We start from the raw sequence: 69,497 nt of genomic DNA, 5'->3' as shown, positions 1-69,497 counted from the left end.
ACCTTATTCAGCCCCAGATGTTCACCCTCCAACATTATTTATTTGATGCCTGTCCTGTCAGTCTTTCTATTTTAAGCCGTACACATGTTATGGCACCTAAATGGATATTTAGTCAGGCAATTCCACCATAACAGAGTGATGCTGAAACTTTCATTTTTCACTTTAAAATTCACTTATAAAATATAAGTTAAACTATTCTATGCACAAGGACTACTTTGAAATGTCCACTGAACATTTAACAGAAAAAATACTTGAACAGTGCAGCTGTGAAGTTCAGTAACAGATTGACTGCTGTTTGGTGCAGCTTTTTGTTGCATGTGTTTTGGTTGGGAAGCAACAAGGGACAGGAGGAGACCGTGGAAGAGGGAGAAAAGAGGAGCAGGACTTGGACAACAGAGGGAAAGGGGGGGTCATTGAGTACTGAAATACCCACAGCCACCCCCCTAAAGAATATTACCACTTTTAGGACCACACATCTATTTAGGTAAATACATTGAGTCAATTTCCCATAACCACATCAATTTATTCCCATCATCAATAGCTCATCTGGATAATCTCAGTGTACAGGAAAAGAACAGAACACTTAAAAGTCGTAGACAAATTGCCTCTGAAAATGAAAATGTGTGATAGTGAGTTGTGACTGTTCTGTCGTTCTGCAGTAAGAGCTAATACGTGTGCTGAGGGGGGTGCTAGATGCCCTCCTGGCCGCCCGTCCAATACTCATTGTGGTTCTGAACCCCCAGAAACCCTGCAAGAAATGCCTGGAGGTCACACTTTTGTGGAGGGAGGGAAAGGTGATTACTTCCATGTCATAGGGCCTGTTTACTGGACACAGACTCGTCATTGAAAGTGCTTTTTAGTGCACGACTCGGTGTCTGGAAATACGGACCATATTGTTTATCTTTGGCATGACACGGCGGCACCCAGAAGCTGTCCTTTTTCTTGTACTAACCATCTTTCCTTCCTGTGGCGGTGTGCCTCTGGATGGGCATAAAGCTAGTCCCAACTGCCAGGCTGAAGTTCCCTGAACCTGCAATTGTGGTTGCAGCCCTGGAGGAGGCACTGAAGAATGAATAGAGACCCAGTGAAGGTCTGTATTTTGGACTGAGCCCTGACACTTACAGTAGATGGCTTTACCTAACTCAACTATTATGAGTGTGATCCACTGATCTAAAATCATTTTTGAAAACCGTCTTTCAGTTTCTCCTTTATCCTTGTTCTTCTTCTGATGACCCAAGCGACAAGCTCCTCTGGCAAGGACACCGATGACTTCTAGTGGTGTCTCTTTGCAGTGCAACACATTTCCTCTATTAGGATACTGTACAACTGTGGTTCCCAAAAATATTTTCAATACACTGTCAGTGTAGCTCCCTGAGTATCCCCTTAAAAAAATCATGTCTGTCCATAATGATGACCACAATGTGACAAAATGGGGCTTGATGCATGAGGAGCTGGCTTGTTTACCCTGGAGGGTTACTGCTTCACAGTTTGGGAAACACTGGGTACCAATATACACTGAACAAAAATATAAACGCAACATGCAACAGTTTCAAAGATTTTACTGAGTTACAGTTCATAAGGAAATCAGCCAATTGAAATAACTTCATTAGGCCCTCATTTATGGATAGAACAGACATGCATATTTTGGTCACAGATACCCAGTGCTTGACTTGGACTGAAATAGGTGCTGGTACTCATTTTGGGTGCCGGTACTGTTTATATCAAGGTATAGGAGCTCCACAATACTTTTAGCTAATATTCTGTAAGACAAACAGGAGCTCAAGCAGTATTAGGTGCCAGGTACTCAGCTCCGGTGAGCTCCTGCCCTAGTCAAGCACTGCAGATACCGTGGATCAATAAACCAATCAGTATCTGGTGACCACTATTTGCCTCATTGAGCGCAACACATTGTCTTCGCATAGAGTTGATCAGCTTGTTGATTGTGGCCTGTGGAATGTTGTCCCACTCCTCTTCAATTGCTGTCTGAAGTTGCTAGATAATGGTGGGAACTGGAACTCGCTGTCATACATGTCGATCCAGAGCATACCACACATGCTCAATGGGTGACATGTCTGGTGAGTATGCAGGCCATGGAAGAACTGGGACCTTTTCAACTTCCAGGAATCGTGTACAGATCCTTGCGACATGGGGCCGTGCATTATCATGCTAAAACATGAGGATAGGCGGCGAATGAATGGTACGACAATGGGCCTCAGGATCTCATCACGGTGTCTCTGTGTATTCAAACTGCCATTGATAAAATGCAATTGTGTTTGTTGTCTGCCCATACCATAACTCCACCATGGGGCACTCTGTTCACGACGTTGATGTCAGCAAACCAATCGGCCACATGAGGCCATACACACTGTCTGGCATCTGCCCGGTACAGTTGAAACCAGGATTCATCCGTGAAGAGCACACATCCCCAGCATGACAGTGGCTATCAAAGGTGAGCATTTGCCCACTGAAGTCGGTTAAGGTGCAGACGAGCACTCAGGTGAGCGTCCCTGAAACGTTCTGACAGTTTATGCAGAAATGATTTGGTTGTTCAAACCCACAGTTATCAGCCGTCCGGGTGGCTAGTCTCAGACCATGAAGAAGCCGGATGTGGAGGTCCCGGGCTGGCGCGGTTACACATGGTCTGCGATTGTGAGGCCGGTTGGACGTACTTCCAAATGATCTAAAACGGAGGCAGCTTATGGTAGAGAAATGTACATTAAATTCTCTGGCAACAGCTCCAGTGGACATTCCTCCAGTCTGCATGCCAATTGCACACTCCCTCAAACCGTGAGACATCTGTGGCATTGTGTTGTGTGACAAAATTGCACATTTTAGAGCTGACTTTTTTATTTTTTATTTATTTTACCTTTATTTAACCAGGTAGGCAAGTTGAGAACAAGTTCTCATTTACAATTGCGACCTGGCCAAGATAAAGCAAAGCAGTTCGACAGATAAAACGACACAGAGTTACACATGGAGTAAAAACAAACATACAGTCAATAATGCAGTATAAACAAGTCTATATACAATGTGAGCAAATGAGGTGAGAAGGGAGGTAAAGGCAAAAAAAGGCCATGATGGCAAAGTAAATACAATATAGCAAGTAAAATACTGGAATGGTAGTTTTGCAATGGAAGAATGTGCAAAGTAGAAATAAAAAAATAATGGGGTGCAAAGGAGCAAAATAAATAAATAAATAAAAATTAAATACAGTTGGGAAAGAGGTAGTTGTTTGGGCTAAATTTTAGGTGGGCTATGTACAGGTGCAGTAATCTGTGAGCTGCTCTGACAGTTGGTGCTTAAAGCTAGTGAGGGAGATAAGTGTTTCCAGTTTCAGAGATTTTTGTAGTTCGTTCCAGTCATTGGCAGCAGAGAACTGGAAGGAGAGGCGGCCAAAGAAAGAATTGGTCTTGGGGGTGACTAGAGAGATATACCTGCTGGAGCGTGTGCTACAGGTGGGAGATGCTATGGTGACCAGCGAGCTGAGATAAGGGGGGACTTTACCTAGCAGGGTCTTGTAGATGACATGGAGCCAGTGGGTTTGGCGACGAGTATGAAGCGAGGGCCAGCCAACGAGAGCGTACAGGTCGCAATGGTGGGTAGTATATGGGGCTTTGGTGATAAAACGGATTGCACTGTGATAGACTGCATCCAATTTGTTGAGTAGGGTATTGGAGGCTATTTTGTAAATGACATCGCCAAAGTCGAGGATTGGTAGGATGGTCAGTTTTACAAGGGTATGTTTGGCAGCATGAGTGAAGGATGCTTTGTTGCGAAATAGGAAGCCAATTCTAGATTTAACTTTGGATTGGAGATGTTTGATATGGGTCTGGAAGGAGAGTTTACAGTCTAACCAGACACCTAAGTATTTGTAGTTGTCCACGTATTCTAAGTCAGAGCCGTCCAGAGTAGTGATGTTGGACAGGCGGGTAGGTGCAGGTAGCGATCGGTTGAAGAGCATGCATTTAGTTTTACTTGTATTTAAGAGCAATTGGAGGCCACGGAAGGAGAGTTGTATGGCATTGAAGCTTGCCTGGAGGGTTGTTAACACAGTGTCCAAAGAAGGGCCGGAAGTATACAGAATGGTGTCGTCTGCGTAGAGGTGGATCAGGGACTCACCAGCAGCAAGAGCGACCTCATTGATGTATACAGAGAAGAGAGTCGGTCCAAGAATTGAACCCTGTGGCACCCCCATAGAGACTGCCAGAGGTCCGGACAGCAGACCCTCCGACTTGACACACTGAACTCTATCAGAGAAGTAGTTGGTGAACCAGGCGAGGCAATCATTTGAGAAACCAAGGCTGTCGAGTCTGCCGATGAGGATATGGTGATTGACAGAGTCGAAAGCCTTGGCCAGATCAATGAATACGGCTGCACAGTAATGTTTCTTATCGATGGCGGTTAAGATATCGTTTAGGACCTTGAGCGTGGCTGAGGTGCACCCATGACCAGCTCTGAAACCAGATTGCATAGCAGAGAAGGTATGGTGAGATTCGAAATGGTCGGTAATCTGTTTGTTGACTTGGCTTTCGAAGACCTTAGAAAGGCACGGTAGGATAGATATAGGTCTGTAGCAGTTTGGGTCAAGAGTGTCCCCCCCTTTGAAGAGGGGGATGACCGCAGCTGCTTTCCAATCTTTGGGAATCTCAGACGACACGAAAGAGAGGTTGAACAGGCTAGTAATAGGGGTGGCAACAATTTCGGCAGATAATTTTAGAAAGAAAGGGTCCAGATTGTCTAGCCCGGCTGATTTGTAGGGGTCCAGATTTTGCAGCTCTTTCAGAACATCAGCTGAATGGATTTGGGAGAAGGAGAAATGGGGAAGGCTTGGGCGAGTTGCTGTTGGGGGTGCAGTGCTGTTGTCCGGGGTAGGAGTAGCCAGGTGGAAAGCATGGCCAGCCGTAGAAAAATGCTTATTGAAATTCTCAATTATGGTGGATTTATCAGTGGTGACAGTGTTTCCTATCTTCAGTGCAGTGGGCAGCTGGGAGGAGGTGTTCTTATTCTCCATGGACTTTACAGTGTCCCAGAACTTTTTTGAGTTAGTGTTGCAGGAAGCAAATTTCTGCTTGAAAAAGCTAGCCTTGGCTTTTCTAACTGCCTGTGTATAATGATTTCTAGCTTCCCTGAACAGCTGCATATCACGGGGGCTGTTCGATGCTAATGCAGAACGCCATAGGATGTTTTTGTGTTGGTTAAGGGCAGTCAGGTCTGGGGAGAACCAAGGGCTATATCTGTTCCTGGTTCTAAATTTCTTGAATGGGGCATGTTTATTTAAGATGGTTAGGAAGGCATTTTTAAAAAATATCCAGGCATCCTCTACTGACGGGATGAGATCAATATCCTTCCAGGATACCCCGGCCAGGTCGATTAGAAAGGCCTGCTCGCAGAAGTGTTTCAGGGAGCGTTTTACAGTGATGAGTGGAGGTCGTTTGACCGCTGACCCATTACGGATGCAGGCAATGAGGCAGTGATCGCTGAGATCTTGGTTGAAGACAGCAGAGGTGTATTTAGAGGGGAAGTTGGTTAGGATGATATCTATGAGGGTGCCCGTGTTTAAGGTTTTGGGGAGGTACCTGGTAGGTTCATTGATTATTTGTGTGAGATTGAGGGCATCAAGTTTAGATTGTAGGATGGCTGGGGTGTTAAGCATGTTCCAGTTTAGGTCGCCTAGCAGCACGAACTCTGAAGATAGATGGGGGGCAATCAGTTCACATATGGTGTCCAGAGCACAGCTGGGGGCAGAGGGTGGTCTATAGCAGGCGGCAACGGTGAGAGACTTGTTTTTAGAGAGGTGGATTTTTAAAAGTAGAAGTTCAAATTGTTTGGGTACAGACCTGGATAGTAGGACAGAACTCTGCAGGCTATCTTTGCAGTAGATTGCAACACCGCCCCCTTTGGCAGTTCTATCTTGTCTGAAAATGTTGTAGTTTGGAATTAAAACTTCAGAATTTTTGGTGGTCTTCCTAAGCCAGGATTCAGACACAGCTAGAACATCCGGGTTGGCAGAGTGTGCTAAAGCAGTGAATAGAACAAACTTAGGGAGGAGGCTTCTAATGTTAACATGCATGAAACCAAGGCTATTACGGTTACAGAAGTCGTCAAAAGAGAGCGCCTGGGGAATAGGAGTGGAGCTAGGCACTGCAGGGCCTGGATTCACCTCTACATCGCCAGAGGAACATAGGAGGAGTAGAATAAGGGTACGGCTAAAAGCTATGAGAATTGGTCGTCTAGAACGTCTGGAACATAGAGTAAAAGGAGGTTTCTGGGGGCGATAAAATAGCATCAAGGTATAATGTACAGACAAATGTATGGCAGGATGTGAATACAGTGGAGGTAAACCTAGGTATTGAGTGATGAAGAGAGAGATAATTTTATTGTCCCCAGCACAAGATGTACCTGTGTAATGATCATACTGTTTAATCAGCTTCTTGATATGCCACACCTGTCAGGTGGATGGATTATCTTGGCAAAGGAGAAATGCTCACTAACAGGGATGTATTTTTGTTCATTAAATTTGCTGCTATTGCTGATTATCCACTCATCAATTTCCAATGTGAGATGTCTTATCTAATGTTTTTTAATGTATATATATATATTTAAATCTATGGAGAATAAAGCTGCTTTGTTTGTATACTGTTCTCCTGTCTTTGCTTCGAAAAGTATGGAATGTGTGCATGCATAGGCTTTTGTGCTTCAACAACAGCATCGCAAATGAAATCAACCGGATTTCATACTTTTTTAAAACGCGTCAACGAGCCACACAATCACAGACGCTGATTGGTTCTAAGAAGAATGACGTCTGTCGGACTATCGTTCTATGGTGGTCTTCCGGTGAGGTGGAGGACGCTTTGAAAACGAATTTAGGACCAATCACTTATGCTGTAAGTAGCAAATGTAGTATGTTGGCACAAACGATTATCTAAAAAAAAAAATGATATAAATATTTAAAATCTCAGTTCTATGCATTCAGCAGGTTTGCGCTGGTACGGTTCTAGCCAGGCATTGCCGGATAGCTGGCCTACATGCTAACATTAGCTAGCATTGTTATTTACTTTTCGCATGATATTGGACTTAATACGCTCACTTTTTTGTACCTATCCGTTTCAAGTTGTTCATATATAAAGGTAGAAAGAAACACCCCTCTTGATCAACGTATTTGTAGCTTCTCAACATGTAATTTATGCTACGTGTTGTAAATGCTTGGCACGCGTTACTGTTCTGCTTTTTTTTTTTGGGGGGGGGGGGTATTGTCCTGTTCGCCCTGTCCCCGGACGTTCTGCTTTTGTGTTACGCAGAAACCTGTCACTGAAAGTCGCACTTCTACTCAGTACAACACGTTGAATTTAACTTTACACTGTTCAGTGTATTATAGAATACTGAACAGAATGGCTGATTTGCTCATATTTGTATAGGCCTACCTGTGATTTGGCTGGAGGAATGGGAGGAAGGAAGGAATATAACTTTACATGCATAATGATCTGCGTGTCATTGTGGCAGTAAAGGAAAACACTGCATAAAACGTTTACTCTTCAGTTAACACACACATCTCCCTCACATACTGCCTTCCTCTCTACCACACACACACTGATCTCAACTTTCAAACAAATTAAGTAGCACCAAAAATACATGTTTTATTTAGCTTAGGTTTTCATTAGGCCTATATGAATCTTTGAAGCACATTTCATGAGTAGCATGCCCTTTTTCTTTCTTCCTCTGCCATTCAGTGGCGAAGCCGTCTAAGGTACTGCATCTCAGTGCTAGAGGTGTCACTACAGACCCTGGTTCGATTCCAGGTATCACAACCGGCCGTGTTTGGTCGTGGTAGGTCGTCATTGTAAATAAGAATTTCCCCTCTCTGGCACTCAGAGGTTGCATGACATTGTACTTATAACACGTGATGAAATGATACAATGTATCAACTTTGCTCGCTCTGCTCCACTGTAACAAATGTACAAATATAACAACACAAGACTCATCAGGGTCTGCAGTCTCGCTCGCCGTTAAGGCTAAATTATATTTCGATAACTGATGGAGGGATAGATGTGCAGGAAGAGCGGCCAGGGAGTAGCAGGTGAGTGAGGGTTGGTAGGGGGATGCGGCTAGCTGATTACAGATGCCACCTGATATGCACATGAAAGTGATGTGGATACTATTGGACCGTGCATACTAGTGGCTGTTGTTTCAATTCAACTGAATTCAACTTATCACATGGCAGAGTTGAAGCAGCCATGTCGGTGATTGTTGAGGCTAAATGTGTTGTTGAGGCTAAATCGAACCTTTGTCTCTGTACAGCCATGGCGACTGAGGGCTCAGAGAAGGCTGGTGAGGAGGCTGCGGGGGCTGGGGCGGGTGCTGGTGGGGGGGGGACGAGGTTTGACCTGGAGAAAGAGACAGAGCTGCGGTTTGAGGTGGAGGCTGGGGAGAAGGTGCAGCTGGAGCTGCTCACGGGATTGGCTGAAGTCTTTGGTTCAGAGCTCAACCGCAACAAGAAGTACACGTTCCCACCGGGCTCCAAGATCGCTGTGTTCACCTGGCAGGGCTGCAGTGTTTCTCTCTCAGGGAAGACAGAGGTGAGAGGCTGTGGAGGAGTAACCGATGAATGGAGGGGGATATGTGCATGGCTGAAACGTCTGCCTTGGTATCTGCCACTGCTAGGAGTGAAGGATGCAGAAATATGTTGATCTCGCTCTCTTCTAGGTGGCGTACGTATCAAAGGACACACCCATGCTGCTCTACCTGAACACCCACGCCGCACTGGAACAGATGAGACGACAGGCAGAGAGAGACAACGAAAGGGGCCCACGGGTCAGTGTTCGGCTGTGTGTCTGTTTGTGAGATGTGGCCCTTGGTCAGTGTGTGTATGCTCGCTTGTTGTGTAAACGTTGCTTCAACGTTGTCCCCCAGGTGATGGTGGTGGGGCCTACAGACGTGGGGAAGTCGACGGTGTGCAGGCTGTTGCTGAGCTACGCTGTCAGACTGGGCAGGAGGCCTACACTGGTGGAGCTCGACGTGGGCCAGAGTGGGGTGAGACATGAATATGTTGTCTCTGTGGATGGAGGCGTGCATATCGCCTCTTTGCTACTGTTCCCCTCTTACTAACACTGCTATTATGCTAATAAGGATAATTGCATGTAATATTGAAATGAATCATGCTTCTGTGATGGTGTTGACTGGCTGTGTCTGGTTATTGCTGTTGATGACTTGATGCTTTCCTGTCAGGTGTCAGTCCCGGGCACAATGTCAGCGCTGTGTATTGAGCGTCCCGCTGACGTGGAGGAGGGGTACTCAGTACAGGCTCCACTGGTCTACCACTTTGGCTCCACCACACCAGGAACCAACATCAAACTCTACAACAAGGTGAAAGATGACACTGATCACCTCTGGTTATGGCATTAGGTTATATGAACCCAGAACTTTGTAATGGACTTTTTCCCCCTGGTGTATGTAATCTTTCTCACTCTTTCTTCCCCATCCATTTCTCTCTTTCTCTCTCCCTCCCTCCTAGTTGACATCATGTCTGGCTGAGGTGTTTTCCCAGCGCTGTGAGGTGAACAGGAAAGCCAGTGTGGGCGGCTGCATCATCAACACCTGTGGATGGGTAAAGGGTTCTGGCTACCAGGCCCTGGTCCACTGCGCCTCAGCCTTTGAGGTGGATGTGGTTCTGGTGCTGGACCAGGAGAGGCTCTACAACGAGCTGAAGCGGGACCTGCCGCATTTCGTCCGAGTCGTGCTGTTACCCAAATCCGGAGGGGTCGTGGAGCGCTCCAAAGACTGCCGGCGCGAGGCTCGGGACGACAAGATCCGGGAGTACTTCTACGGTTTCCGCGGTGTCTCTTTCTACCCTCACGCCTTCGACGTGCGCTTTTCTGACGTGCGCATCTACAAGATCGGAGCGCCATCCATCCCGGATTCGTGCCTTCCTCTGGGGATGTCGCAGGACGACACCCAGCTGAAGCTTGTCCCTGTGACCCCAGGTCGCGATCTCACGCACCACGTACTGAGCGTAAGCTGTGCCGATGAGGGGGAGGAGGTGGCTGGGGGGGTGCGCAGGGGCTTGCTGGAGAGCCCGGTGTGTGGGTTCATTGTGGTGACTAACGTGGACACACAGGCACAGGTGATGACTGTGCTCTCGCCCGCCCCAAGACCCCTCCCCAGACACACACTGCTCATCATGGACATTCGCTTTATCGACCTCAAATAGAAGAGGAGAGAGGGGAAAACGCCAGAGGAAGAGCGAGAGATGCAGTATGTCTGAAACCTGATGGCTCTTGTCAAGGAGTTTATTTTCAGTAGCACAGAGTTTGGGGCAGCAGAGCAGTAGCCTGCTTGCTCTGTTTAGCTAACATTACACTCCTTGTACCAAAAATCTATCTTTGGCATATGACAAGGGTTGGAAGGATAGTTTAACAGAGTGGTACCTAGACTAGGAGAGTGGTATCTGTTCTGTCAATATTTGGCTTCACACTCAACTGATAAGGGAGAGATGAAAGACCGCACAAGTGTTGGGTGGAGAGTGTTGAATAGAGGAGGGAGGGGTTTAGTGTTGGGTGGAGAGGAATGGAGTTGAGGGAGGAGGGAAAAAGGCTGTAAATATTTTTTCATTCAACTTGTTAATTCCAATGTACAGAAACTGGACTTGGTTTTATATCAGTTCTCTCAAGTTGTTTTCCCACACAAGACTGTTTGGTATGATTGTTTTTATTGTGAAAATACATTTTTAAATAAAATGTGCCATTTCCAGCAATGTTTTAGATATGACTCTTTAACCTGCTTTAGATAACAGACCACTATCCTGAGCGACCTCTGGCATGTTGAAAGCTTTCAAATGTTGACCCTCATAGGCATACCGACTCACCCGCGAAGGCCAAGAGATTTGTGGGAATGACGCTAATCTCAATCACTGATTGGACAAAAGTCCCACCTAAAGGAGCGAGTTCCGGCGTGCCAACATTGAGGGGGTTCGATTAATCTCGCCCGGGCGCAGGTGTGTTTTGCACCGGCTGAAAGAGGATTGCATTCGATTTGGAACCGACCTGGCGCCAGGTGCCCCGCTCTGTCCAACGGGGGTCGGCTCAAAATAAAAGGAATGTAATTATTAGGATTCTGTTTCACATGCAAAAGTGATTGTTAAATCTTCCAAATTAAAACTAGTTTAATTGAAACATTTATTTGATGGAAAATAATGTTTCTGGACGTTGCACGATTACTGTTCGATTTGAGAAGGGCGCTCCTCCGGATGCCGTGATGGGTTTGTGCCTGGTTCAACACGGGCCAGTGTAAAATACCCCCCCCCCCCCCCCCCCCCCATTGGCCTAGCTAGTAGCTAACTAGCCTCGGGACTCGAAACTCACCCAAATATTAAGAACTTGAAAACATCAGCTCTGGATGTCAGGTATGCCCTGTTTTTGGTGAACTGCTTTCCCCAATATTCAAGTAACTGATTGTTTATAGTTCTGTCTCAAGCGGTGATCAAACACAGGTCGTCGCGACAAACTTGCCCTGGTTTGGCTAGCTAGTCAGCTAACATGTATTCCTTGATCAGGACTATCTGTTCCATTATACATAACGAGTCATTGGACGAAGGCGTCTTCTGTGCGGGGGAGTATCTTTAACGACACTCGGTCTGAACATGAAAACGATTCGCTTGCGGTACGATTTTTGAAGCATAATGACCTTATCTTTTAACATCAAATATTAATATTTTTCAAACAAAAGGTTAAATTGTTACACAACTTCATAGCGTTTGGGTTCCCACACGGCCATATTTCCATGTTAGTGTTTGTTTACGCACACAGCTAACGTTATCTGCGAATCCGAACACCTGTGTAAACGGAAGACAAACGCCACAAACATGTCACTGAAAAATACTGTCCGCTGCAACTGTTAACCCGGTACAGTAAGTGCATTTTGCATTTGTGAAATTGTTTTAATGTGATATGAAAGTAGAGGGTTTTGTGTTTCTAGAAACGTACCCCAATTGAGAATCGATTCATGTTTAGATGGAGTATTCGGCTGTTTTGGCTTCCAGAGCCAATTCGCCTTAACAACATATAAGGTCCTTGGACTAAGGAGTAACGAACGTTAGGCTAGGTCACTTTTTTATACTGGGGGTTACAGTTTCACGTAACTTTCGAGTCCCAACAGTTCTGAAAATGCGTAGTAATTATCCCCTTGTCTTTTAATTTTGTCACATGTACACTAACCCATCGCAGCAGGCGTAAAATAAACGTACATGTACAGATTCATTGGGACACAATTACAATGCCTATGTAGCCAGCTAACTAGCTACATACCTAGCATCTCCTGTAGAACATGGTTAGCTGACAGGCTGTGTTTAGCATCGACGATGGAGCATGCAATCGGACACTTTATAGTTTGAGTTAGCAGACTTGATAGAAGTGAAGTGCTGGCTGTCAGACTCGTCACTAACAGACATAATGTTTGGAAGCTAACGTGACAGGGGCAAAGGCAGGGTAATGTTACTCTGCGGAACAGGGATATTTCAGGATTAACAGCCGTTTAAATCAGGGGGATTTGATGTGTGTGCTGCATGGAGATGATTAGTCGTCTGCTAACAGTAGGTCACACGACCTCCAACATTCAGCAGCCAGTCTGTTTTCACAGATACATACACGGTCCGTGTAGAGAAGGCTTAGGGTTGTTTTAGTGCTAATAAGATATGTAGTGTTTGCTTTAAATATATTATCTACAGAATATTTTGTATGTCAGGTGTTGTTGATTGTACCGGTATGTACTTTTGTGCGCCTCTGCCATAGATGGGGGTGTGTAGAATAGCTAGCTAGGTTGTTGAAGGTTGTAGTAGAGGTGTGTTCTAATGCTCAGGTTCCACCATTGCCTTAGAACCGTTTTCAGTGTTCAAACGGAACTGGACTTTTCCCGCAGGTGTTACATGAGATCTGTGTGGATGAGTGTGCTGTTGTATATTTATGAATACGTGTGTGAGAGAGCGTGAGCAACGCTTTTAGATACCCGTTTTGACCTCGTTAGTCACTACTGGGAAATGAAGATTGAGTACAGTTGACATAATTGTCAGGTTTCAACACACGACCTGCCACTCCCTAGACGTACACACACTTCTGTGGCGTTCAACAACTAGCTATGCAAAGAACACGTTATTGTCACACCTTGCAACAATATGTTGTTCTTGGCTGCATTCGTGTTTGTGGTTTTGTGTGTGTAATTACTAATGGTTGACGCTTGTGGTGTTGGTTAATGCTATTGATGTAATCTAGTAGTTGTGTAACATGCCCTCTGTTTCCATGTGTTTCAGGAGGTGCTGTCATAGACAACAACCGTGTGCTAGAACACTGGACTGAGACGACCTGCAGTTGTCTGAGTGGCTTCCTCTTTCTGCGTGGCATCATGGGAAAGGAGGCGTGTCTACGGTGGTTTCAGAGATGGGATGGGTTTTACCTGCACTGTTACAAAGACTAAAACAAACAGCTAAAAAAAACAGCTAATTGACCAAGTTGATCAGACAAGACTGATCTCACCTGTGGATATGAATGCTCTCTTAGACGGACAGAGCACTGAATAGTGTATAAAACATTTGAGAGCTTTTGTATACAGGCTTTTTTTAAAGCTGCATGCGGCCTTGGATTTATTTTTTTATTTTTTTGTCCCAACGGCTGCCTCCCCAGAATATAGACCCTGGAACTATCCCCTTTGCAAGCATTCTGTCACACTTTTCTGTCTCACCCAATCACATTGTCTCACACACACACTCTCAGTGCCTAGATACACATTGTACAAGACCAGAGTTCAGTGGATGGTCACTGCTCTGCTAGACACCCCTGTTCTGTTGTTTTACAGGCAGTCCTGCTACAACCTCCTAATTTCTGCCCCTTACAAGAGAGTTTGTAAATAGTAGTGATAGATGTAGGTTTTGATCCCTGTGGAGGGTTAGGGTTGGTTTGTTGTCTCACCAGGTCAGGAAGTATTTGTAAAAGCAGTTAATTGTGTGTGCCCTTGTGGGTCTTTGTTGCAGTAGACAGGAAAGATTTGGTTGATTTATGTATATTGTTGCACCAAATAAGGTTACATGAAAGCCACACAGAAATATTTAAAAAAAAGTTTCAATTATTTTTGTATGATATTGTATAGTTTTGTTTTCAAAATATATAAAATGTATAGCTATCTATCTAGCTAGCTGTAGATATACCTGCAAAGATCTACACATATGCAAACAAAGGTGTAGACTTTACTATAAAATAAGTATTTAAGTTTAAGTGGTTTTTGTGGCCAAAGTGCAAATATCTGGCTACCTTAAGACGTTTCTCCCAAATGGCTGCTTTCTTTAATAATACTATTTCTGCTACCTAAGACCCTTCCCATCTACCATCATGCCCCCTTATCCCATACGGACACTGAGGTCTTCCCTCTGACCTTTCCAACATCCTTCTCTTTAGATATACCTCTTCTACCTCGCTCCCTCCTCCTCTCTCCCTCCCTCTGATGCCGGGGTTCAGTAGTGGGGGACTAGGTGGGGAGGTGGGGGGCCCCGCCGCCTCTCCTCCCTGCCCGTTCCGACCCAGTCGCTTCGTTCCCGTCTCCGCGGCAACCACTTTCCTGGTCGGCTCCACCACACTCTTCTTCTGCTTCACGTGAGTGACACTCTCACACACACACACACAATGAATTCCATATAAAAATTCTGTCTCTCACCCCATCCCTCTCCCTCCAGGTGTCCGTGGTTGTCAGAGCATGTCTCCTCCGTCATTCCCATCTATAACGCTGTGGTCTTCCTCTTCACCCTCGCCAACTTCTGCATGGCCACCTTTATGGACCCAGGGGTCTTTCCCAGAGGTAAGCAGAGTGTGTGTTAGAGATGCCTGTCTTAATAAGGTGTAAAGAAAGTGTTTCAGTGTGTGTGTGTGTGTGTGTGTGTTCACAGCGGAAGAGGATGAGGATAAAGAGGATGATTTCCGCGCTCCGCTCTATAAAACGGTGGAAGTTAAGGGCATTCAGGTCCGGATGAAGTGGTGCTCCAGCTGCCGTTTCTACAGACCGCCCCGCTGTTCACACTGCTCTGTGTGTGACAACTGTGTGGAGGTAAACACACACACACACTACTCCAGACTGCCACCGTGCTAACATTACATGCGGTATGACAGGTGACAACTGTGTGGAGGTAAACACACACACACACTACTCCAGACTGCCACCGTGCTAACATTACACGCGGTATGACAGGTGACAACTGTGTCGTAACAAGTTGTCAGAGGCAGCCGTAGAAATATCAGCAAAACATCAGGTATTTTGTGTCTTATTTCTTGACCGTTTTGTGACCGTTTGATGTGTGTGTGTGTGTGTGTGACCTGGCAGGACTTTGACCACCACTGCCCGTGGGTGAACAACTGTATCGGGCGCAGGAACTACCGTCACTTCTTCCTGTTCCTGTTGTCCCTGACGATCCACATCATGGGAGTGTTTGGCTTCGGCCTGCTGTACATCCTCCAGCACCAGCACCAGCTGGACAGTGTTCACTCCTCTGTCACGTATCCTTATAGGCCGTGTCTAGACCTGACAGGTTCATGTAGCTTTAGTGTTCTGATCATGGAGTTCTGATCTCGTCATGCATCTACACCTACATTTAAATGTGTCCACAGTGTGTCCGGATTCCCTTTTCCCGCGCTATATTCAAATGCCGGTATCCATTCTACAAACGGTGGAATAGGCTAAATATGATACCGCAACCGATGGCAGTAGCTAACTACTGTAGCTAACTACTGTAGCTAACTACTGTAGCTAACTAGCCGGCTAACCTCTGTTGGCTAGCAAGCAACGCTAAAGGGATTGAAAATAGGTTAGCATAACTTTAGCCAAACAAAAATATATATGTTTTTTAGTTAGCTAGCTGGTTAGCATTTAGGAGTCCAGCAAACACGTTCCTCACACGCTAGGAACGTATTTCCTCGTTATAATGAAAAGGTGCCTCTCGGTCCCAAAACACAATTTTTGTGGAGACTTGTGGGAGGAGCGCTGATGACGTCGCCCACTATATATGCTTTTGGTAGCCTGATTGTGTCCAGACCGAGGAGAAATCCACACACAATGCATCTCTGACCAGCTCCTGAAGTGGTCAGACAGATCTGAACACAATCAGACCACAAAGCCACTTTTGTGCGTCTAAACCCGTCTTTTCAATGCGATCTTCCTATTCTGATAGCAGAAGTCACATGTAAGTGTCAAGTGTAGACACGACCATAGACACACACAGTCTTGTTGATGCGCTGATTTAGGTTGTGTCCTTGACTGTGTGTTCCCAGTATGGCTACGATGTGTACCGCTGGTCTCTTCTTCATCCCAGTAGCAGGTCTTACTGGTTTCCACATGGTACTGGTAGCTCGGGGTAGGACCACTAACGAGCAGGTATGTCTGTCTATCTGGGTGTGCTCCTCTGAGAGGGCCAACATGATCCAGATTATCTAAAAATGGATTCTCTCTCTGTGTCTCTCGCTCTCTCAGGTTACAGGGAAGTTTAGGGGTGGAGTTAACCCTTTCACCAATGGCTGTCTTAGGAACGTCTCGCACGTGCTCTGTAGCTCTCAGGCTCCCAGGTTAGTGACCATCTCTCCTTCATTCCTCCTGTTTTCCTCTGCTGTTGCAGCTTCTGGTTGAACAAGACCCTCGGGGGGGACAACTCAGTGTAGCTTAAGAGTTATGGTTGTTAACTACGTAAAATATCTAACAATATATATGTGTGTGTGTGTAATGGAGTATGAAGTTTGTGTTTCAGTGGTAAGTTTAGGGTCATTCATGTGTTTTCCCGTCTGTCAGGTACGTGGGGCGGTGGCGGGGGAAGCAGACAGTGGAGGTGCATCCTCCCTTTCTCCGTCCTCCTCTCTCCGAGGCGCAGCTAGAGGCCAAAGTCCTGGACAACGGCATCCAGAACGACCACCACAGCAGCCGGGTACACACACACACAGATCTAACATACAGGAGTTTTCACAGATGCAGCGCTCGCTCTCATTTGTGTCATATGAACAGTCTTGTCCCTTTCCTGTCCCTGTCAGTCTAAGAGCAGTTTGGAGCAGATGGAGAGCCAGTCAGCAGATGCAGAGCCTCCACCTCCTCCCAAACCGGAGGTCCGCTACCCTGGCCTGCCCCGCGCAGACACCGAGGGTGAGCAGTGAACGCACACACACTCGCTCAAGTATCCCACACGGACGTGCTGTCTAGTTTGTAACACTTTTTTATATATAGACATATTTTTTTTCCTCAGAAAGCAGCTTGCTGTCTGAAGGTCCGTCCACTCCCTCTATGTACAAGTACCGGCCGGCCTATAGCAGCCCACAGAGGAACCACACAGCTCTGACACACCCAAACAAGGTACGCGTACACACACGTTAAACAAAAGGTCAAATCAGTTGATGGATCAGCTGTAGAAGGGTTAAGCCGAGGGCATCCAGGTGGGACGAGCAGAGGTTTCTGACAGGCCCCTCTCGGGTCCTGTCCCTTCTTTCCTTTGTGCTTAACTCCACCCCCCTTTATTTTACTTTGAATTGATCGCTCAGTGGCCATCGGTTGATGAGTAAGTCTGTTAGTGTCATCTCTCTGTGTGTGTCGTGAATGTCTGTGAAAAGGTCTGTGCTCGTGACTCCATCTACTTCCAATGCCTGTGTCTTCTGAGGTGTTTGTTCTTGTCGTGCTGATGTTAGTGGTCTTGATCGTTTGATTCCCCAGAGGTCCCTCCGTCTTGCTGGCTCTCTGTAGAAGTGTCTGTTGTCTTCTGTTGAGGAATGTCTCCTCAAAGTAATCCCTTTTGTAACATATATGTTTCCACCCTCCCTCCCTCCCTCTCTTCATTCTACCTTCACTACCTCTTACTGCTCTCCTTGCCTCTCTCTGTCTCTCTATCTCTCGCTCTCCAGATGATTCGTGGGGACAGTCTGGACTCCCCCTCCATTCTCCAGTCGAGTCGCCAGGCCAGCTATCGGTCTGAGCCCAGCAGCCTGGATGGGGGGTCGGTAATTGGTATGGTGGCACGTGGAGGGGAGAGGAGCGAAGGCCCCGGGGGGTCCAGTGGGACGGGTGGGGAAATTGCGGGGGGTATCTCCGGGTACTCCCTAGGGGGGCGGTCGTATACTTCTTACCCCTCCTCTCTGGTCCTGTCCACCGGTGGTTCTCACTCCTCCAGCATGCGCTCTGCCCACACACACCATAATACTCTGGGCACGCTCCAATCAGAGGGCACCACTGACACCAGCTACAAGAGCCTGGCCAATCAGACACCTCAGAACGGCAGCCTGTCCTACGACAGCCTGCTGACGCCGTCCGAGAGCCCTGAGTTTGAGTCGGCCGCTCACGAGTTGTCTCCACAGAAGCCCCACGCCCCTGCAGCGTTTCCCCCGGCGATGACCTCCTCGCCGCTCCCCGGGGTCAGGGACGTGCCCTTGCAGGGGTACACCTCACCCTTCCTCTCAGCACAGATGGCCCAGCAGAGAGAGGGCCAGCTGCTCCAGGGCTCTGCCTCTTTCTCCTCCCCCAACAGGGCATACCTCCGCGCCTTCAGCCCTCCCCCGCCGAATCCCCCACACGCTGCCCACCCTGAGACACAGCACCACCTCCTCCACCAGGACTCCAGACACCCACACCTCCGTGCCACCTCCTCCATTCGCCCCCTTCCTCCCGTCTCTGAACAGCCCTCCCCCTCCTCCCCGCATGCCTGTTCCCCGGACCCCCCTGTGTCTCCCCCGCCCAGAGGACCCTCCCTAAGGAAGTCCCCCTCCTACACCGGGGAGGCAGGGCTCCAGCACAAGGCTCGGCCAATGGGAGGAGGCAGTTTGTCGGGAGAGGGCGGAGTCAGAGTGACCCAGGCTCCACAGTGAGTAGAGATCTGAGCCACGAGCCTGCTACTCTTCATCCTCTTCCTCCCTGATTGATCTATATGAGCCCTCTTCCTCCCTGATCTGTGTGAGTCTTCCTTTTCCTCCTCTTGATGTCAGTGTGTTTCTGCTGGATTGTGTGTGTGTTTGTCTATGAGGAGTCTGTCTTTTTAAAGTTGATCAAAACCATGCTCGGGTATAACTGTGTAGTAGGATAGATGTTTGTATCTGTAGTCTGTCTACTTGATATAGAGGCATGCAAGTATGTGTTTAGGTGTGTGAAACAGGAGTGATTGTGTTTGTTAGCATGAGCAGTTATAGTATGCTACTGTTTTCTCACGGTCTATTTCTGGGCTCTTTTTCCTCCTTTTCAATGATCTTTCTACTCTTGTAACCTTATCATAAGGCCTGTTCTATTAGTCTATTTTTGAATCAGACCTACTCACCTCTTCTTCTCACTCCTCCCTCTGTCACCCCTATCTACATCCTTAACCCCCTCCCCTTTTCCTAACGCCTATACAATCAGATCCACCTCTCGCCCAGGCTTGGCCAATCACAGCACATCCAAACTAGTGGGCGGGGTGAAGAAGGTGACTGGCGTTGGAGGGACCACCTATGAGATATCGGTTTGAGTGACAGACATCCGCCCCAGCCGAAGATAGAATGTTCCACTGGACAGATTCCAATGTTCTTACTCTGAGGAGACTTGGAGATGGTTATTCAATCACATGCACGCACACAATGAAAGGACTATCCTCTGCTCTTGGTCAATATGGAGTGGATAGTGGAACAGAAGTGTTTGGCTCACTGGTACTTCAATGACCTTAGTATCTTTATAATGCCACTGGTCATCTTTTCACTGCCGATCTTTCTTTCGTATTGGATCGAATGGCGACTGAAGTGAAACTCTGAATGTTGACCAGTAATGGAATGGGACAACCTCTCCGCAGTCTGTGAGCCATAGACTGTATAACATGAACGTTGTTATGACAGTTGGGTACTAAACTCTTTAACGCATATATACAAAGATTATTTATTTCGGTACGTTAGGACATGGAGAATTTATACAATAAAATATAATCCTGGAAAGGAGGACATTTGAACCAATCAGTATGGAGCCTGAGAGGGCGCATATGGACTATTGACCAATTGTGGCGCTCAGTGGTTCGAGACTTCCTGTCCCATTCAAATGGATGGACCAATCACAATGGATCACCCATGTAATTAGTCTGCAGCGAATATTCAGACTGCAGAGATGATGCCTCAACCTCTGTAAACACAGTTTAATTTGAGTTTTATAAAGATTTTTTTTAAATATTGTTTTTTATATAAATGCCTAAAGAATCTTTAAGAATTATTGGGTCAATTGTTCAGATGCTGGAGATAACGTTTTGGGGTTTGTGAATGACTATGAATGTGAGTTAGACTAATCGCTTGTTTTGATTGATGGCTGTATCAGCCAGTCATAGAGCTCGCTGCAATTCTCATCCAAAGAGATTGGAGATCGTATATATGACGGCCAGCTGAAGAGGCCCGTCACTGAGGATGTTGAAAGCCACAAAGAAAATGTTAATTCCGAATCATAAATACAGTACACGCCTCTTTGTGGAATGTACACTAGAAATGTTTAGTATTGATACATTATGCAAATTCTCTCTTCGTAGCTTTTAAAGGATTTGCCTGTCATTTTGTTGTTCAAAATGTTTTCTGTCAATCAGTGCTAGAAAAACTTTAAGGATGGTCAGCCAAACATGTTAAGAGTGTGAGGGGTCATGTTTATTTTACCGGACAGAAAAACCTTTGAGTTCTGAACACAATTCCAAACCAATCTCTATATCCAGGAGTTGGAGGAAGTTGCCCCTACACATTGAGGCCTTTTGCCCCTAATTGTTAGGGCACTAAGGGAGTGTAAGCTGGTTCTAAATCTATTCCCAGAAGTGTAACTTCTACCCAGAGACCACATCCCTATCATAGTGCCTTGTCCTTAGATTCTAATATAATTGGAAGATTCCAACAAATCAAATTCTGGGGGGTGATATAAATATAGGTATTATTTGTTCTTTGTTTGTATATGTATGACGTGTGTCTAGGAGGCGACAGATGCCGGGGTTGGTTTGAAATTGAGGACTGTTTTGATCGTTTTTTGCCTTGAGACCGTTCGTAGTAAAACAAAGCGTTTAAAAATATATATTTTAAAGTATTTCTTACAAATATTGTATTTCATATTTTAATTGGTTTTGTTGACATTCTGGCCTCTTGATTTCCTTATCTGCTTTGTTGTTAAAAAAAAAAAAACTTTATGGTACAGTTAACATTTTGCCCATGAATAGGTTTAGGAAGGCAGTCAGAAACAGAAAGATATGTTTGTGTGTCAGGAGTGTGTGTGGTTGAGAGGAGGTGGTATGTTTAATCCAAGCCCACTACAGAGTTGGAATGTTAAAGCTAGCTGAATGTAGCACGTTTTATGTTCAGGGAATTCTGAAGCACACAAACTATCAACCAATCACACAGAAGTGTGGCCACAGTCAGTGTTTGTATGCACCCCCTCCCCATGTGTACAGTAGGTGTGCATGTGATTCTGTGTGTTGTTGAATGCACTCCCGGTGTGTATGTGTGAGAATATCCTTGTCAAATGCACACCTGGTTTATATGAGTACAAGCAGTCAGACATACAGGGTTAGAGTGTCTTACTTTCTCCTGGTGGGGAAGGGGGCTTTGAACAACAGAATATACGTGAGTAAATAAGAATGCTGCTATTGTTGTGGGTTGTGCTGAATGGAGAGTGTCAAATATTTCTGATGAACATGAAGACATTTCCAAAATGGCCTTAAGAGTTTAAGGTGTCTTCTCAGAATAAAAGGTCAACCTGACGGAAAAGCGTGTCTGTCTTCAATCCAAGATCAGCCAAGAGCGTACGGGGGTCTCAGAGCATTGAACAGTTTTATTTCACTTTTGGCAGAACAGATTATAGCCTACAAACTGTCAGTTTGAATTCATTCTTTGGTCTTGAAAAATATGACCCAAAAAGCAGCAGGACATGAAAAAACAAGTGAACTGAAAGTCACAGAATAACTAATATGGATGAATGAGTGAGATGGTAGTGTAAGGCATTTTCATTTAAATCATTTAAAGGCCCAGTGCAATCCAACTAGATTTTCCTGTGTTTTATATATATTTCCACACTGAGGTTGGAATAATATTGTGAAAATAATGTTAATGCCCTTTTAGTGTAGGAGCTGTTTGAAAAGAATTACTGTAATTTCAGGGAGTTTTGGCCTTCCATGGTGACATCACCATGTGGTAAATTAGTTCCAAACCTCTACCAATAACTAGTTTTCCCTTCCCCACTCAAACCACTCCCAGAAAGTCTTAATTTCTCAAGCAAGAATTTTGCTATTTTTATTTTTTAAACCATTTTGTTTGAAATAGATCACGATTTAGGTACTTAATTGTTACGCAGAATAATCTTAATCTATTGAACTGCTGCATTGGACCTTAAGGCATCAATAATTAGGACGGTTAGATGTTTCCGTTTTAGATGGCTCATTCTGCCCAAAGTCTTGAATTAATTTATACTAGTAGTCTGATAATACAACAGCGATATAACAGACAAAGGCAGATTATATGACTAGCGGTGAACTGTGTGCACGACTGGTAGAGGAATCTAGTCCCTGTTCTCCCTTCGTCACTACTGGTCTTTCTTGCTCTCTGCTGGGGTGTCAGGTTCAGGTTGAGGCTCTTCGCTGCCCTCTGGTGGTAAGGGGCTGTTCTCGCCACGACCCTTTATCTTCTTTGATGCCTCAAAGAGCTCGTTCAGGTTGAACTCGCGGATGATGTTCTCCTAGAACAGAATGAGACAAACGGGTGTGTGAATGGGGACCCAAAGCCATTCACACACTTCAAAAAGTAAGGTGCGCATACACACACAGATTAGTGATCCCCACACAACACACCTCGCTGAAAGTCCAGGACACTGCTCGACACTTATTGTCCACCATTGGACGTCTCATGACCTCCCGCCCTGACTGGAAAAGCACCAATGTGGGGAGCTGCTTGGCCAGAGGGGAGGTGCTAACCTTGTACCTGCAGAGAAGGGCAGAAAAAGTGTCAGACTATAGAAATAGGAGGCCCCTTCTCATCTAACTTCTAAACAGACTGTAGACTGCATGTCAATATAAATAACATTTTTTTTGCATTCTGGTGAAAATGTAGTTTGTAAGAGACACTACCAACATCAGAGAGGGAAAGTCTTACCTCTGAGCCACCTCTCCGTACCGGCCAGCGTCTATCTTCCCAAACCGCAGTCCTGCACAGTTATACCTGCATAACAGAGGAAGAGAACAAGCGACAGACATGTTTAGTTAACACAACAACATTAGAAAGATGTGTTTCACTGGAGGAAGAGTAGAGGAGGGGTGAAGTCACGCTGATAGAGGAGAGATGGAGCGAAAGAGGAAACAGGAAGAATACGAACTTGAGGGAAAGGTCGGCAAAGACGGGGGCGAAGGACTGGCACTCGGGAGACCAGTTAGCATAGAACTCAACGATCCACGTCACGCGAGTATCATGATTCAGCTCCTCCTGTCCAATGGGATTAGACCAGATCAGATTACCTGAGTAGATCACAATCACTGTATCAGTAGTCTGGTTTCCAGCCAGGTGTCTCCCAGCTAATAGTATTGTCACTAGGCTGGCAAGCACAGATACTAGAGCAGTAGAACATGGATTAGCAACACTTAGCCTGTTGTAAATAAGCTAAATCACAGTCAGTAATATGGTAATGAGAGTCTCAGTTAACTAGACTCAACAGCCTACAGTATGGCGTCGAGTCTTCACACTCATGGTTGTCACGTCTCAAGTCTTGGATCACCCCACTTACATCTATGGTCTTTTCACTGAAGTACTTGATGTACTCTGGGCCCATGTAGAGTGGCGGTTTACAGGTCATGACGAATGCTTGGACAGGAAAGGAAACAGAAACATTATTGACATTGTAGAATATATACTTGGTACTAACCCTAACTCCTAACACATGCTGTCAAATTCACTCACAGAGCACAGAGAGACTGGTTGGTTTTGACCAGTAAAGTGGAAGTGCAAATCCATCCCTGAAGCAAGCATTGTCTTGTCTTAACAAGGAGCGCACCAACTTCCTCTGGTCACTAGTTATAATGAATATTATCTGACTGAGAGCAGTGACATGAAGGGCAGTGTGACAAGCAGCTCACCAATACACAGAGCGAAGTAGAAGATGCCTAGTCTGATGTCCAGCCTGAAGAAGAGGATGACGTTGGCCACCTTACTGAACATAAACAGGTTCCCTGCATGCTGCTCTAATGTGACTGGAGAACAGGAGAAAGGTTAGGGTTCATGACAGAGAAACAGAGAGAGGGGGGGGGGACTGGGGGAAGGAGTAGCGAGAGAGGGGGGTAAGAAAAATGGGGGGAATGAGTAGAGTGAAAGGGGGGAGGGAGAGACTGGGTGAAGGAGTAGCGAGAGAGGGGTAAGAGACTGGGGGGATGAATAGAGTGATGGGGAGGGAGAAACTGGGGGGATGAGTAGAGAGAACAATAATAAGACTCAAGGATAGGGAAGGGGGGTATTCTCATGTTTACAAAACAAACACATTGTCAAGAGACAATGAACAAGCAGATGAACCTTGGGAGTGCTGTAATCTCAGGAGATGGTTTACAAGATGTGAGGGACCAGGTTTGTTGGGAAAATTGAAATAACAGTGCATGTGTTTGTTGTGATGTTTACTGTTTATACTGTAAAACTATGACAGATGTTCAGTGACAACAGTGGGCTCACCCCGGCTACATGGCCAGACCTGTGTGTGTGTGTATTTGTGTTTCATTCTGCACCTACTGGCTCTTCTGTTCTTCATCATGACAATCGCACTGAGAAACATAAGAATCTCCACTTCTCTCTGTAAGACATAGGCCCCATAATATTACATGCAAGTATTGCAACATTTACGGTAACAATAACCCCCACAAGATTTAGCGCAACAGCAACTCTACCCGATACTGACCCAGTCAAAGTCGCATGGGTTCCCGTCCTCCCGTTCTGTGTTGAGGTTTTCGCAAAGTCCCGGACACTTGCGAAGTATGAGGAATGCGGAACACATCAATATAGACAAGATGTAATAAGGCTTGAATAGCCATTTGTATATTTGAGGTAAGTGGTAAAAGAAAGCAATAACTCCGGTGATCAACCCCATGTTCCCTCAGCATGAGAAGAGAAAGAAAGGGGGTTGAGCACAGTGACAGCCGTTCTTATTATACCTCAGTGGTGACAGCTGAAGCAGCAAGAGCTCAACCAAAGATTGCTCAACGTGAATGAGCGCGACATATGACACTTGACTGCGCATGCGGACACTGACAGAAAAGCAAAAACTTTTTTTGTACCTGTTGTCGTTCCGTAGACGGTGGTTTCTAGCGGGTACTCTAAAACATAAAGAACGTTTAAAAAATGAGGAAGTTGGTGAAACAACACACAAAGTTGCTAAAAGTACACGAGATAACGTACAGGATCAGTCTAGTAATGCAACAGGAAATTATTCTCACCGGTCAGACGGACCCGAACCCCAGAGGAACAGGCAACTGTTGTTCAGCAAAGTCACGGAGAAGAGCCGAGAGTTTATATCCGATGCCAGGTACATATTTTATGAATAATACATTTGGCCATAAATCACGTTGAGCTGAAAATGTTTTGCACCCATGGGAAACTAGCGAACGTTATATCTGTCTGAATCTGTCGTCAGTTTTCACAGATTTGGCCACACGTTCAATCCGTTCTATAAAAAGAACCCGCAGGTGACAGAACATCCATAAGCAGTTAAGAAAATATATACAGAGGACTTTCCAAGTTGGGCACCATCCCTTTGGTTTAAGTAGACTTTTGTTAGACTTTTGACGCGTGCGTGTGTGACACCTATACAGGATGACATCAACAAACTGATCGATGGGGGGGGGGGGGGGGGGGGGGGGGCTACGGTGCAAACAGGATCAGCTGAACAAGCTAGAAGAAGCTCCATTACATGAGTGAGCGAGAGTCTGTTAGCGAGTTCCATACGCTTCCTCTCTCTGCCCACCATCGCCCTGTACTAAAGCAGATTGGAAAGGGGGACACCAGTTGTACAACTAACTAGAATGCCTTCAACTGAAATGTGTCTTCCTTGACATGCTACATTTTTGTACTTAGTATACCAGTTCTGTTTTATTATGTGCTCTGTTTTTGTCATTAAATAAACACCCAATAAAAAAACACATTTGCCTTCATTTAGTAGCAAGAGTGCTTAATCAAGTTTACTATATTGTAATGAAACAGGCAGGGAGCAGGTCTCGAATCCTCGACCTTCTAGCCCGAGGTCTGGCGCGCTATCGACTGTGCCGCAAAAGCATGCTCATGCTTATAAACCCAGGGTCGTTACAATATGGACGTTAGAAAGGCACACTTTTGTAGTGGGGAGTAAAAGGCCACCGTCATTACACATTTTGTCGGCCAATATATTCCTGGTATTACGGTACTTCTCCAATGGAAAATATGCAATGACAGTATGCAACTATACCACAAAGGAGTAGAGACTAGTCAAGCAGTTGTCAGATTCTCGTCTGTAGTCACATGTGTACAAAACTAACCGTATCGCTTTAGGAAGACATCGATTTATTATTTATTTAAATGTATTCCTCGCAATAAATATGACGGAAATGTTTTCAACTCTGTATGGGCAAAATGATGCTCAGGGACCTCCCCGATCATCGTCTCTGGGATTTGGACCGGGAAATCCACCACCCCCTCTGCCGCCTAACCAAGTCCCGATGGCGGCCCAGATGCCACCCCAGCTCGGGGATGAGGGGCCTGCTCTACGGAAACCGGGAGCCATGAACGAACCTTTTTATTTACTGCGAGAACTACCAGGTACAGTTAACATTTCTACGTGGGCACTACGTAATATGTTTATTCGTCCCCGAGTGGAGGATTTGAAGTATTTTTTGCAAGCCCCTTTGGTTATTTTCTAATAATAACATTAACTAACGTTAGCCTTTCTGAACCAGCTGGCTATTGACTAAGAGCCCAGCGGTTAGTTGAACGTTAATCTGTTTTGTGTGTGTGTTATATTGCTATATCAATTTCGAAGTGCACTTCCTACATTAGCCATCACAAGTTACTCCCTCTGGAGTCTGGACCCTGGTAGTATGGGACATTGACGTCCGTGTGGACAAACTCTGGATCTTGTTACTGCATTGACCGTGTATTTACAATTTTTTTGCCTCACAGTGGGCAATGAGCTTACGGGCAACACCAACCTCATCACCCATTACAACCTGGAACACGCTTACAACAAGTTCTGTGGCAAGAAAGTCAAGGAAAAGCTCAGCAACTTCCTGCCAGAGTTACCAGGTGAACTACCATTCGTCACTTTTACTATGTCTGTCTGTAAGTAATTTCTGTGGACCCATCCCGCTGAGTATCCCACCTCACTTGCCTCTTCCCCCATCTCTGTTTTCTCTGTAATAAATTGTCTGTTTTCCCTCTTTCCTGTGTCTGTAGGTATGATAGACTGGCCTGGTACCCAGGATGGCAGTTCGTTGCGCTCTCTGATAGAGAAGCCTCCAGTGTGTGGCAACTCCTTCAGCCCTCTGACCGGAGCCAGCCTCACCGGCTTCAGACTGCACACCGGACCGGTAGAGAGAGACATACACACACACACACACCACAATACTCCAATTTTTAGGATACTTTATTCATCCAGAACTAGGCCTCCATATCATTTCTGTACTGTTAACGACAATGTTAAGACGTTATCTACTCTGTGTGTTTGTGTTCCAGCTACCGGAGCAGTACCGGCTGATGCACATCCAGCCTCCAAAGAAGAAGAGCAAGCATAAGCACAAACACAACCGACCACAGGATCCCATACCGCAAGGTAACGCATGGACACACACACACACACACACACACACACACACACACACACACACACACACACACACACACACACACACACACACACACACACACACACACACACACACACACACACACACACACACACACACACACACACACACAACCAACCATCCCTTCAGCCTTTGAAACCCTTCTGTCTTCACAGAGACACCCTCAGACTCTGACCCCAAGAAGAAGAAGAAGAAAAGAGATGACGACCCTGACCGCAAGAAGAAAAAGAAAGACAAGAAAAAGAAGAAGGTAAGACTGCTGCCCTGACCCTTTCTCCATCTCTTGCACCGAAGTTGGTATATAGGAGGCCTATAAGCCTGCAACCTTGTCCCCGGGCTAATTGCTCATATACGCCTGGAATAACAACGACTCAAATGTGGGAGTGAACTAGGGCTTTCCCCCCCCAAAAAAACATTTGTCGGCCAAGACTTGTCTATTCTTTCGACCGGTTTTAAAACTTGTATTTTTCCATATATTGACACAACCTATGTATTTTAATTAAATCAACTATATGCACTGAGCTTGTCTGATGTTTTAAGCAAACTGTATGATGAAATAATTAAGACACACAAATGACTAGAGACAGCGAGTGACTAGCACCCGTTGTGTGTCTCCCTGCTGCAGTGACCACCACAGAACATCAACTGTGTGTATAGCGCTGTCTGTGTTGCTGAAGATGCAACATAATTAGTCACTTCTGACTGAAGAGTTATGTGCCCCGAAATCCCTCAGTTGTTTAGGATAAACATTCTTTCAACCCTTGCTCTCTTTACGTGACATATCTGTGCTTAGCATGCATGTGTCCAATAGGGCCTGACCTATTGCACATCATAATCACCTCAATAAATTGGTAATGACGAACTCTGAACGCCGCAACACATGTGACAGCAAAATGGATGCAGAGGACGTGACAAACACGAAACGGGGGAATGTTTACTGTTTGTGCAGGAGGTAAAGGGGAAAGACAGATGTGTGGAATAAATGTGACTAGTTGTGGAAAATACTGGAGATCAAGAAAAAGAAGGTATGGTGCAAGCACTGCGTGTATATTAGGCCTGTGTGGGCCAAACAGGTGCTGGTAGATTACAATATCATTTTTCTGACCATTTAGAACAGTGTAAACAACACTAAATAAATGTATAAGCGTACCAAAGAGTCTAACTAATTTTAAAAAATGGTAAAGCCTTTATTACAGAAAATACTAAAAACAGTAGCATTAATTTGTGAATGCAATTTCCAAAATGGAAAGATTTAGGCCTATTTATTGTTTACACGAATTGTTCAATGGTCGCTTTATTTGATTTAAAAACAAAAAAATGCTTGATTGCATTTCACATCATGAATGACTCGTATGCTGTGTGATGACATGAATGAATAAATTGAGACAGTAGCCTATATAAGTATTGAAATATAGGCCTAACTAAGTCAGTTACGGTATTAAGACTAAACAGGATGCGCTCTTAAGCCTACAGCTTGATGGTGGTTATACAAGGCTGATATACTTAAGCAATAAGGCACGAGGAGGTGTGGTATATGGCCAATATACCACGGCTAAGGGCTGTTCTTAGACACAACGCAGAGTGTCTGGATACAATCCTTAGCCGTGGTATATTGGCCATATACCACAAACCCCCAAGGTGCCTTATTGCTTTTATGAACTGGTTAACAACATAATTAGAGCAGTAAAAATACATATTTTGTCATACCCGTGGTATACGGTCTGATATGACACGGCTGTCAGCCAATCAGGGCTCAAACCACCCAGTTTATAATAAGCCTACTAATGATAATGACATTACTTATTATTATAATTATGATTATAATAATAGTAATAACATAAGGAGATAAAGAAAAAAGGAGGGTGGTTATTATTATTTAAAAAAGGACAATTTGGAACAGTTTAAACAGCACTAAATACATTATATTTAATACCAGAGATGCTGGTCTAACGAAAAAAAGCTTATTACAGCATAGCAATGATTTAAAAACGGACACTGTGGATTATTTATAAAGGTAGGCACATTTAACAGTTAGACTATTGATTATAGACCTAATTAAGTTGGTTTCCTCTCTTTACTTTTCTTAGACAGTAAAGGCAAGGGCTTTTTTTCTTGTCTCATTCCATTGTTGCCTCTGCTGCATTGTTCTCGACACCAATATGCTGATTAACTTTACTATTATACACATAGCAACATGGTCTCAGAAAAGGCACCAATTCAACAGAGCACTGATGTTTCAGAACTGTGGACAGCAACCGCTATCCAACGTGGGAGAAAGCACATCTGTTATAAAATAATATTTTTATTGGTGTTGCACCATTGTTCCTACTTAATATAACCATATACAATTTCAGTAGCACGTCTTAGACTGATTGACTGTGCCATCCCCATGGCCTCCACAATGGATTAGTCCACTCAGACAGGAGCCAATCAGACTTGTACACCATGATTTGTATTTTAATCAGATTTTTTTTGCTACTGCTTGGCTAAATACATTTTGGTCGACCAACAGCCTATCGCGCAAACAGTTGACTAAATAATAGCATATTTATCATTATTTGATCTTAGCGAATCACAAGCTCTAAATCAGAAAACATGCGGTGTGTTAGCAAATTCCCCAAATTTGAGACTAAACGCTAGCTGTCTACCTTTTGAGTTAGCTAACTTAACATATTGCTGGCTATACATCAACATTTGTGTGGTCAACGTGTGTTGCGCATGTGGGGAAAACTTACTGTCCCAATAAAAACATCATAATGGACTGAAATCTGCAGAAAAATGGCTGAAATCTCCATATTGCATCAAACGAGCGCATACAGGGGGAACATAAACAGTGGTACACAATACGGGGGATACGAGTTCAGAGGGAGGTTATTGGAGATGAAGCCAATGGTTATGGATCGGCACTTTTTCTAGTGTTTCTGTCTGTCCTTACAGAACCGCCACAGTCCGGACCACCCTGGCCTGGCTGGCTCTCAGCCCAACAGCCTCCGATAGACCAGAGACAACAAGTGTGTGTGTGTTTGAGAAGCTGGTACTAGTGTGTTTAGAAGAGTATGTATTTAGATAACGAGAGATTATGCTTGTGTGACAGGGAGGGGAAAGACAGTATTATGTGTCGTCAGAGTGTGTGTGTGGTAGATTGGATGTCAGCAGTGTAATATTGTTTGAGGATGAGAGACGGAAGGCCACTGATATTCTGAATGAGTGTATGTTATGTTCCCCTTTTTCATTTGGTTGTGATATTTTCTGACCACATATTCCAATAAACTGTTTTTGCCCATGCTGCCTTGATCCTCTTTGTCTGTGGCATGGTTTTCTCCCTGACGCCTCAAGGGTTGCCTTTTGTGATATGTTTCAGTCTTGGGCACAGGACTCTACCTGGAGAAAAGGGGAACTAGCGAAGTCAGGAATATGCACTGGCGTGTTTACAATCTGAAAACATCCATTCAACATTTTCATTTCTAATATGAATATAATGATTGAAGAATATAGTACTAACTTGGAAGATCGTCAGGGATATCAAAACACAGTCACAGGACAGTTTCTTACATATGTTTATTTGATAAGACTTAAAGCTGGTTTTAGTCCCCAAATGAGACATGGCAGAAACAAAATGAAGCATATCACTTCTGACACACAAAAGCTATAAACAGGAGCATGATGGGGAGGGGATTAGATACAATACATTTCATCATTTTGGCAAAGCTACATGCCCCTGAGGAAAGATGCTGTACATATTGAAATATGGCTTAGCAGCCCATAGATATGACTAGAATGGCTCCCAACATGGATTTGGTTTCCTAGGTGAAGTTTGGTACTGTCTTTTCCTGTTGATTTACATTCAATTATATGCACTGAGGTCAGGCAAGGCACTGAATTAATACAAAAATAACTTTCAATCCCCCTTCCCCACTATATACTAATGATTCACATTAACAGTTGCATAATAGAAACTGCATAATATAAATGCATCAGACTATTTAAATTGAGAACATTGGTGTCTTCTAAGCCAATAGTGTTGTGGAGCATTTGCATAAGAGATAACGTTATATTTACAAAAACAGTCTGTAGGCCAGAGATTTGTGTTTACGTAGGGCACAGTTTTCCCTGGTCAGGATATGTGGATAGGAAAAATTCCTGGCCCTACAATATACATGAGCTTTGTAACCGGGTAGAGTACACAGCAAAAACACAATCTTCATCAGACGTAGTTATATTCATGGCACTACAATGAATACATCTGCTAACACACAACTTCCCTTTTTTAACACACATGCAGCTAAAAGGTACAAAAAGACACTTAAATACATTTACACACACAAGTTCATTCCTGTGCACAAAGCTGTAAAACGTGTCTACTACACTACACGTGTCTACTTTTAAAACCTTAAAGTCTATGAGTGTCACAAGTTCATGTTTTCCTATAAAAAAACAAATGAATTGTATGTTCAGTGGAGAATGACCGATTAACTCCACTTCTTGAATTATCAATCTATGCATAGAAAATCGACGTATTTCAACTGACGATGAAAAGTCAAATCTACACACCACACACAGATGGGTCTTAATTGAAGAGAGACTGTTGGGGGAAAGAAGAGGTAGTCAGTGTCTCTACAGTCAGTCTGTGTGTAGGTATGCATGTTAATGTGATAAAAATATTGCAATAGAAAAAGCATTGGCATATTTGGTACAACAAATTGTAGCATTACTCGTGGCTGGGTGAAGTGTGCATTGCTTTGGTTTTCCCAAGCTTCCTAGTAAAACGTATCACTACCTTACTGTGTTAATTCATACTTAATGTCATTTTGATTCCTTTTTTTGTATATGACACCCAGTGTATTTGATTTACAATGAATTACTTTTTTTCCAGCAGAAGTTGCACAATTCATATCTGAATATCATTCTTTGGTGTTGTGTGTGTGTTCATCTGCATGGGTTGAGTAATATCTAAAGAATTAACACGTCACTGAAGGGTCTTTCAAGTACCTTAGAAGTTTTGGACTAGCAACACGGACATATGAAGGTGTGAGTGTCTGCTTGTGACCAGTGAAAAGTGTTGTGGCTTTTTAACAAGTCATTAGGATATTCTGAACTGAACCCAGAAACTAAACAGCATAAAATATTGACGACACAACTTCTCCCTAGAGACAAATGTGTGGATTATGATTTAAAAAATATGGTTTAGTCAACAAAAACAGCAATAATCCTAACAATGAAAAAAGAAAACGATGCTGATTTTGTGGATAACCATGGACACTGACAAAAATCATACAGTTCCCACAATCCTTAGCATTGTGCCAGAACCACTTCTTATGCTAGACCGTTGCTATGGTGTTTGAGGCCGTTGTGGTCTGAGTGGTTGAGACCCTCTCTCTCCTGGCCAATGCCATTCTTTTCTCGAGCCTCCTTCTCCTGGATCAGGTGTCTGCGATGGTAGAATAGGTATCCAGGCAACAGGAAGCCACCCAATGAGAAGAGGATCATGCCCAGGTTGATCTGATGGGTGACGGAGATATGGGAAGTTAGACGACCAGTGAGGGGTTAAAACCCCTTGTATGGATAACTGACTCACCCAGTAGGGGTCTCCGTGCAGGGATCCCACCATGATGATGAAGAGGGGCTGCTGCAGCAGGGCCACCACAGCACTGATCATCGACTGCAGCCCAGTCAGAGTACCAAAGTGGTTAGAGGGGTACCTGAGGGAGAGAAATTATTTCTTAAGTCAAATTCTGTATTTAAAAGATGGTGACCATAGTTGCATGATGAAGATGAGGAAGTTGAAAACTTACACAGCAGCATACAGGCCTCCACAGCAGGAGTGGATGAACCCTCTGACCATGGTGTGGAGGATGAAGGTCAGGATCTACAGGAGGAGAGAGAATGTTGACATTTAGGTATTTCTGTGCATTCGTCTGATACAGTATGTCAAAATGAACGAGCGATCATTAGTGTGTGTGTACCTGGAGCGGCAGGTTGTCTATCAGACAACACACTCCGAACGCCAGCAGTAGCAGATTGGTGAAGATGAAGGCTCTCATGGCATTGGTGATTTTCTGGATCTTTTTGTCTCTCGTCGGCCCGTCTGTTGGTCTGTGTGAGGTTGGCCAGGGACAAAAGACATCAACCTCACCTCTTCTATCCATTTAGCCTCTTTCCTCATTCTATTTTCCCACAGAGTTCCCATAAATGTTTCCCCTGAATTTTGGCCTAGATTTTCTACTCGCAATGTTTTTCCTTTGTACTAACAAATTTTCATCATTTGTTTGCCATGTGTCCTTAATAAAAAATATAAAAAAATGTCCTTTATTCCAATGCATTAGATTTAACCGTTGATTTATCATTGTTTTCTTTTGTCAGTCAGCTGTTTAGAGCGCACATTGCTTTGTTTTTCAGGTGCGTGCGGGTACTGGTGTTCTCCCTGGCCAGAAGAGGTAGACCATTTTAATTAGCTTCATTATTTTCTAGAAATATTTGTATTATATTGAATGTGTAGGCTACCTGTTCAGAGGAATGCACTTGATGTTTATCATTTAGTGTATTTCTCATGCGCTTGCCATTGATTGTTGTGTCACTAATTCCCTATTAAGTCGCTGTTACTACTTTGTACGTATTTTTTTGATCCTGAATCACTATTTTCCTGTGCGGTGTTTTGAAAGGAGTGTCATAACTGTCCTGTGACGATCTGAAGGATCGGGTTACAGTGGGTCCGCTCTACAGCGTGCTCTCGTAGAAGGGGAGAGCGGGAAGTCTGCCGTTTTATGGCGGTCATAAAATACGCTGCCCCAATGCTCTGTAGTGTTGGAGGTTGGAATGTAAACTGTGAGAACACAGAGACACCGTTGGACATCAAAAGTATGAATAATTAAACAATATTTATATTGTTGAGAATGTGGGAGTGGTCCGTGGACACTTAAGGGACAGTCATGGTTTCCCTTAAAGTGTACTTTCCCCAAATGTCAGGTTCACATCTAAATATTGTGACATGTATGTAATTAAACATTAAACTATTTGTGAAAAGATGTAATGTGATGTTAACCTAAATGAGAAAATATGGGTTTTCATATAAAGTTAACCAAATCAGTGGTCACGCCCACGTGAGCGTCATGGAATTGCCCCTTTTTCCAGAGTATAAAGCAAAATTCCTACAAAAATGTACATCAAGTCAGAGAACGCCAGGATGGAATCCCCGCGTTGGAATGGCTACAATTCTATAGATTATTAGACCATACAGCTGTAGTTTTGGCTACACGGCTGGAAATGGTTAAACTCTGGGACTATCGATCACTACAGAATAAGAGCAAATCCTAGGCGTAAAATTACTAGTCTACAGCTAGAAATTACGTAAGTCTAGGACGAGAATATTGGCAAACGCCGAAACATCCATTCTAAGAGCATGGTACACCTGACGTATCCATTACAACAGACACTATCCAGAGCTGCGGAGAAAACTACAACCACGAAGGACATTGTGACTTCTGGGGAAGATAACCAGAGACCCTGATGAACTGACTTTCCAACAGAGACAACATATGGGCGTAAATATATACATTGCAATTATTCTCGATTGAGCTGCCGTTCATGTGCAAAGGATTAGCATTTCAATTAATATATTTATCAACTGTGTGTAGTGAATCTATTTGTCAATCACGCTCTCTGTCCTCACCCCTTTCCTTTGTCTATCAAGCCGTCATATTGGCTTCGTCCGCTAGGGACCTTTTCTTTGTATCTTGTAGTAACCCAAATATCTACTGTTTGTTTTATTTAATTGTGTGATTATTTAGTTAGTAAATAAATAAGCCAACTTGTATATCGCTGATTCATAATTTAGGCTAGGATTCGTGCAGATTTCCAAAGAGTTTCATTAATAGAAGACTGTAATTCAGAAAACGATAACTCTAAACCTCAACATTTGCCTTGGTACCCCGACTTCCTAGTTAATGTTTACATGTTTAGTTTTAATCACGTAATAATTAAACCTAGAGAACTGATTTGATAAAATAAGTCTTCACATTTAATGCCAGTCCAGACAACAGGAGCAAGCAGTAAAATACAAATCTCCAATATTTTACTGTTTACAATGCCTTTATCAATTAATTGGCTCCGTTTCTAAATGGTTGTGTTAGCTGTTTAATCTTAAGCAGCTGTATCTGGAGTCTGCATATGTTCATGAGTGTTAAAGTTCAACATTGTTGCCTAGTCTAGTAAATTGGCCAGTTTCAGACCCATTTCAGGTGTACCAACTTTTCAGTCTACAAAAAAGGTAAATTTGGCAGCAAAATGCATCAATTAATGTAGGCCTAGTCATTAAGCACACTTTGGGGTGTTTTGTAACAGATGTATATTTCAGTTCATCAAACGGTCCGAGTGCACATGCACTGTTTGGATGCGAGAATTATTTTGAAGTGGACGAACATGCACAGGTAGCCTACTTTTTGAAGTGATTTGTTTGACAATCAGATGAAAACATGACTGGTTGTGTTCATGCCACATAAAGGTAATTAAATTGTGTCGTTTTACTAGTAGGCCCACAAAAACTCCACGTATACATGCTCAATAGAGACAGCCCCCGGAATGTCATGGTGTCATTCTCGCACTGCTCTTTCGCTTTCACACACCTCTTCTCTGTCTCTGCCACACACTCCTTCATCCTCCAGTCCATGATGTAGCCAATCAGAGGACAGGTGACCAGGCAGAGCAGCTGCAGGGTGCCAAAGATGGACGAGTAGAAACTCACTAGAGAGGAGCGAACACACATTTAGACACACATGACAAGGACATGTCACTTTCACCAGGAGACATCTCTCACCTTTCTCCTTTGCCTCGACGATCAACTTCCCAGAAGCTGAGGAAAGAAAGGAGGACAACTTGATTAGAACACATTTACATGGAGGGAATATGGCCCAGTCATGACAGTGTGTTGGTTTGTCAGTTGACTGCCAGCAGGGTCTGGTTTGTCAGTTACTCACAGTGAGGGTCGCCGTGGGTGATGAGGAACTCCAGCATCTTGTTCATTGCGCCCATAAAGAAAATTATCCTGAGCTGGGTCATCCCCATGGTAACCAGACTCCACAGGAAGATGGGCGAGAACACCGACCTACGGAATGGGATGGCATCTGAGAGAGAGAGGGTAGGCAGACAGTTAATATGGGTCTAAGGGATGTGTTTGTGAGCTAGAGTTGCTGTTGTGTTTTCAGGTGTGTTCTCGACTCACTCTGTGTGTCAGCTGGGAGCTTCTCAGTGGAGTCGTTCAGGCCTCCATTCTTCTGACTCAACCTCTCTCCCACACTCTTATGGTCCCCAGACAGATAAGTCAGCGCTAACTTCTTACTGTTAAAGAGGAAAAGAAACCAAAGGTGAAAGTTGTTTATTACCTCATGTTGCATGTTAGTATGGTAACTGTTGCATTTCTATTTAACTGTCACTCTTAGTACTACAGTAACCTGATCAAGTTTACTGTCTTGTTCTAGCATTGTGGAAGTATTATGATAATATTGTAATAGCCATTCTTTTGTGATCTGACGTTGTTTAACTGTTGTAATGACCTGTAGTCGACCTCGTCGGGCGTGGGGAAGGCCTCCACTGGCCAGTTGAGAAAACAATTGAGGAAGACTAAGCCTGCTAGACCCGACCACACCCACATGATCACCCGGAACGACACGCCCGCATCATAGATCAGCTTAGAGAGGGACGAAGGGAAAATGGGGTGTTATTAGTATAGAAGAGTATAAATATTTGAGGCTTACTGTGGAAAGGTCATTGAACGTGCATTCTATTTGTATGAGTGTTACAGGACAACGCTAACAAATATGCATTCATATCTGACAAACGTGCATCCATCATGGTTACCTTGACTCCAGGGAAGGTGACAGCGGAGGAGGCATAGGAGCCAATCATCAGAGACATGATGGTGGAGCTCAGACTGCCAAACATGTTGGGTAGCTGGAGGGAGAAAAATATATATTTACGGATAAGTCTCAAACACTGACAATTTGACCAAAATAAACACACACTGATACAGTGAGAGCACAGACAGTAGTAGTAAAGTCTTGTTTGAGAATGGAGCGCAAGATAGCGGTCAGTGCAGATCATTTGTTTTGGTAGCTGAAGGAATTATTTGATTTCCTTACCCAATTATAACCATTGGATTATTTCTACGGCCATAAAACCCCGTATGAATATGGTTTAGTTTATTTACCAAAGTAATTGATTACTTTCTGCAAGTTATTCACCTCTAAAACAAAGTTTTAAACTAGCTTTTTTTTATTTATTAGCTTGTCGAATGTACATGTAAACTGCCACGACCAGAACCAAAAGGAAAGAAATAGAGAGATCGTCAGATAGACAATTAACCACAAAATAGAGCATGATTTTGGGTACTTTTCAGAATCTAACTGTGGGGGGGAAATACTGCAATAGGTGAGCCCCAGGGGAAAAAGATGAGGACGAGAGGGTGTGTCACTTCTTGAGATTCAAAACAATATTGTAATGCTTTTGACAGCAAAGATAGATGAAAGGGCAAATAGCTTGGAGGTCATGGTTAGGGAGAATACGATGAAAATTGAGGCCATTAAAAAATCTGTTGTCTTTATCTTTGGAGAAGTGAAAACCCTCAAAAGTGACATGAAGAAAGTGGAAGTTATCTGCCAGGAAAATGAAAAGAAGGTGGCTGAACTCGAGCAAAAGGTGAATGAGGCGGAGAGATACCAGCGCAGGTGGAACCTGAGGCTCCATGGAATTCCAGAGCAGGCAGATGAGGACATCAAATGCAGAGTTGTTGACATCTGTTGTTGACATCCCGAATCAAAAGCCACACTTCAGGAAGATGTAGACATCGTCCATCGTTTGGGGAGACTAAAGGATCAAGACAAGAGACTGAGGACAACCATCATCCGGTTCACCAAGAGATCTACACGGGATCTTCTTTGGAGGTGAGCGAAGAATTGTGAATTCCTCATCAAGCAAATATTGAGGTTCACAGAGGCTCTGACCTCAGCAGACAAAGTGACAAGAGAGAAACTGTGGCTTCAGCTCGAAAGGCAGGGAAAACTGCATTTTATCGGTGCAAGAGTGATCGATGGGAAAGAAATGTGGCCAAATCAGAACATTTGAGTGAGAGCCAGAGTCTAACTCAGACAGAACAGTCAGGCCAAAAAACGGATTACCAGGTGAAAAGCAGCCTTTTATTATAAAAATGTACACAAACACTTGAATGAGAAAAGGCTGACCTGAGAACTGGTAAGCTAAACACTAACTATAGGTGAATAACTGCTTATTGTAAAGTCTAGACAATGTCTCCCCCTTGTGGGAGTAAGAATACTTTGGTAACTTTATGTCCAATTTTGTTTTTTTGGAGAGGTTAATAATGGGATGGAAATCCTTTTGAGTTACATATCCTTAGGAAAAGCTTATATTAGCATAACAAGGTTGTTGGTTGAAGTTTGTCTTTATCTCTTTGTTAAATTAATGTCAGAGGTATTTGTAATTTACTCAAGCGTAAGGCTATTTTCCTGTATTGCAAACGGTTTAATGCAGACTTTTACTTTTTACAAGAGACTCATGCTTGTTCTTCCGATCTATCTTTTTGGAAAAATCAATCGGGTAACGATATCTGGTTATCAAATGGCAACAACCACTCTGCAGGTGTAGCAATTTTAAGAGGTGCATTTTTAGGGAAGGTCATCAGTAGTAAGACTCACCACTCTGGAAGTTGGTTAATTTTAACAGTATTTCAACAGTGAAATGTTTTTATTAGGGAATATTTATGCATCCAACAACAAACAAAACAACAGGATATTATTTCAAGAATTTGAAGAAGAAATTAAGAGTTATAGGTGTATTTCATGATATCAAAATTATCTTAGGTGGAGATTAATTCTTTATCTAATGTGATGATTGACAGATATTCCCCTCCTAACAGATCCAGCATAGTTAATCCTGAGTTTAATAACCTGTCTTGGTCTTGGATTAGCAGATATTTGGAGATCTAAATATCATGATAAAAAGGAATTCACTTGGAGTAACAAGGACATGTCCAGACAGTCAAGAATTGACTTCTGGTTGATTTCTAATTCATTAGATAATTCTGTAGTCAAGTTATCAATTGAACCATCAATTCTTACTGGTTATATTCTTATCTTTAAATATGAATGGATCTGAAGTTAAACTGAATCGGAGTTATTGGAAACTCAATAGTAGACTGTTGGAAGATGATAATTTCAAGATGGATGCCAAAGATATTATACAAGACAATTGGAGGAAAGCCCAACTATTTAAGTCTTATGGGAAATATTGGGAATGAATGAAGTATGAAACAAGACAAACAGCCACGAAGAGAGGTAGAGAAATCGCTGAATTTAAGATTGAGGGAAGATAAACTTGTTAAGGAAATCCTCTCACTAATCTCCATGGAGGACCTTGATGAAGAAGGAAAGGCTCAGTTATTCTCTTTACAACTAGAAATGGACCCAATGTCTGAAGAGAGAGCAAAATGGGCATTTGTAAGATCAAGGAGGTTGGAGGAAGGTAATTTTTTTGTATTTTTTTTTTAACATTTTTAGAAAGAAAAATTCTGAATTTACATCTATTCATAAACTCAATATAGATATTTCTAAATGTTTCAGAATTCTACGGTAACCTTTATACCAGTAATGCCTGTCATTCTAGTGACATATCTGCCTTTCTAGACTCTGTCAAAGACTGCAAAATTCATAGATGAAGACTTCCAAAAGTCTTGTGATGAAATTATTTCAATTAATGAAATACAAAAAATGTATCAGCAAGTTAAGAGAACAAATCTCCAGGGAATGATGGTGTTATCAGTGAATTCTATAAATATTTTCAGGAGGATATTATTGAATTTCTATTTAATGTTTTTAAGGAGGCAATTGATTTTGGGGTCCTGCCTGTTTCTATGACACAGGGCCTAATTTCTGTAATACCCAAACCAAACAAGGATTCTATGATGTTAGACAATTGGAGACCAATCACATTAATGAACAATGATGGAAAGATACTTGCATCCATCTTTGCAGAAAGACTTAAAAAAGGTATTGACCAAATCATTGATGGTTTTATGAAGGGCAGACAAATATGTAATAATATTCTACTGGTATTGGACTTGATAGACGACAATGAGCACATTATGGAAGATAGCTTTATTTTATTTGTAGACTTTCACAAGGCATTTGATACAGTTGAACATTATTTTCTTTTTGAGACCGATTTTTTGGTTTTGGTCAATATTTTTAAAACTGTAATTAAGACACTTTACAATAATAGTAACAGCTCTGTTAAATGATCCCATGGAACCTCAAAGATTCAACATTAGACGTGGAATTAAACAAGGATACCCAATTTCTCCTTTCTTATTGGTCTCACAAGTTGTCACTTCATATAAATAAGGATAGTTTTAGGGGTATTCAGATACAAGACAGAGATGAAATGTTCACAATTGGCTGACACCACCATTAAAAAAAAATATATATATATATATATCATAATGAAGTCAAGAAAGCTATTGAGTGTATTAATGCCTTCACACATGTATCAGGTTTATCTCTGAATATTAGGAAATGTGAATTATTTGCGTTGAAAAGATGCGACTTAAACTCAGTATGTAATATCCCTGTAAAAGATGTGATCACATATCTTGGTATTACAGTTAGCAAAGATCAGAAAGAAAGGGACAAGCTATATTTCTTTCCCATTGTAGAGAAAATTGGACAGAGATTTAACTCCTGGTCATTAAGAGATCTTTATCTGGACGTGTACTTTTATCAATCTGAAGGTCCAGATGAGTTTATACCTCCCTTGCCTTGGATGTTCCTCTGTCAGCAACTAAAATGGTTGATACTAAATTATTTAACTTCATATTGGAGGAATAAATCTCACTATTTAAGAAAAGCGGTAATATGTAGCACCCAAGGTGAGGGAGGGTTGATTGTTTCGGATTTTAAATCCTATAATATAATCTTTAAGATTAAATGGATACAAAACTATTTAAGGAATAAGGATTGCATCTGGAATATCATCCCTAATTTAATATTCCAACAGATTGGTGGTCTAGAATTCTTACTCAAATGCAACTTTGAAAAATAAAAAAAATCCCTATTAAGCTTGCAAACTTTCATAAACAAGTACTTCTAACTTGGAACCTCATGTACAAACAATTTTCCCCCTCATAGGTATACAATCTGGAATAAAAAACAAGTCTGTTTTTCCAGAACTGGTTTGACAACATTATTTGGGTTAAACAATTATTGAATAATGGACAACTATATGATTATCCAGAATTTATTAGAACACACAATGTTACATTCACTCCTGAGGAGTATCAAATGGTTGTTACTGCCCCTAAAGGTGCTATTCTTCTTTTAGGAGAATATAACAGTACTCCAAGTGCAACTGTTGAGGATTTTGTAGCCTCAATACAACTAGAAGGAATTGACATTTTAAACTATAAATGTAATAACATGTATATAAGGAAACTGTCAATATGTTACTAGTCCCTCTGCTAAAATGTACTGGAATGCAGCCCTAAGACAAGTGAACTGGAACAACGTGTTATCTGGTAAATATTGTATATCTAATAAGGTGAAAGAAGTATTATACAAACTCATTCATAGAATCTACCCTGTAAAGACCTTTATTATACACAGATTTAAAATAGCTATTGATAACAAATGTGTATTTTGTGATTGTGACCCAGAGACTCTTGACCATTTATTTTGCTCTTATGTCATAAGATTTTGGTGTGAGTTAAAAGAACATTTGTTAATTTGAAAGACTGATAGTGTTTTATTTTGAACCAAATTATATGGACCCTGATTTAACTTTCATTGTTAATTTGCTTCTTTCATGGAATATTCTTTATCCATAAAATGAAGTGGGCAGAGAACAAAGCCCTTTTCACATTATTTAAGATAGAATTGAAATATTATTTTGAAATTATCAGTAAATGTAAAAAAAAAAAAGCAATACGCACCATAAAAAAGTATTTAACAAATTGAAAATAAAATCTTGATATGTAATACCCGTCTGTTAGGTTTATGTACTCTTGTTTGTATATATATATATTTTTTGTATTTGTTGTGTTCATAATAAAAATTTAAAAAATACTTTTTAAAAAGTCTCGTTTGACTGTGTTTTCGGAGTGAAGTAATGCAATTTCACCAGCAGAGGGCACAAAGGTATTGAGTAAAACAGGCCTACAGTATCACTTTGGCAGGGGAAGTAAGTATCACACTAAAACGACTTCCTATCAATTAATAAAGTTAATAACAGACATGTCATAGACACAGAAGGATGGAAGCATAATTAAAAATGGTTTTAGACCCAATGACATTCAATAAGAGCACTGTTCATGAGCTAGGCCATTCTCAGCAGACTATCAGCAACCATACATCAACGAATAACAGCGACACTGACGTGCAGTGTCAATGTCCCTTGATTTAAAAAAGTTATGATAATTTCTTCATGCTCAGAATCTCATACCAAATTGATCACTATGATAGTCATTATTACTTATTAAGTGCAGACTAGAGAAGCAATCTTGCAGCACGAACGTAACGTTAGTTTCAACAAGTCAAGATGCCCATTGAAGATATTTGCATAACTGATTTCTCTGGGAGTTTAGGGAAATATTTTCACACAATATTTTCTTCCCATGAGCAGTAGTACTCGTGCCGACTGAAAGTGAAATGTGACGGTGTGAGCGAGGGGAAGTTGTGATCTTTTTGTCACCAGGTTGGTGTGTTGCTGGAGCCTAGAGAGGTCTCCCTAGGGTCAGGTCAGAGGAGTCAGGTCTGGCACAACAACAGGCTGTTCCTGGCCATGTTCCAACATGACACTGGACCAGTAAAAGACACATGAAACACCCGTCCTCATTGATGGATTCCTAGAAGGCAAGTATTTCCCATCCTGGCATGGCAGACAACGTGTAACGCTACAGATACCCCAGGATGATCTCTGGCAGATTTTGTGAATGCCAGGGGCCATGTGCTAAAAACACACAGAGAAAAGTTAGTATCTCTTACAAACGTCAAAGTAAAGTTATTCTAGCCATGTTAAATGCCAGTCTTAACGTTTGCCTGTTGGACTTTTACCTAACTGTACAGCACAGTGAGATAGAGCGTCTCGGCACCTGTCTGTTTGTGTGGTGTGTGTGTGTGAAGGAGGAGATACTCCCACTGGTTCTCTGACAGGAGTCCATAAAGCACACATTTAACACATTTCCTTCAAGCACGACATCCCTGTTTAGACTGCCAGGGTCAGTGGAAACACGTGTGTTTAGCAGACAGGAATGACCCCCCCCCCCCCATTGCTGCTATAACAGCCTCCACTCTACTGGGAAGGCTTTTCACTAGATGTTGGAACATTGCTGCAGTTCAGCCCAAAGGTGTTCGATGGGAAGAGGTCAGGGCTCTGTGCAGACCAGTCAAGTTCTTCCACACTGATCTCGACAAATCATTTCTGTATGGACCTGGCTTTGTGCACAGGGGCATTGTCAACAGGAAAGGGCCTTCCCCAAACTGTTGCCACAAAGTTGGAAGCACAGAATCATCTAGAATGTCATTGTATGCTGTAGTTAAGATTTCCCTTCACTGGAATGAAGGGGCCTAGCCCGAACCATGAAAAACAGCCACAGACCATTATTCCTCCTCCACTAAACTTTACAGTTGGCACTATGCATTGGGGCAGGTAGGGTTCTCCTGACATCTGCCAAACCCAGATTCGTCCGTCGGACTGCAAGATGGTGAAGCGTGATTCATCACTCTAGAGAAGTTTCCACTGCTCCAGAGTCCAATGGCCAGCGAGCTTTACACCACTCCAGCCGACGCGTAGACTTGTGTGCGGTTGCTCGGCAATGGAAACCCATTTCATGAAGCTCCCGACAAACAGTTATTGTGCTGATGTTACTTCCAGAGGCAGTGTGTGTCAGTATTACAATCTCGGACAGATGATTTTTACGCGCTTCTTTACAGAGTTCTCATTCTGTGAGATTCTGTGGCCTACCACTTCCCGGCGGAGCTGCTGTTGTTCCTAGATGTTTCCACTTCACAATAACAGCACTTACAGTTGACCGGGGCAGCTCTAACAGGGCAGAAATTTGATGAACTGACTTGTTGGAAAGGTGGAATCCTATGATGGTGCCACATTGAAAGTCACTGCGCTCTTCAGTAAGGCCATTCTACTTCCAATGTTTGTCTAGGAGATTGCTTGATTTTATACACCTGTCAGCAACGGGTGTGGATGAAATAACCAAATCCACTAATTTGCAGCTGTGTCCACATACTTGTGTATATACAGTGTATTCGGGAAATCTTCAGACATTGACTTTTTCCACATTGTTACGTTACAGCCTTAATCTCAAATAATTCGTTTTTCCCGCCTCATCAATCTACACACAATATCCCATAATGACAAAGCAAAAAGTGTATTTGTGTGCACATTACATTTACATAAGTATTCAGTATACGTATACCTTTGCTGAGACTCAAAATTGAGCTCAGATCCATCCTGTTTCCAATGATCATCCTTGAAGTTTCTACAACTTTTAACTACAAATTAAGAAATTCATTTTAGAATAAGGCTGTAACGTAATAAAATGTGGAAATGGGAAGGGGTCTGAATACTTTCCGAAAGCACTGTATAGTGTAGCTGGTTTACTGACAGACCATACAGTCTGTCATGTGAATTACTGGAAATTTGACATGGATTTGAAAATGCATTCCAGGATATATACATATATGAAAAGCACATCTGTGAAAAGAGAATATGGGTGTAAATGTGTCTAAGAGAAACAGAGAAAGAGACAGGGAAGAATGACACTGTGAGCGAGACAAAACGTGTAGTTGATGTTAGCGTCCCCAAAGAAAGAGATTATACAGCGGTTGGCCTCTTCACTCTTTCTTAACGTTTAAACAGCCATTTTTGTATCTGTTTTCCATTTAAACGTTAAGAAAAATCCATAGCATTCCATGTGAATTCACAATGCAGCTGCGCTGCTACCAGCAAAGGTTTGGGTCTCACTGTGCATCCCTTTCAGATGGTTAAGCATTGCACCTGTACTACCATTTACTAGGGTCCTATAAGTTATTCTAGCCAAAATCACAGAATCCCTGACATTAAAACAGAATTCAATAGTATTAAAAAAATGTTGTGAACTTATTAGAAAATGTATTAATTTACCCAAGTTAAATCATAAGACATGCACAAAATGCATCAGTGATTTGTATTTTCCTGCAACTTTATGAAAAAGGCAGAGGAACGCCCGGTCTTTCACAAGAAATCCATAGCACGTTGGGGACGATAAAACAACGGAAGCCCAATCATTTTCAAATGAAGGAAGCTAAGTGGGCGGGGACCATTGGTCGATGCGGAGAATGGGAGAGAGACGTGAAAATTGGGGAAAGCTGAACTTTATGCAAATACTCTGACAACTCATTGCTATTGACCAAAGCTCACTCAAGTTTCCAGCTCCTACTGGATTGGCTGTTGATACCTAGGCACCATCTAGCCTGTTTTTATCTTGCTAGCACCAACATGACGGCTAAGCATGGATGGCTATCCGAATTTACAAGCATCTCGGCAATTGTGTGTGTGGTGCGTGTATGTCTAGTCTATACTCAGTGTAGCCGTTAGCAATAATGCTAATGATAAACGTCTGCGGGTAGATGGAAAGGGTTTCCCCAAAACCTTCTCAATTAAAGGTGAACTACAAAGTAGCCTATGCCTACCCGGCTGAATGACTTCATGATTATTTGCTCCAATCCAGTTGCCATTTGTTGGTTTAAGCAATGTTGTGGACTTCCAATGCTGTTGTTTTTCTATTAAAACATGTGATTTTGCAGACAAATTTATGGATTTTCTAGGGCCACACATGTACCTCAATTTCACCTTGCAAAGTTTGCATTTCTTTTTCATTTAACTTCTCATAGCATTGCAATACAGGACTTTGCTGCTGTTTGTTTTGGGATTTTTATGAATAATGACTAAATTATGCATACATTTAACATAGAACTATAACTGAACAGGATACTACCCCGTCACTGTATTAATGTATGAATCTTATTATAATCATAACACTGAATATAATGTGTGTAGTTTTAGTCAAGAATTAGAACAAGGGCTTTCTGTTCCTTGTTAGAAACAAATGGAGCTATCGTCAGACCGGCTGGAATACTGTGTTCCTTACAGGACATTCTGTAAGGGGAGAGACCTTGGGCTTGTAGTAGATTGTTTAACAGGTGGCAGACAATGTGAGAAGGCTTGTAAACTATATTGCCATTGTATCTGAGAGGAGGGACATTTATGACAAAATGTGAGGTATATAGACCAATGTACAAGAAATGATAGGCAGAACGTTCCCGTAAATAAACATTTGACTATTGTAGACTGGGCCTGTCTGTTTTTATTTCTATCAGTATCCTACAAATCCTGATATAACAGACTGAGTAATTTAATTTAATTGGTTAAAGAACATGAGAACTTAATTCTCCTAACATGTTGCTTGCCTTTCCAACTGTCAACAACGATGATAGTGAGGTGCAGAGTCAACTCTAAATTGATTCGTCGACTCCCATTTCTGAGTGCCAAGATTTGAGTTTCTATTGGACAACTTCAGGTATGTCCCTCCGGTTTGGTTCCGTTTAAGAAACGTTTTGCAACAGAATCGATGTAATGAAGCCCCAAGCAAGCCAGCGCGAGGGAGAGGAGGCAAAAAAAACATGGTGAGCATATGTCTTGGTAATCTGTTTCGCATGCCTCAGAAATTTACCAAAGTAGCCTAAAGTTCACCTCTTTCCCCAGGCCTTTATAGCCTATAACAAGCAAAATAATGTGTTTTGTGATAACTGCACTTTTTTTTCAGTTTGGGATTTTTGTTAACATTAAGTATTCCAATTTCATAAAAAAATTCTGAGAGTACTCTCTTCCTCGCTCTGTCTTACACCCCCTTCTGTAGGCCCAGGAGGGTTTCCTGACCATATAACCTGACCAGGAAATACTCTGGGCCCAAGTTAAAAGGCTGTAAGTGAGATCCTGTTTTCAAACCCCTCTCTGTCTCATCTGTCCTCTCTCTTTCTCAGGTCCTGTCGGTCTGCCACCTGTCTGTCTGATTGTCTCTCTCAAGACAGGGGGGAAGGGCTTGGGAGGAATGTGGCGGTTGCCATAGGAGATCTTAAAACGGAACAGTAATCACCTGCCGGCTCAGCCTCAGACCGAATAAAATTGGCCAGGAGGTTTTCCTGACCAGGAACAACTCTAAGCCCTAGTTATAGTCCAGTGTTTTCCTGGTAAAGTCCTGGCCCTACTCTTATACATAGCATGAAATGCCAATTGTCCACCAGCCAATCCTAAACACAACCATAACTCAATATAACCCCTTTAACTAGGGATGTTAACAGTTAACCGTTAATCGGTTAGCCACAAAAAAATGCATTTGACCGGTCATGATTCACTGGTCTAATTTGCATACATTTAGTGGAATTAAAATTGTATTTTGTGTATCATGTGTATTTTCGTTAGTTGTAAAGCATCTTATTTATCACATGCGCACAGCATACAGAGCCCAGTTGGGGGAAAAAAGCTGGTACTGGAGTGAAAAGTGCTTTTGTTAGCCCAGTTGTCATTGCACAACAAATAAATTCTTAAATGTAAATCGGAAGTTAAAAACTGTTTTGATGGCCACGACTAAAAATAGCTACTATTTGTACTTCTCAATCTCAACTCATAACTAAAGTGTGACTCCCATTCCAGTGCATAGGCTATAGTCAACAGTCGGCAGGCTATAGTCAACAGTAGGCAGGCTATCAGAGCACCACCCACCACTTTGTAATGTGAGCGTGAGGCAGCATAATTGTTTGAAACCTGAACGTTCCACTTTACTTTAAATAACGAGGCATGTCTTACCTTGCTTTAGAGTAGCCTAGCCAAAATCCAACCATAGAAACATGGAGGCAATTATTTTATAAAGATTTCCTCATAGCATTAACCATCATTTTCTACTGCTCTATTGGTTTTCATATCAACTTTCTTTCGTTGTCCAGAACCTAAAGACACAATGCTAGTTATATTCGCAAACCATGTTAGTTGTTGCTATTAGATTCTCTTTATATGTCTCAGATATTAATCTCTGTCACATATAGAACCGCTTGGAAAAACAGAGACATCATAGAGGGGTCAGAAAGGGACAAATGGAGAAGAGTGAATGTCAATGTCTAGCAAGATTGGTGTATATGTGTGACAATGAAAAAACGCTTTGAGATGAGAGGGAGGGAGGGCGCCCTTGTGTGTTTTGGGTAGAGGTGGATGGGCGGAGCAGAGTAGGATGTGTGACAAGTCAGGGCTTACGATTGGTGGGAGGCACAAGTGGGACAATTTCCATACGGAAAAAGGCTAAACACCTGACTAAGATACGGACTAAACAACACCTGACTAACATACACAGCCCTTCAGTAGGGTAATAATAGCACACTGGTTGCCCAAGACAAACACAGACAAGGTGCCCCATATCATATGACGTGCATACACCACATCACACACACAAACAAATAGCTTCCAGACACAACACAACACTCTGTCTTCTTAGTTCTATGACGCTGACCACCACCATATTACTCAATCAATACTGGGTAATTGTCTTTTATTTGTGCTGCAAAAACACATCATACAAACAGGCCAAAACCTATATTGTTTTTTCAGTGATATGGGTCAGACCTGGGTTCAAATACTATTTTAAATATCTCAATTACTTTCACATACATTCAAAGTATTCAGATATCTTTTATTTGAAAAGACAAGTAGTTGAATATTTCAATGCATTTGAAAATACCCAAATACACTGACTCAAATAAAACTCCCATGCATTTGACCTATATTTGAAAATACTGCTTGGCTCAACATACAGGGCTGCTGCGGGCCCGGGGAGGTTTTGTTAACCTTCCGGGTCAGTCAATTATCCGTCAATTGCCCAGTTAGGCCAGTGATTTTTTGTTTGTTTGTAATAATGCTATATAATTGTTGGGAAAAAACAGAACATTCCAGAAACGGTTAGTTCGTATAATGATACATTTTTAAAAACATACTAGATCTGACTTTACTGATAGCTACATTGAGGTAAATCATTCTTACTATTTATTTATTTTTTACCTTTAGGCAAGTCAGTTAAGAACAAATTCTTATTTTCAATGACAGCCTAGGAACAGCGGGTTAACTGCCTGTTCAGGGGCAGAACGACAGATTTGTACCCTGTCTTGAACTTGCAACCTTTCGGTTACCAGTCCAACGCTCTAACCACTAAGCTACTCTGCCTTCAGAAAGTATTCATACCCCCGGACTTATTCCGCATTTTGTTGTGACCAACTGAATTCAAAATAGATTTCTCACGTATCTACACACAATACCCGATAATGACAAAGTGAAAACATGTTTAGACATTTTAGCAAATGAATAGAATGTGAGGAAATACTTCTTGGGTATGTCTGGATCAGCTTTGTACATCTGGATTTGGGGATTTTCTCCCATTCTTCCTTGCAGATTTTCTCAAGCTCTGTTAAGTTAGATAGGGGGTGGCGGTGAACAGCAATCTTCAAGTCTTTTCACAGATTTTCAATGGGATTCAAGTCTGTACTTTGGCAGGGCCACTGAGACATTCACATTCTTGTTCTGAAGCCATTCCAGCATTGCTTTGGCTGTATCCTTGGAGTCATTGTCCCGTTAATCTTTGCCACCCAGTTTAAGGTCATTTGCACTCTGAAGCGGGTTCTCATCAAGGATTTGCCTGTATTTGGCTCCATTTATTGTTCCCTCTATCCTTACCAGTCTCCCTGTCTCTGCCAATGAAAAGCCTCCCCATAGCATGATGCTGTCAACACCATGCTTCACGGTAGGGATGGTGTTAGACAGATGATGAGTTGTGCCTGGTTTTGCATTCAGGCCAGATATACTGAACAAAAATATAAAACGCAACACGCAACAATTTCAAAGATTTTACTGTGTTACACTTCATGGAAGGAAATAAGTTAATTGAAATAAATTCATTAGGCCCTAATCTATGGACTTCTCATGACTGGGCAGGGCGCAGCCATGGGTGGGCATAGGCCCACCCACTTGGGATCCAGGTCCACCCACAGGGGAGCCAGGCCCAGCCAATCAGAATGAGTTTTTCCCCACAAAAGTTTTTTTTTTACAGACAGAAATATTAGTCATGTCCAAACAATTGAATTGGACACATGTGGACTCTAATTAAGCTATAGTGACATCTCAAGGATGAGCAAAGGAAATTGGATAGACCTGAGCTCACTGTGAAGTGTCATAGCAAAGGGGTATGAATACTTATGTACATTTGCAAACATTTCTAAAAACATGTTTTCACTGTCTTTATGGAGTATTGTGTGTAGATGGGTGAGAAAAATATATATTTAATCCATTTTGAATTCAGGCTGTAACAACAAAATGTGAAGACTTTCTGAAGGCACTATGTGGTCCCACCTAGCTATCTTAAGATGAATGCACTAACTGTAAGTCACTCTGGATAAGAGTGTCTGCTAAACGATTCAAATGTAAGTCTTGGTTGAATCTTTGCGATGCGGAATTCAGGCATTATGCGCTATTTGAGCAAAGTCTTTCCCAAAAATCTTCCCAATTAAATGTTGACTGCAAAGTCCCCTACCTGGCAGAATTATACACTGCTCAAAATAATAAAGGGAACACTTAAACAACACAATGTAACTCTAAGTCAATCACACTTATGTGAAATCAAACTGTCCACTTAGGAAGCAACACTGATTGACAATAAATGTCACATGCTGTTGTGCAAATGGAATAGACAACAGGTGGAAATTATAGGCAATTAGCAAGACAACCCCAATAAAGGAGTGGTTCTGCAGGTGGTGACCACAGACCACTTCTCAGTTCCTATGCTTCCTGGCTGATGTTTTGGTCACTTTTGAATGCTGGCGGTGCTTTCACTCTAGTGGTAGCACGAGACGGAGTCTACAACCCACACAAGTGGCTCAGGTAGTGCAGCTCATCCAGGATGGCACATCAATGCGAGCTGTGGCAAGAAGGTTTGCTGTGTCTGTCAGCGTAGTGTCCAGAGCATGGAGGTGCTACCAGGAGACAGGCCAGTACATCAGGAGACGTGGAGGAGGCCGTAGGAGGGCAACAACCCACCAGCAGTACCGCTACCTCTGCCTTTGTGCAAGGATGAGCACTGCCAGAGCCCTGCAAAATGACCTCCAGCAGGCCACAAATGTGCATGTGTCTGCTCAAACGGTCAGAAACAGACTCCGTGGTGGGTGGTATGAGGGTCCATAGGTGGGGTTTGTGCTTACAGCCCAACACCGTGCAGGACGTTTGGCATTTGCCAGAGAACACCAAGATTGGCAAATTCGCCACTGGCACCCTGTGCTTTTCCCAGATGAAAGCAGGTTCACACTGAGCACGTGACAGACTTGACAGTCTGGAGACGCCGTGGAGAACGTTCTGCTGCCTGCAACATCCTCCAGCATGACCGGTTTGGCGGTGGGTCAGTCATGGTGTGGGGTGGCATTTTTTGGGGGGGCTGCACAGCCCTCCATGTGCTCGCCAGAGGTAGCCTGACTGCCATTATGTACCGAGATGAGATCCTCAGACCCATTGTGAGACCATATGCTGGTGCAGTTGGCCTCTTAATGCAAGACAATTCTAGACCTCATGTGGCTGGAGTGTGTCAGCAGTTCCTGCAAGAGGAAGGCTTTGATGCTATGGACTGGCCCGCCTGTTCCCCAGACCCGAATCCAATTGAGCACATCTGGGACATCATGTCTCGCTCCATCCACCAACGCCACGTTGCACCACAGACTGTCCAGGAGTTGGCGGATGCTTTAGTCCAGGTCTGGGAGGAGATCCCTCAGGAGACCATCCACCACCTCATCAGGAGCATGCCCAGGCGTTGTAGGGAGGTCATACAGGCACGTGGAGGCCACACACTACTGAGCCTCATTTTTACTTGTTTTAAGGACATTACATCAAAGTTGGATCAGCCTGTAGTGTGGTTTTCCACTTAAAATTTTGAGTGTGACTCCAAATCCAGACCTCCATTGGTTGATACATTTGATTTCCATTGATCATTTTTGTGTGAATTGGTTGTCAGCACATTCAACTATGTAAAGAAAAAAGTATTTAATAAGAATATTTCATTCATTCAGATCTAGGATGTGTTATTTTAGTGTTCCCTTTATTTTTTTGAGTAGTGTATAATTGTTTGTATCGCAGGGCCTCTCATCTTTTTAAGTGGGAGAACTTGCACAATTGGTGGCTGACTAAATACTTTTTTGCCCCACTGTATGTAGCCTACACTGTCAAATGTACAGCACATAAAAAAACACAGCTAGACAAACTGATTGAAATTGAATTAAAAGGGCAATTACACACCCCCTCCCCCATTTTTTAAATTTACTGTTTCCAGACCTCGAAAGGGATCTCCCGATGTGGTTTAAGCATTGTTGTGGACTTAAAATAAAAAAGAATCACAAAAGTGTGATTGAGTAAAACCTGAATGAAACAAGGTAAATAAGAAAAATACTAAAATGGGAAATTAGAATTTAGCTAAAGATAACTGATTTTATAGGGCCCTACAACCACGGCTCTAATTAAGTGACAATGCCGGAGAAGCCAGTGTTTGGACGATATATATATTTATATATATATATAAAATAGGCACGGCTGTTGTTAACAGTGCCAATATATCCTCCAAACATCGGCTTTGAGGGCATTATCACTTTAATACAACGGGCTACCAACATATTAAAATAATTTTCATTAGAAACGCTATTTTGACGAATTTATTCATACTATTTCATCCTTCACCAAGAGCCTTGACACAAATCTAGGGTTCCTACCCAAGCTGGCTGGTCATTCGTTCTATCGGTTCGGTTGCTAGAGATACGACCTAGTCGTTCAGTCTTTTTGTTCTGCATCTATGGATGAGACTCAGTTGTTGGTTCTAAATGTTCCATTGCCATACTGGCTGGTAACGTTCGCTTGCTAGCTAGCCAACTACGGCTAACTTACTGTTACGTCAGTGCAGCCAGAATAACAGCAAAGTAGCTGCATTCGCATAAGCTGTTTTCTAGTGACATTTTTTGAATACATCCAGGACAATGAACTAATGAAGCGTGATTTCGCCTGGCATAGAAATTGTGCTCACTCGTCAGGACACTGTTGTTCAGAGGAGCTAGACAACACAGCTAACCCAATCACATCAAATTGAAGCTGGAAAGACTGCAAACTAGCTGCACTTTGTTTCGTTTGACCTTTTTCAATTGACATTTCATTGTATATATCCATACAAATTATGCAAGCTGATTCATGATTTCGAACTGACTGACTGCCCCGGTCTCATCCCGACACGTTCATTACTATGGGACAGCTGGAGATCGAATTTGAATATTGAAACAATGTTGCAAATGTCAGAGACAGACAGCAAGGTTTATACAAATCTCCACTGTTGAAAATTAAATGTCTGTCTAAATGTCTAGATGCTTTTTTATAGTGGAGTTCAAATGTATAAAGTGCATGGCTGGGCTGATGAGACAGTGGATTGAGCAGTCGGATGAAACAGAGTAAATAGGCATTTTAATGTCATAGATTTAGCCAGTGGTAACTTGTGGAATAGACACCGGCTGGAATATGGTTTTAACCAATCAGCATTCAGGATTACACCCACCAGTTGTATAAATTAAAATGTTCTATTGGTAGCACTGATGCTCCTAACTTTAAAAAAAGAGGAGCACCACATAATGTAGGAGCACCAGATGTATTTTTTATTGATTTAGATGTAGCCAACATTGGGCCTAAATGAATCCTACTTCTGATGCACATCTGAAGAAGATATCCTTTTTCCTTTCTAAGCCACCAAATGTTTGCATGAAGGTCAGGTTATCAGGTTGTTAGTGCAATATGGGCAACATCTAACATCTAATAGAATGATTACTCTATGGTTGGTGTTCTTTGGCATATCAACAGAAAATCCAGGTAGGTGTTATGACAGGATAGGAGCCAAAGTGCTGGTCAGTGTTTCTCAGAGGACCCTAATATCATTTGAATAGATGCATAAATGTTACATTTAGACAAAGATTTTAGAATAGGCTATATGATTCAGAAGACGCCATTGCACAAACATGCTGATATACACCACAGGTAGCAACCTGTGTTAGAGCTAACGTTTGCTTTGCCCTAGCTAAAGGGCAGCTAGCTAGTAAACGAATAGCATTAGGCACATGCTAGCTTCCTTAGACTAACTCTCATTTTGCAAAGAGCAAGATACACAAACTAATATTATAATAGAAAAAATATGTGGATTCATATTTAGAAGCAATGTTGAAAGCAGTTTTGTTGCTGTTTTGAAAGAATCCGAGTGCATTCTGAGAGAAACAGGCACAGCGTGGAGGAACGGTCTGTATGTTAAGTGACAGGGGCGGGGTTTCAGCCCGTCTTGTCTGAACAGTGTAGAGAACAGTGTCGCAGTGAAATATTGTTCCTTTCTCTGTGTGTCTGTGTGTCTCACCGTGAGGGAGGTGAAGGTCAAGCAAATGCCACCGAAGCCGTTGAAGGAGAGGGCCAGAAAGATGAGAGCAGAGAGCCCTGATAAGAGGAGAGAGCAGCAAAGCATTGTTTAAAAATAACTAGGTCTGTCATCTACAGGTATCAGCAAGTGACTGTGTGTATTTTGTGTTGTTGGGGATAATGTCTGTCACTTACATTTAGGATGGCACGCTGATATTGACATTATGGCACAGGAGAGACCAAAACAAAAACTGCAGAAAAAGAAAGTTAAATTTTTAGATGGATATATAAAATATGGAATACATTATTATAAATGTATTAACAAATAATGGTGCATTTCAGGCCAATGAGAGAGATGGGGTTTATTTGTCAAATATCTCTATTTGCTCTCCATCTCCCACTTTTCCCCCAGGAAGAGATTCCAACGAGGCTGGTGTTCTCCTACACCCACTATCAGTCATTACAGAGTTCACACACACACACCGCTTTCGTCTGTCACACACACAGTCACAAAGACAAACACACAAAATTAATAAGGCCCTATTCCCACTACGAGAGATGGAGAGTCTGAGGAACGGACAGGCAAAAGAGATTTCTACTTTTCAATTCACATCACATCCTTGCCTTACCTGTCATTGTGGTTGGCAACGCAACATTCTCGCTCCTCAGCTCAAACTGCCCGTAAATATTTCAGAAGCCACTAGCACAAACTATTTAACGATCCCAGCAACTTTTCTTCTGAAACATACTACAATATTGAATAATGCAACCAAACCATATTACTCTCGTGAATAATGCAACAATCCACAAGCATTTGCAGACAATTAAGGATTTATTCTCTTGTCCATACACATTAAAATTAGCTGACAATACACAGCTAACTCCTGCGAGCTAGCGAACAAACTTGCTTCCTGATCAAGTAACGTTGGCATATCAATCATGAATGTTTACCCCTCCTATTCAAATATAAAAGTACTGTAACGTTATCATAGTGTCATTCATATTATAATATAGGCTACACAGCTAGGTAACCTTAGCTAGCATACAAAATAATTCCTGCATCCTCACAAACATGCTGGCTGTAGCTGAATGCTGACGTTTCACTGAAAACTTTGATAATTCCCTAGGGAGGTTGCTTCTTGCCTGGATCTCAGCCATGCAAAAAAAAATAACACAAGATTTAAAGCTAGGGCAATCATTTCAGGCTGTTACTACAATTTCCGGAAAAACTGTGGAAAGGTTCTACATGGAACCCAATATGGTTCTATCTGGAACCAAAAATGATTTTCCTATGGGTACAGATGAGTATCCTTTTTAGTTTGCTTTTTTTCTAAGAGTGTAGAGGGAGGCAACTGGCAGGCGAGTGTCGTGCGCTACTTCTAGAGGCAGCGGTCCAGGCATGACAGTGTCATGACGTTGCCCTCTTTGGGTACAGCAAGCCCCATCCCCCTCTCCCTGTCTCCTACACCCAGGCTCCTGTGGTCCGAGAGAAGTCGTAAATTCCTGGAGGAGATTATCTCCTCATGGCCACAGTAGAGAGACAGAGTGAATTTTCATAGAAGAGAACAAAGGAATTTCTTCCACCTCACAGAACTTGAGGTCCGAACAACATTTATGTTCTGGAGAAGGTATAAAAGATCGGCGAAGAATCCAGCTACAATCTGGTCCGTTTGGTAAAATTTTGTGAAAGTCATGGGAGACAATACGGCCACATTACCATAACGCTGTTTCTATAATATCCTCAGATATGAGGTTTACATCTAATAGTTGTATAAGATGAATGAGTGTGAATGATACTGTTTGTGAAATTGTGTAATGTGATTTTGGACTGTTTAATGAAGGAAAACGCCAATTCCCTTCGGAGTTTAACTAAATCAGAGGACCGCCCACCAGCACAGTTATGGTCGGGCATCCTGGGACAGGCCTTTTTCTGCTCTCCCGATTAAAGCCCCCACGTTGAGAATTTCTCAACAGACCATGTTTCCCTCAATTACGAGAGGACAAAGGTTATAGACCAGCTTACCTCAATAACGAGAGGGACAAGGTTTGAGTAGATGGCTGAATCTTTTAACCATACCACGTGGTTAAACTCTTAAGACTATCGATACCGACAGAATAAGAACAAGTCTTTGATATGAATTACTAGTCTCCAGCTAGGAATTCGGTATCATTGAACGCGAAGAACGACAACCGCCGAAACATCTATCCATAACGACATGAATGAATGTCACTCTGAAATAACCATTCTAACCACGACAGAGAGGGCGGACAGACTCGTAAATATATATATTGATTGTTATAATTATCAACTCTGTAGTGACTTCTCAGCTGACCCCCACTCCACTTTTGTCTAACAAGCTGCTATGCCGGTTTAGCCCACTAGGGCACATTCCCTATCATTTCTTGTAACCATGTTTACTTTGTTTGTGTGTGCACTTCTGTGATTGTTTAGTTAGTTAATAAAGAAATGATTTAAGACAATTGATGTATGGATGACTCATACTGAAGACTGGGTTCGTGCAGATAACAATTTACGTTTGGAATGAGACTAACGCGAGGTAAAGAAGAATTCATTAATCAAAAGACTATTGATCAGATATGAAAATATTAGGAAAATTCTAACTTTGTAATCCGAATATTCTCCTTGGTGCCCCGACTTCCTACTTAATTACAGTTACATGATTAATCAGTTTAAATCGCGTAATAATAATTACAGAGACTCATTTGATAAAAGCTAAAAGTCTTCAGTTAATGATAGTAAAGACACAACAACAGGTTCGCAAGTTTATATTGCAGTATTCTAAGGACCGAAGCTGGAGACAAAAAGCAAGTACAGGGAGTGAACATTTAATGGAAAACAAACATCAAACAAAACAACAAAAGCATCTGGATGGGGGGGGGAACAAAACGACATTCCGACAATAATGCTGACACAGGTAACAACACCGAGGAACAGACACATAGAGGGGCAATCAACAACGTGAAGGAGTCCCGCTGAGTCCAATGAGCGCTGATGCGCATAATAATGGTGACTGGTGTGCGTAATGAAGGGCAGCCTGGCACTCGAGGGGTGCAGGGGCAGGCGTGACAAGTACATGTGTAGCAGAGGGTATTTCTGAGAAAAGTCTAGTTAGCGTGAAAACCCTCTAACATTACAACTCGGTGGACATCACTTTCATGGCTTTGCAAAGTTCTGATTGCCCATTGAACAAACTTGACTTACTCAGAGTGAGGATCTCCTTCCAGAGGGACATCAGATCCGCTAACATGTTTTTCTGAGATTTGGCTTTCCTCCGGCATCAAGACGGATTATATACAACCAGCGGGTTTTACAGTTTTTCGCACAGATAGGAAGCAGGCTCTCTCTGGCAAGAGCAAGGTTGGTGGGCTCTGCTTTATGACCAATAACACATGGTGCGATGGGGGAAATGTACAGGACCTTGCTGGTTTCTGCTTCCGGGACTTGGAATACTTGATTATAAAATGATGTCCGGGATTGTCGCCATGGCTGTGTACATCCCGCCCCAAACTGACGCCAAAAGGGCTCTCAAAGATCTTCATTGGACCCTGAACAAAATGGAAACCTCATTCCCGAAGGCAGCGTTCATTGTGGCGGGGGACTTTAACAGAAGTAATTTGAGAACCGTGCTCCCGAAAATTCTACTCTTGTCCACTGCTACATGAATTTTCCACACAGGTATAAGGCCCTCAACGGTCCTACTTTTGAAAAATCCAATCATGACTCCATCTTGCTTCTTCCCGACTACAAACAATGACTCAAGATGGAAGTTCCGGTGATCAGGGATGTACAGCGTTGGTCCGACCAATTAGAATTCACGCGCCACTGTTTTGAGCACCATGGAGACGGTCCACAACTTACAATTCCTCTGCATACACATCTCAGAGAATGTGAAATGGTCCAACCACACAGACAACCTAGTGAAGGCGGCGGGAATTCCCCTCTTCAACCTCAGGATGCTGAAGAAATTCGGCATGTTCCAGAGGGATCTCGCAGTGTTCAACAAGAGCCCCATCGAGAGCATACTGTCGGGCTACATCACAGCAACTCTTAACGCCACGGACCACAAGGCTCTTAAGAGGGTGATATGTGCATTGGGTACACACTGCCTGACCTACAAGACACCTACAACACCAGGTGTCGCAGGAAGGCCAAGATGATCATCTAGCCTCAGACCATCAGGCTGCTGGATAGCCACCACTAGTCAGCTACCTACTCCCCCTTATGGCCATTACCTCCGCTACTCCCCCCCCCCCCCCCCCCCCCACGGACATCCCCCCACACACGCTCAACTCTGACATTACCTTACCAGCTACTCCCCCATGGACATTCCTTCTCCTGCTGCCCCACCCCCCAGCCGACTTTAATCTGGCCCCACCCCAACGACATTCATCACTGTTGCAGTTGTTTGATTGTATATTTTTACTTTTTTGTTTTTATTTCACTCAAAGGTCATGCTGCTGCTCCCCCTATGGTCATTCCACCGCATCCCCTCAGTCTTTACTCTGCCTCCACCCCAATGGACATGATTTATTCATCACTGCCACAGTTGTTATTATATAGTGCTATTTCAATTGTTTTTATTACCACTGTCATTATTTTTCTTCACTTAGTCCTGCATGTTGGAGCTCCAAGCCTAAAATGTTCACTGTACCCTGCAATCACACCTGCAACCCTGTACATGTGACAATTAAAACTCTCTGAATCATTGGGCCAGGGGTGAATGTACTGGGGGGGCTTAACATACCCAATCAGTTTGAATACAATGGGAAGCCCGATGATGGCAATCAGCAGGCAGTTAAAGGAAAATTCCAACCAAAAACTCTCTTTTGGCATGTTTCATTCATCCATTGTTTTTATTTATTTTTATTTTACCCCTTTATCTCCCCAATTTCGTGGTATCCAATTGTTTTTTAGTAGCTCCTATCTTGTCTCCTCGCTACAACTCCCGTACGGGCTCGGGAGAGACGAAGGTTGAAAGTCATGCGTCCCCCGATACACAACCCAACCAAGCCGCACTGCTTCTTAACACAGCGCGCATCCAACCCGGAAGCCAGCCGCACCAATGTGTCGGAGGAAACACCGTGCAACTGGCAACTTTGGTTAGCGCGCACTGTGCCCGGCCCGCCACAGGAGTCACTGGTGCGCGAAGAGACAAGGACATCCCTACCGGCCAAGCCCTCCCTAACCCAGACGACGCTAGGCCAATGCGTCGCCCCATGGACCTCCCGGTCGCGGCTGGTTACGACAGAGCCTGCAGTACAGTGCCCTTAACCACTGCGCCACCCGGGAGGCCCCTCATTCATCCATTGTTGATATAGTCCCAAAATGTTTTGCATGTCAGCAATCAAGTTTAAGATGTTTAACTTTCAAAATGCTTGAAAACTTGATTGCTGACACGCAACACATTTTGGGACTATATCAACAATGGACTAAAGAAACATTTTCCTTTAAGTATGCTAAGTTCAGAAGTCGTGAGAGGGTCTTGTGCTAGCAGGGACAATACCATTCAATAACATTTTTGCTTTATTGCCTACCAGCGTCCCTGGAGCACTTAGTGGTATAGTGCCTTGCTCAACGGCACAACGGCAGTTGATGGTATAAAGGATATTGAAGCTGTTAACTCTCTAGCTAACTCTCAAGGCTACCGCCCCCAACAGTAACGTATGCTCTTTTACATAATTGTGTAGGTTAACGGCAAGGATAAACCCATGTCAAGATATACCTTGCTCATATCCATATCAAACGATATCGAAACCATACCGAATTATCGCTATTGGTGCCCACCACTAGTTAATGTTCTATTATTACCTGCCGAGGAGGCGTAGTGGACGCGGGCCGTACTTGTCCATGAGGATGCCCAGGGGCAGGGTGGCAGCGCTGAGGAGGAAGGAGCCGATGGTGAAGCCCAGGTTGAGCATCTCCTCCTGGTCCACACAGCTCACCCAGATACCACTCTCCCAGGAGGACTTGTTGCCCAGCGCCAGCACGTGGGCATTCGTGTCATTCTCTGTGTCATTCTCTATGGGAGAGAAAGGGGGAGTGGGAGAGGTGACCCCTCATCCTTGATAACATATAATGTATGCTGAGGAATAGTGTGTGCATGAGAGACAGCGTGAAACTGTCTTCCTCCTCTGTGTGTGTGTGTGTTCTACCTGAGCAGAGGTGTGAGTAGAAGCCCTCGCCCTTCAGCATGAGGAGGAGTGAGCCCCATCCCAGCAGCACGGCAGAACACAGAAGGTTCTCCAACACCGCCGTCATAGCCATCCACCAGCGCCTCCTATAGGCCTGGAGGAGAGAGGGCGCCATTGCTGCTGCTGCTAGCGAGAGAGAGATTCATGTAGATGTTACAGCCAACAGTACAGTATTAGACTACACATTTCCAGCTATAGGCCAGTATGTCACTTTGACAAGTGGACACTGGCTAGGATCCAGTCAGTGAGAGTGGGGCATCTGTGTCAGTGGTCTTGAGTTTGCCTAAGTGGGGGTTGGACAGATGTGAACAGGAAACCCATTCAACATAATTTATGAGGGAGTCCGGTGTGTGTGCGCGTGTTTTTGTTTAACTATCCTTGTGGGTACCAGAAGTCCTCACAAGGACAGTAAAAAATGAAAATTTGGCTAGTAGGGCCATTTTGCCGGTCCCCACGAGGCAAAATGGGTTAGGGTTAGGGAAAATAGTATTTTGGATGGGAATCAATTATTTGGTCCCCACAAGGAGAGCAATACAAAACTGTGCATGTGTGTCTTAAGGACAGACCGAGAGCATGTGTTTTATTGAGAGATGGCTGTGAGAGAAAAAAAAAATGGGTGGTGTGTGTCGGGGGGGAGATAAGAGAATGTGTGTGTGTGTGTGTGTGTGTGTGTGTGAGACTGTGTGTAATGTGATTAAGCATAGAACAGCTCAATCCTTTGTCCCAAGAAAGTATCTGAAGAGGGCAATCTCTCTTGTAACTGACACCCCATGCTGGACACACAATCACACACGACTCTCTTTACACTCTCAACAATGAGGAACATCTTCACAGGCACTTAGCAACGTACACTATCGTTCAAAAGTTCAGGGTCACTTAGAAATGTCCTTCTTCTTGAAAGAAAAGCACATTTTTTTGTCCATTAAAATATCAAACTGATAAAAAATACAGTGTAGACATTGTTAATGTTGTAAATTACTATTGTAGCTGGAAAAGGGGGGGGGAATGGATTATCTACATAGGCGTATAGAGGCCCATTATCAGCAACCATCACTCCTGTGTTCCAATGGCACGTTGTGTTAGCTAATCCAAGTTTATCATTTTAAAAGGCTAATTGATCATTAGAAAACCCCTTTGCAATTATTTTAGCACAGCTGAAGCAATAAAACTGTCCTTCTTTAGACTAGTTGAGTATCTGCAGCATCAGCATTTGTGGGTTCTCTCACTTCACAAGATTTCCTGCCTCTTTTCCTCCCTACTTGTGCTGTTATCACTCCTTCCTTCCTCTTGGCCTTGAGTGGGTAAATAGTTGTTTGTAATAAAGAGGGGAGTGTAGAAGGGTGACTGTACCGGTGTAAGATATGTGGACATGTTATATTTTTGAGTAGTGCACCAAAAATAACATCTAAATTCCATCCCCTTGTATTTGTTTTTCAATGATTCAACATTCACCATTCAACAAATCTCTGACAGAGCGAGAGACTGAACCCCAACACTAGACGGAAAGACAGGTTTACACCCAAATGAACGACTCGTCCATTAGCGCAGTCTTGGGAGCTGAGGTGAATACGCACTACAGAGGCTTGCAAACAAGTAGAAGCACAAAGAAACAAGGTCATTTACAGTTAACAAACACCTGCCAACCCCTATCATATCACAGCGAAGTGTGTAATGTTTGTGTCTGTTGGAGAAAGAGCAGACCACAAACCCACATTATTTCCTGCAGTGCCTGTATCACAGACTACTGTACACCTCTAGCCTAGCTAGGATACAGGTGAATGATGCAACATGATGTAACAAACTTCTACTTGATATTTACTCAGCTATAAATAAGGCTGTGTGTAGGTTAGAGGTTTGAAAATGTGTGGAAGCCTATTAGAAATACTTATGACATGGTTATTATTACACTGTTTTTAAAACTAATTCTCTCCACTCGCTCTCTCCCCAAGGGATCATTCTGAATCTGACCTTGACCAGTGGGGTTTACCAACCTCATGGGCTGGACAACAGGACAAGTCGTCAGGGAAAACAATTTACTTTCATGTTCTCAGTCAATAAACAACCCACAGCACGGGACTTCTGTTCCCAATAGTGCGTGATCAGTGACTCGCTCACAGCTGTCCCTCTACGGGCCTAACCTCAAACTTGTCTCTGGTTACCGACTCTGTGGGGTGGTAGTGGGTCTTCGCTATGTTAGGAAGGAAGTGAAGTTCATTCTTGCTGACCCCATGTCCTCAAATTTAGGACCCACACACACACACATTAGAGGTCGACCGATTATGATTTTTCAACGCCGATACCGATTATTGGAGGACCAAAAAAGCCGATACCGATTTTAAAAAATGTATTTGTAATAATGACAATTACAACAATACTGAATGAACACTTATTTTAACTTAATATCAATAAAATAAATGTATCCTCAAGTAGATAACGAAACATGTTCAATTTGTTTAAATAATGCAAAAACAAAGTGTTGGAGAAGAACGTAAAAGTGCAATATGTGCCATGTAAGAAAGCTAACGTTTCAGTTCCTTGCTCAGAACATGAGAACCTATGAAAGCTGGTGGTTCCTTTTAACATGAGTCTTCAATATTCCCAGGTAAGACGTTTTAGGTTGTAGTTATTATAGGACTATTTCCCTCTATACCATTTGTATTTCATTAACCTTTGACGATTGGATGTTCTTATAGGCACTTTAGTATTGCCAGTGTAACAGTATAGCTTCCGTCCCTCTCCTCGCTCCTCCCTGGGCTCGAACCAGCAACACAACGACAACAGCCACCACATCGAAGCAGCGTTACCCATGCAGAGCAAGGGAAACAACCACCCCAAGGCTCAGAGCGAGTGAAGTTTGAAACGCTATTAGCGCGCGCTAACTAGCCAGCCATTTCACTTCGGTCACACCAGCCTCATCTCGGGAGTTGATAGGTTTGAAGTCATAAACAGCGCAATGCTTGACACACAACGAAGAGCTGCTGGCAAAACGCACGAAAGTGTTGTTTGAATGAATGTTTACGCGCCTGCTTCTGCCTACCACTGCTCAGTCAGATACTTAGATACTTGTATGCTCAATCACATTATATGCTCAGTCAGATTATATGCAACACAGGACACGCTAGATAATATCTAGGAATATCATCAACCATGTGTAGTTAACTAGTGATTATGATTGATTGTTTTTTAAGATAAGTTTAATGCTAGCTAGCAACTTAACTTGGCTTACTGCATAACAGGCAGTCTCCTTGTGGAGTGCAACGAGAGAGAGGCAGGTGGTTATTGTGTTGGACTAGTTAACTGTAAGGTTGCAAGATTGCCTAGTTAAATAAAGATTAAATAAAGGTGTAAATAAAATTTAAATAAAATTGCCGCCCAAAAAATACAGATTTCCGATTGTTATGAAAACTTGAAATCGGCCGTTCCGATTAATCAAAAAAGTTTGGACATACCTGCTCATTCAATGGTTTTTATTTGTACTTTGTACAGTGCCTTGCGAAAGTATTCGGCCCCCTTGAACTTTGCGACCTTTTGCCACATTTCAGGCTTCAAACATAAAGATATAAAACTGTATTTTTTTGTGAAGAATCAACAACAAGTGGGACACAATCATGAAGTGGAACGACATTTATTGGATATTTCAAACTTTTTTAACAAATCAAAAACTGAAAAATTGGGCGTGTTCCACTAACAGACACGTCAACAACTGTTCAGAGGAGACTGTGTGAATCAGGCCTTCATGGTCGAATTGCTACAAAGAAATCACTACTAAAGGACACCAATAAGAAGAGACTTGCTTGGGCCAAAATAAACACGCAATGTACATTAGATCAGTGGAAATTTGTCAAAAATTTAGATTTTTGGTTCCAACCGCTATGTCTTTATGAGACGCAGAGTAGGTGAACAATTTTGGCATGGGTGGTTCCCACCGTGAAGCATAGAGGAGGTGTGATGGTGCTTTTGCTTGTGACACTGTGATTTATTTAGAATTCAAGGCACACTTAACCAGCATGGCCACCACATTCTGCAGCGATACGCCATCCCATCTGGTTTGCGCTTAGTGGGACTATCATTTGTTTTTCAACAGGACAATGACCCAAAACACACCTCCAGGCTGTATAAGGGCTATTTGACCAAGAAGGAGAGTGATGGAGTGCTGCATCAAATGACCTGGCCTCCACCATCACCAGACCTCAACCCAATTGAGATGGTTTGGGATGAGTTGGACTGCAGAGTGAAGGACAAGCAGCCAACAAGTGCTCAGCATATGTGGGAACTCTTTCCCAGGCTGTTGGAAAAGCATTCCTCATGAAGCTGGTTGAGAGAATGCCAAGAGTGTGCAAAGCTGTCATCAAGGAAAGGGGTGGCTACTTTGATGGATCTAAAATATTTAAAAATATATATTTGTTTAACACTTTTTTGGTTACTACATGATTCCATGTGTTATTTCATAGTTTTGATGTCTTCACTACTATTCAACAATGCATAAAATAGTACAAAATAAAGAAAAGAAAAATCATTGAATGAGTAGGTGTCCAAAGTTTTGACTGGTACTATCTATATCTATATATTAGTTCAAATAACCAAGTTTATTTTTACACATCTCCATCACATTAGCTAGCAGCAGTTAGCCAGCTAGTTCCAATGCCAAAATATTGACATTGACCGGTTTGCCAAATGTGGACTGAAGTATCTAGGTTGGTTACGTTACCCGGCTCAGTTAACTACAGTCACTTCCAAAATAGTAATGTTAGCTAACCTGGTTAATGTCAGCTCAGATAACAAGCTAGCTAGCTAAGTTGGCCTAATTAATAGGCATTATTGTCATCCAAAGATAACAAGCAAATATCATAACATAACAAATCGACTTTTGTCATTTTAATAACGAATTAACAAGCACATATAGCTATCTACGTCTGGAAGAAATTGCTAAAACGCTATTCAGACGCTTCAGCTAGTTAGAAGTCTCGTGCCACGTGTGTGAGAAGTGAGGCCGGTGCTTGTGGCATTTCCGCACATTTTCTAGCTTTTATTTGTCGCGTTTACTGTCGCTTTTACATATAAAGTCAACAAAAATATGTTTACGTTTCCAATTAAAAAAAAAACACTTACTTCAGTTGTCTTTCTTTCTCAAAAAAGAAACCACAGTCTGTAGTACAGAACGCTGAGAGAAAGTTTCTAGCTGTAGAAAACTATTTTTCAAATGTCACGTTCTTCTAGTTCTCTTCCCCTCCTAAAACAAAACAATGGTCTCTTATATCGAAACTACACCGTCTTCTTACGAGTCTTTACTGACACCGCATAATGTAAACGTTTTTTTTCGTGTACTCTTCGGTTGACTCTCCCTTCTCTCCGAATTTGACTTCACTCATTGTAATTTGACTTCATAGCAATCCGCCCACTCCCCACTATGGGTAGCGTATTTGTATTCCTTTGTCTTTGTCGTGGACTTCTCTGCCAGTGCGGACTGGGCGTAGGCTACCTGTAGTCTCCTGGAAAGTGAAAACGATGAAAACGTGAGAATGAGGAAGAAGATTTTCACCTTTTCACATAAAAACATGAAAAGAAGATAAACTCCCCTTTCCTCCATTATACCTATTCGAATTGGTGACATTAAGTTTCATATATACAGGACAGAAATTCACCTTCTCTATCTGTAACCTCTGACAGTGCCAACATTTTCTTTGGGTACCCTCTCAATTAAATGGCCCCCCTATCCTTCAGAGCACACAGCATAGGGTACGGGGCCCCAGTCCCCGAGACATGGGTGACGCCTGTAGGCCAGAAATTGTATTGCAACAACTATGTCTGAAACTTTTAGTCTATGAACTGAGCTGGTCTGATCACAAGTTCAAATCAAATTGTATTTGTCACATGCAATAGAACAGGTGGAGGGAGACCTTACCATGAAATGCTAACTTATGTAGAAAATGTAAAGTTTTTAAAAAAGTAATATAAAATGTGCTAAATAAACTAAAGGAAAATTGTAACACAAGACAATGACAGTAACCAGGCTATTATACAGTGCCTTGCGAAAGTATTCGGCCCCCTTGAACTTTGCGACCTTTTGCCACATTTCAGGCTTCAAACATAAAGATATAAAACTGTATTTTTTTGTGAAGAATCAACAACAAGTGGGACACAATCATGAAGTGGAACGACATTTATTGGATATTTCAAACTTTTTTAACAAATCAAAAACTGAAAAATTGGGCGTGCAAAATTATTCAGCCCCTTTACTTTCAGTGCAGCAAACTCTCTCCAGAAGTTCAGTGAGGATCTCTGAATGATCCAATGTTGACCTAAATGACTAATGATGATAAATACAATCCACCTGTGTGTAATCAAGTCTCCGTATAAATGCACCTGCACTGTGATAGTCTCAGAGGTCCGTTAAAAGCGCAGAGAGCATCATGAAGAACAAGGAACACACCAGGCAGGTCCGAGATACTGTTGTGAAGAAGTTTAAAGCCGGATTTGGATACAAAAAGATTTCCCAAGCTTTAAACATCCCAAGGAGCACTGTGCAAGCGATAATATTGAAATGGAAGGAGTATCAGACCACTGCAAATCTACCAAGACCTAGCCGTCCCTCTAAACTTTCAGCTCATACAAGGAGAAGACTGATCAGAGATGCAGCCAAGAGGCCCATGATCACTCTGGATGAACTGCAGAGATCTACAGCTGAGGTGGGAGACTCTGTCCATAGGACAACAATCAGTCGTATATTGCACAAATCTGGCCTTTATGGAAGAGTGGCAAGAAGAAAGCCATTTCTTAAAGATATCCATAAAAAGTGTTGTTTAAAGTTTGCCACAAGCCACCTGGGAGACACACCAAACATGTGGAAGAAGGTGCTCTGGTCAGATGAAACCAAAATGGAACTTTTTGGCAACAATGCAAAACGTTATGTTTGGCGTAAAAGCCACACAGCTCATCACCCTGAACACACCATCCCCACTGTCAAACATGGTGGTGGCAGCATCATGGTTTGGGCCTGCTTTTCTTCAGCAGGGACAGGGAAGATGGTTAAAATTGATGGGAAGATGGATGGAGCCAAATACAGGACCATTCTGGAAGAAAACCTGATGGAGTCTGCAAAAGACCTGAGAATGGGACGGAGATTTGTCTTCCAACAAGACAATGATCCAAAACATAAAGCAAAATCTACAGTGGAATGGTTCAAAAATAAACATATCCATGTGTTAGAATGGCCAAGTCAAAGTCCAGACCTGAATCCAATCGAGAATCTGTGGAAAGAACTGAAAACTGCTGTTCACAAATGCTCTCCATCCAACCTCACTGAGCTCGAGCTGTTGCAAGGAGGAATGGGAAAAAATGTCAGTCTCTCGATGTGCAAAACTGATAGAGACATACCCCAAGCGACTTACAGCTGTAATCGCAGCAAAAGGTGGCGCTACAAAGTATTAACTTAAGGGGGCTGAATAATTTTGCACGCCCAATTTTTCAGTTTTTGATTTGTTAAAAAAGTTTGAAATATCCAATAAATGTCGTTCCACTTCATGATTGTGTCCCACTTGTTGTTGATTCTTCACAAAAAAATACAGTTTTATATCTTTATGTTTGAAGCCTGAAATGTGGCAAAAGGTCGCAAAGTTCAAGGGGGCCGAATACTTTCGCAAGGCACTGTATAAGGGGTACCTGCACCAAGTTAATCTGCAGAGGTACGGGGTTGTCAAAGTAATTGAGGTAATATGTACATGTAGGTAGGGGTAAAGTGACTTTGCATAGATAATAAACAAAGAGTAGTAGCAGCATATGTAAAGGATGTGAAGGAATGTGAATGTATGTGTGTGTGGCATCAATATACATGCGTGTGTGTGCGTATGCGTGTGCATGTGTGTGTGTGTGTGTGTGTGTGTGTTGGAATGCCAGTGTGTATGTGTGAGTGTGTGGT

General features: G+C 42.8%; 5 protein-coding genes across 16 annotated transcripts; 3 read left to right on the top strand and 2 right to left on the bottom strand.

Moving 5' to 3' along the window:
* Positions 1-6,760: 6,760 nt before the first annotated feature.
* LOC109905208 (polyribonucleotide 5'-hydroxyl-kinase Clp1) lies at positions 6,761-10,754 on the top strand. The gene is made up of 6 exons (XM_020502457.2): positions 6,761-6,884; positions 8,296-8,573; positions 8,701-8,808; positions 8,908-9,027; positions 9,223-9,360; positions 9,509-10,754. The coding sequence occupies exons 2-6, from the start codon at positions 8,298-8,300 to the stop codon at positions 10,202-10,204; spliced, it is 1,338 nt and encodes a 445-aa protein (XP_020358046.1). The 5' UTR covers positions 6,761-6,884; positions 8,296-8,297; the 3' UTR covers positions 10,205-10,754.
* A 544-nt stretch (positions 10,755-11,298) lies between these two features.
* On the top strand, positions 11,299-21,721 carry LOC109905204 (palmitoyltransferase ZDHHC5). 6 transcript variants are annotated; one of them, XM_031790154.1, is made up of 14 exons: positions 11,456-11,652; positions 11,799-11,899; positions 13,295-13,409; positions 14,433-14,627; positions 14,708-14,829; positions 14,918-15,075; positions 15,349-15,521; positions 16,293-16,395; positions 16,492-16,583; positions 16,804-16,936; positions 17,040-17,148; positions 17,249-17,355; positions 17,898-18,850; positions 19,378-21,721. In XM_031790154.1, exons 3-14 carry the CDS (start codon positions 13,387-13,389, stop codon positions 19,481-19,483), a joined length of 2,274 nt encoding a protein of 757 aa, XP_031646014.1. In that variant the 5' UTR covers positions 11,456-11,652; positions 11,799-11,899; positions 13,295-13,386; the 3' UTR covers positions 19,484-21,721. The 6 variants fall into 6 exon arrangements, 5 of the variants coding, with proteins under 5 accessions (XP_031646012.1, XP_031646014.1, XP_031646015.1 ...); XR_004203043.1 differs by lacking the exons at positions 11,456-11,652; positions 11,799-11,899 and adding an exon at positions 11,299-11,395 and having other exon boundaries at positions 17,898-18,939; XM_031790152.1 differs by lacking the exons at positions 11,456-11,652; positions 11,799-11,899 and adding an exon at positions 11,299-11,395.
* Positions 21,722-21,772: 51 nt separating this feature from the next.
* On the bottom strand, positions 21,773-25,179 carry LOC109905205 (thioredoxin-related transmembrane protein 2-B-like). 2 transcript variants are annotated; one of them, XM_020502453.2, is made up of 8 exons: positions 24,886-25,179; positions 24,720-24,780; positions 24,080-24,193; positions 23,731-23,807; positions 23,326-23,432; positions 23,106-23,171; positions 22,805-22,934; positions 21,773-22,692 (listed from the first exon to the last, which is right to left on the bottom strand). In XM_020502453.2, the coding sequence occupies exons 1-8, from the start codon at positions 25,072-25,074 to the stop codon at positions 22,540-22,542; spliced, it is 897 nt and encodes a 298-aa protein (XP_020358042.1). In that variant the 5' UTR covers positions 25,075-25,179; the 3' UTR covers positions 21,773-22,539. The 2 variants fall into 2 exon arrangements, with proteins under 2 accessions (XP_020358042.1, XP_031646021.1); XM_031790161.1 differs by lacking the exon at positions 24,886-25,179 and having other exon boundaries at positions 21,956-22,692; positions 24,716-24,773.
* Positions 25,180-25,346: 167 nt separating this feature from the next.
* Positions 25,347-35,627, top strand: LOC109905206 (mediator of RNA polymerase II transcription subunit 19-A). 4 transcript variants are annotated; one of them, XM_031790163.1, is made up of 7 exons: positions 25,347-25,509; positions 26,600-26,774; positions 27,135-27,257; positions 27,408-27,541; positions 27,687-27,783; positions 27,973-28,067; positions 34,214-35,627. In XM_031790163.1, exons 2-7 carry the CDS (start codon positions 26,675-26,677, stop codon positions 34,253-34,255), a joined length of 591 nt encoding a protein of 196 aa, XP_031646023.1. In that variant the 5' UTR covers positions 25,347-25,509; positions 26,600-26,674; the 3' UTR covers positions 34,256-35,627. The 4 variants fall into 4 exon arrangements, with proteins under 4 accessions (XP_031646023.1, XP_020358044.1, XP_020358043.1 ...); XM_020502455.2 differs by lacking the exon at positions 34,214-35,627 and adding an exon at positions 30,755-31,111 and having other exon boundaries at positions 25,350-25,509; XM_031790162.1 differs by lacking the exon at positions 25,347-25,509 and having other exon boundaries at positions 26,388-26,774; positions 34,214-34,251; positions 34,477-34,839.
* LOC109905973 (large neutral amino acids transporter small subunit 3) lies at positions 31,358-67,244 on the bottom strand. Of its 3 annotated transcripts, XM_031790157.1 has the most exons (16): positions 67,225-67,244; positions 66,692-67,071; positions 61,544-61,708; positions 61,200-61,410; positions 55,565-55,620; positions 55,371-55,447; positions 37,667-37,759; positions 37,363-37,496; positions 37,032-37,147; positions 36,787-36,933; positions 36,627-36,662; positions 36,436-36,553; positions 33,781-33,910; positions 33,610-33,683; positions 33,393-33,516; positions 32,515-33,316 (listed from the first exon to the last, which is right to left on the bottom strand). In XM_031790157.1, the coding sequence occupies exons 3-16, from the start codon at positions 61,695-61,697 to the stop codon at positions 33,131-33,133; spliced, it is 1,656 nt and encodes a 551-aa protein (XP_031646017.1). In that variant the 5' UTR covers positions 61,698-61,708; positions 66,692-67,071; positions 67,225-67,244; the 3' UTR covers positions 32,515-33,130. The 3 variants fall into 3 exon arrangements, with proteins under 3 accessions (XP_031646018.1, XP_031646017.1, XP_031646019.1); XM_031790158.1 differs by lacking the exon at positions 67,225-67,244 and having other exon boundaries at positions 31,358-33,316; positions 66,692-67,035; XM_031790159.1 differs by lacking the exon at positions 67,225-67,244 and having other exon boundaries at positions 61,544-61,705; positions 66,692-67,201.
* Between the last annotated feature and the right edge of the window lie 2,253 nt (positions 67,245-69,497).

The sequence above is a fragment of the Oncorhynchus kisutch genome, linkage group LG15 (genome assembly GCF_002021735.2).
Source record: "Oncorhynchus kisutch isolate 150728-3 linkage group LG15, Okis_V2, whole genome shotgun sequence".
NCBI classification, from domain to species: domain Eukaryota; kingdom Metazoa; phylum Chordata; class Actinopteri; order Salmoniformes; family Salmonidae; genus Oncorhynchus; species Oncorhynchus kisutch.
The sequence above is the reverse complement of the archived record's forward strand: the minus strand, read 5'-3'. Positions and strand labels throughout refer to the sequence as shown.

What these genes read in the sequence shown, in the direction of transcription:
- LOC109905208 (XM_020502457.2), top strand. Translation starts at nt 8,298, where the DNA reads ATGGCGACTGAGGGCTCAGAGAAGGCTGGTGAGGAGGCTGCGGGGGCT. An exon ending in CTCTCTCAGGGAAGACAGAG is followed by an intron (nt 8,574 to 8,700) that starts GTGAGAGGCTGT and finishes GCTCTCTTCTAG; the next exon opens with GTGGCGTACGTATCAAAGGA. An exon ending in ACAACGAAAGGGGCCCACGG is followed by an intron (nt 8,809 to 8,907) that starts GTCAGTGTTCGG and finishes GTTGTCCCCCAG; the next exon opens with GTGATGGTGGTGGGGCCTAC.
- LOC109905204 (XM_031790152.1), top strand. An exon ending in CCCAGGGGTCTTTCCCAGAG is followed by an intron (nt 14,830 to 14,917) that starts GTAAGCAGAGTG and finishes GTGTGTTCACAG; the next exon opens with CGGAAGAGGATGAGGATAAA. An exon ending in GTAGGACCACTAACGAGCAG is followed by an intron (nt 16,396 to 16,491) that starts GTATGTCTGTCT and finishes TCGCTCTCTCAG; the next exon opens with GTTACAGGGAAGTTTAGGGG.
- LOC109905205 (XM_020502453.2), bottom strand. Translation starts at nt 25,074, where the DNA reads ATGGGGTTGATCACCGGAGTTATTGCTTTCTTTTACCACTTACCTCAA. An exon ending in GATGAAGAACAGAAGAGCCA is followed by an intron (nt 24,194 to 24,719) that starts GTAGGTGCAGAA and finishes CCTGTTCTCCAG; the next exon opens with TCACATTAGAGCAGCATGCA. An exon ending in TACGGAGAGGTGGCTCAGAG is followed by an intron (nt 22,935 to 23,105) that starts GTAAGACTTTCC and finishes CCTTCTCTGCAG; the next exon opens with GTACAAGGTTAGCACCTCCC.
- LOC109905206 (XM_031790162.1), top strand. Translation starts at nt 26,555, where the DNA reads ATGACGGAAATGTTTTCAACTCTGTATGGGCAAAATGATGCTCAGGGA. An exon ending in CTTCCTGCCAGAGTTACCAG is followed by an intron (nt 27,258 to 27,407) that starts GTGAACTACCAT and finishes CTGTGTCTGTAG; the next exon opens with GTATGATAGACTGGCCTGGT. An exon ending in AAGACAAGAAAAAGAAGAAG is followed by an intron (nt 28,068 to 34,213) that starts GTAAGACTGCTG and finishes TTTGTTTTTCAG; the next exon opens with GTGCGTGCGGGTACTGGTGT.
- LOC109905973 (XM_031790157.1), bottom strand. Translation starts at nt 61,697, where the DNA reads ATGGCGCCCTCTCTCCTCCAGGCCTATAGGAGGCGCTGGTGGATGGCT. An exon ending in ATCAGCGTGCCATCCTAAAT is followed by an intron (nt 55,448 to 55,564) that starts GTAAGTGACAGA and finishes TCCTCTTATCAG; the next exon opens with GGCTCTCTGCTCTCATCTTT. An exon ending in TGCACGGAGACCCCTACTGG is followed by an intron (nt 33,317 to 33,392) that starts GTGAGTCAGTTA and finishes GTCACCCATCAG; the next exon opens with ATCAACCTGGGCATGATCCT.